At 37.0% G+C, this 64842-nt stretch overlaps 4 protein-coding genes across 4 annotated transcripts; 2 read left to right on the forward strand and 2 right to left on the reverse strand.

Annotated features, from left to right (window-relative positions):
- Positions 1-7234: 7234 nt before the first annotated feature.
- Positions 7235-8373, reverse strand: LOC126808751 (beta-1,3-galactosyltransferase 5-like). Its single transcript, XM_050533695.2, has one exon. The coding sequence runs from the start codon at positions 8231-8233 to the stop codon at positions 7235-7237; it is 999 nt and encodes a 332-aa protein (XP_050389652.2). The 5' UTR covers positions 8234-8373.
- Positions 8374-10967: 2594 nt separating this feature from the next.
- LOC130014048 (uncharacterized) lies at positions 10968-12911 on the forward strand. Its single transcript, XM_056102862.1, has 2 exons — positions 10968-11369; positions 12013-12911. Exons 1-2 carry the CDS (start codon positions 11037-11039, stop codon positions 12742-12744), a joined length of 1065 nt encoding a protein of 354 aa, XP_055958837.1. The 5' UTR covers positions 10968-11036; the 3' UTR covers positions 12745-12911.
- An 859-nt stretch (positions 12912-13770) lies between these two features.
- LOC130013713 (uncharacterized) lies at positions 13771-21013 on the reverse strand. The gene is made up of 7 exons (XM_056102612.1): positions 20789-21013; positions 17559-18020; positions 16856-17048; positions 15878-16011; positions 15344-15453; positions 15018-15181; positions 13771-14693 (listed from the first exon to the last, which is right to left on the reverse strand). Exons 2-7 carry the CDS (start codon positions 17982-17984, stop codon positions 14422-14424), a joined length of 1299 nt encoding a protein of 432 aa, XP_055958587.1. The 5' UTR covers positions 17985-18020; positions 20789-21013; the 3' UTR covers positions 13771-14421.
- Positions 21014-22650: 1637 nt separating this feature from the next.
- LOC126823519 (uncharacterized) lies at positions 22651-57747 on the forward strand. Its single transcript, XM_050552422.2, has 11 exons — positions 22651-22885; positions 34628-34690; positions 35265-35351; positions 35883-41061; positions 41489-41617; positions 42174-42238; positions 46773-46895; positions 48295-48473; positions 48856-50259; positions 51861-51968; positions 53282-57747. The coding sequence occupies exons 1-11, from the start codon at positions 22840-22842 to the stop codon at positions 53759-53761; spliced, it is 7863 nt and encodes a 2620-aa protein (XP_050408379.2). The 5' UTR covers positions 22651-22839; the 3' UTR covers positions 53762-57747.
- Positions 57748-64842: the final 7095 nt, after the last annotated feature.

Here is a 64842-nt window from a genome sequence, read left to right on the forward strand (position 1 = left end):
GTGGGTAAGACGCTGGATCTCTAGCCTGGATGTCAGGTGTTCGATTCCTGCATTGGCCGAGAAAGTTCATCCAGATTTTCCGGCGTGGTTCCCCCTTGTCAGTGATGTAGGACGGAGGGCCTGACAAGGACAGCTGTCTAGTCGTCCGCATGTGACGAAAAACCGAGGTCCCGTGTACACATTGGCGTGCACGTAAAAGACCCCTTGACAGTTGGAATTCGATCCCTGCATTGGCCGTGAAAGTTCACCCAGATTTTCCGGCGTGGTACCCCCTTGTCAGTGATTCAGGACGGAGAGCCTGACAAGGACAGCTGTCTAGTCATTCGGATGAGACGGAAAACCGAGGTCCCGTGTACGTAAAAGATCTCTTGACAGTTGGAATTCGATATTAGAGTAGGCCGTAGTGCCGCTGTCCGGGCAAAATTCCCCTCATAGCACACTGAATGGCGTATGCCCGTCTTCATTAGCCCAGTTCGGAGCAAAACAGTAGGACGTTAAACTCCATTTCATTTCATTTGTCATTTTGTCCGGAAATATGCCCCCTTTTCCGAAAACCTTGTGAAAGCGATAGGGGCTTTGGTATAATGAGAGGATGACCCATATTATCTGCCCATCTATTACAAGATGTGGTCATATCCTGCATGGCCCCTACTGTTTAAAAAATATATTATGAAGTGAACATGGGGACGAAAAAAATATTCCACGTCGAAACTCAACAATCCTAATTCGGGTTCCTTTATATGCTGTCTGTGGGAACATCTTTCATGTATTGCGTCCAAAAGTTATGAATTTTGGGTAAAAGAGGGGGTTGACTTAATCCTGTACACGTTACACAATTATATTGAAGACAAGGTACTCGAAAGATTTATTTCTGGGGACGTCTCGACGAGACTTCTCTCGTCTTTATCAAGCAAGGGGTGACAAGCATAGCACAATGAAAATATATAACATACAAAATATGGAACAAAGAAAAACATTAATGTGCAAGGAGTGATACTCATATAGACACAATCAAGGGCTGGGGTAGTAATAAACTATGTACAAAGAAAACATGATAATATGGACAGCTAGATTAGGTAAAGCGAGTAGGCTTACACTGGGATAACCAAGTTTACCGTGTGGAGAAGCTACATTGTAAAGATAACATGAGATTATTCGGTATTGGAAAATAATAAAATTGATGTACATAAATATTTTTCCAGAATTATACTTATGAACATATTTAAGAATGTCGACATACTGTAATATATCTATCTAAACTGACTTCACAATCGGAATATGTTTGCGATGAAATTGGTTATTGAATATACTTTGTAGTAAAATGTAGTGAATAAGAACATGTCCTTCCAATTAACAGAATATCCTTACTACCAATTTGATTGTCTAATCAATAACAGAGTTATCCATCCTACTGATTTGTTCTTGCAAATAACAGAATATACATTCTGCCACTTTGATTATCTAGTCAATAACAAAGTTATCCTTTCTGTCCATTAAATCCTTGAGTCAATGACAAAATATCATTTTTATCAATTAGATTGTCTGTCTAGCCAGTAACGGAATTGCTAAAAACACAAATGTTTAGCCAAGAACAGAATACAATTAATTGATGCCTTGCTAAAATGTCCCATCTATCAAGTTGTAGTTCCCACGGTATCGGATCTATCTATTTAGTGAGTATATAGGTAACAATATAATATCCACACTATTGTATTGCATTTCAAACAGAATATACTACCCTTTCTGTTACATAATATCTTGTTCTTTTACAGTTAATAACAGAATGTCCCGTACAGGGTTTTATGTCAATCACGGCTAATGTCTTATTATATACGAATATCAATACAAACACCCATACTCCCGTTAAACACCTCCAGACACACCTGGCGCCAGCTTTAAAAAAATATCATTGATTATGCATATTCTAGAATTTTATAACTGTCGTATATTGCCGAATACTATATCTTAATCGATGCACATGTATGTAATATTATAACCGTGCAGGTTATAGTAGTTATATGTTATGCCAACACTTGATCTAGCCAAGTGATTAGAAGTAATTCCATATAAATATGGAATCCTGAAAGGGGCACCAGCTCGTTTGGAATATACCTGCCAAAAGGGGAACAGGCAATAAGCAGGAAACTGACCAATAACTGTTCGGTGTACACTGCAGAGCTTGTGGCCATTCGTGACGCTATATCATGGATTTCCCATCAAAAGACTAGTAAGTTCGTCATTCCAAGCAACTCTCTGAGCAGTCTGATTTCAATCCAAAATGACAACTCGGACTCAAGACCAGAAGTCATTTTGGAAATCAGGCAGCTGTACCAGAGGGTTTTAGAGAAGGGAAGCAAAGTAGAACTCATGTGGATTCCATCACATGTCAACATTAGAGGAAACGAGGAGGTAGATCGACTCGCCAATGAAGGTCTCAAGGACACAGCGCCACTCCGCACCATAGACTGCAGCACCACGGAAATCTACAGTATGGTCAAAAGACAGGTCAATTCAATCTGGGAATTAAATCTCGTTGAACTTGACACATACTGATTCCGGCTGGATGACAAGATCTACACAAAGACAACACTCAATCACCCTAGAAGAGATATTTGTAGACTTATATCGAAGCTAAGGGTGAAAGAGCGGCTGCGAGACTACAAACACAAAGTCATCATTTGTGAGTGAGGAGAAGAATGTACCACCAACCATGTCCTGGTAGACTGCGAGGTATACGAGGAGGAGAGAAGGGTACTAGTGAGAACAATGGAGACCAACAACATACCATTCAACACTAAGAACCTACTCTTCCCGAGACCAGATCTGAAACTGCAAATCTTCGAACAAATCCACGCCCTAATGGACACAGTTGGACTAAGTAGAATATTGAAGTAAGAGGGGGTCACGGTTAGACGGGCCCGGCATCTAAACACTAAACTACATAGGGGATTTATACCAAACTGGCAGGATAGTGGAATAAGGGGGAGTCACGATCAGACGGACTCGGCATCTAAACACTATTCCACCAAAAACAGACACCAAACCTACAGAGTGGGATAGTGGAGTAAGGGGAGGTCACGATAAGACGGGCCTGGCACCTAAACACAAACCCCACAAAGATGACATCTACCAAACTAGCAGGATAGTGGAGTAAGGGGGAGTTACGGTCAGACGAACTCGGCACCTAAACACTATTCCGCAAATAAAACTGATACCAAACCCAGAGAGTGGGATAGTGGAGTAAGGGGAGGCCACGATAAGACAGGTCTGGCACCTAAACACTAACCCCAAACGATTACATCTACCAATCCAGAAGCAGACGAGATCATCTACCAAACGATATCTTTTATATTAAATAAAGGGAAGAACTTCCCACTAAACCAAATCCATGGCCTAAGGCCAAATGGAAAGATTGCAAAATCATATTCTAAAAAACAGGAATCAGCTTCGGCTCTCCTATGTCTTGTCTGCGGTATCACTTATGTGGAAGCAGACGTTAAACACCAAGAACGAACGATGATACGTCAGTTTATCTGCGATATCACCTCGGTGGAAGCGGACGTAAAATACAACTAACTAACAAACAACTAAGAAATAAAGCTAGTAACTTAAATAATCACTTATTCTACCATTTTATTAGTGACACAAAGATGTGCCCTAGGTGTAATTCTGCAGACGAAGATAATTACCATTATTTTTTCATATGTCCAGCCTGCTCTGCCCCAAGAAAAATTCTAAAAAATAATCTACACCACCTTAATCAAAATGTTACAATTTACCTGATCCTATATGGCAACCCCTCTCTTTCAGATAATACCAATTCCAACATATTTGAATTAGTGCAAAAATACATAAAAGACAGCAAGAGATTTTAAAACTTTAACATTTAAAACTTAAAATTACACTTCAAAATGTATATATGTTTGTTACTCACTGTCTGTACATATGTCACCACTGTATTGTAAACATAAGATTTAACTATTTTATATGTTTGGAGAGAACTTATATAGGCCTTGCCTGTTGTTCAATCCAATTCAGTTTATTGAATAAAATATTGTTTAAACTAAACTAAACTAACAAACAATGATACGTCAGTCATTTAGGTCTATCCGACTTAGTAGCATAAGGTACTTGTCAGTTATCCGCGGTCCTGTAAGTGTATGTAGATACATGTTATTATAAGTTTCCAGTATTAAAGATTTGAAGAACCATTCCAGACTTTTGTAATATCTGACAGACCTCATGGTCACAATATTAATAACCGTGACCATATTAATCTGTAAATAATTATATCGTTAGCAACATCCGTGGTGTAATAAAAATATTAATTAATTTCAGATAGAATCTAAATTGGGTTAAAGGTGCATTATCACTTTCATTGTGAAAAATGAAATGAAATGAGAAAAGATAATGGTATGTGACCCATCAAGGACGTAACTTTAAACACACATAAACATGAACTCTATCACCCTGAAAGTGTCCTAAATACAAAAAAAACTGACATGAATGCCAAATCAAATAATGATATTTTTTATTTGGGAATTCAGTTCTAAAGTTGTAAAATATAAGATATTCACGGGCATTTTGGTTCTTACACGTAATATTTTAACGGCAGTGAACTATTTTTTTTTTCTAAATTAAAATATCTCAATCTGATTAAAATACAGATCTATATTTCGTTTCGTTTTTTTATACTTTCGATGGCCTACACTACATGAAGATCTGACAAGTTATAGCGATAGTTCACGTCAGGGGTCAAAAGACCGACATTTGATTAACCAATCAGCATTGATGTTACTAGTGGATTACCCAGTTCCGGGCAAAAAAGGTCAAACACTCGATTCGCCAGATCATTTGATTGGCTGACCCCTCATTTCAAGCAGAACACGAGTTAAATAACAAGTCTTCCAGATCCATGTGTAGTAAAGACAAGTAAAACGAAATTTTGAATTATAAAAACGAAACGAAATAGGATCTGTGTTTTAACCAGATTGAAAATATCTTTATTTCAGATGTATTGTTATGAAATGAAATGGGGTTTAACGTCCTATTGTTTTGCTCCGAACTGGGCTAATGAAGACGGGCATACGCCATACAGTGTGCTATGAGGGAAATTTTGCCCGGACAGCGGCACTACGGCCTACTCTTATATCGAATTCCAACTGTCAAGGGGTCTTTTACGTGCACGCCAATGTGTACACGGGACCTCGGTTTTTCGTCACATGCGGACGACTAGACAGCTGTCCTTGTCAGGCCCTCCGTCTTGCATCACTGACAAGGGGGGAATCACGCCGGAAAATCTGGATGAACTTTCTCGGCTAATGCAGGGATCGAACACCCCACCTCCAGGCTAGCGAGCCAGCGCCTTACCCACTTAGCCACCGCATTGTTAAGGGTGGGACACAGATGCCTTATTTAAATAGTAAACGCCCCATTTTCAACATACCATAATAAAGGATGTCTTACAGACAATTATAATGTTCATATGACATTGCAACCAATTTTGCATATCAACCCAGAATTGGTAATGGGTTAATAAGCAGAGATGTGGACAGACAGGGTGGAACAGTAGTAGAGGTAGACGATAAGAAGAGGGGAGATTAGGATAGGTGGCCACAAACTATCGTTTGTAATAATATTCCTTATAATCATGGCAGAAAATGTCAGTTCAAACCCCCCTTACAGTGTGGGATAAATATAATGAACTACCTTCGTTGGTATCCATAATATGGTGAAGTAAATGGTGTTGTGCAACAGGATATGTAAAATAATGAAGGGGCATAACTAGTACCTATTGAAATAACAAAACTGTGACCGACAGACAATCATGTGTGGCAGCAATATACGTATATAACTGTAATTGGCTGAGATACGTATCGCAATACATCGGCTGTGCATCAGTTATAGCATTGCCCAACATGAGTTGGGTATAAAATGTTGACAATATATTAATGTTTGAAGTCCAGGGGCCGGTTGCACAAAACTAAGTTATTTTAACGATCCATTAAACTCTAACGGGTCATTATCTTGCTAATGTGTCGTTTGTTAACGGTCCGTTAAATTTCTTTTGCTGGAAAGTCAATTTCATTCGTTAAAGTTAATCCAACACAAGACAGTTTGCTCATTGGCTGAATTTTAAATTCAATGTACATGTATAACAACTTCATAGAAGTTAGTATTAACAAGAAACTGAAGACAATGGAACAACTGTGCAGTCTGTTCACAAAACTTGAATAAAGGCAAAAAAATAACTGTAGAATTGGATACAGAAAACACTATAAAAAAACTATAGAATACCTTATTTTTTCCTCTAGAATTGGATACAGAAAACACTTTAAAAAACTATAGAATACCTTATTTTTTCCTCCAAAATTCTGTAGAAAACCAAAGAATTTCGTCCTATTGAAAATCGAATAGGTCCCTCATCGTCCAACCCTCTAGAATGTTCTATTGAAAATTACACTGGTCATCTATGACTTTTTGCTAAGGGTATACTTGTGTGACAGCCGACTAATGCCCAACACGTCCGTTCAATATAACGGCAAGTTAACGATATGTTAAAGTTAACGGGGTATCCAGCAACAGACTTTCTCTCCGTTAAAGATAACGATCAATTATCTCCATGTTAACTAGTCGTTAAAAGTTAACGGAGCTTTGAACAACCGGCCCCAGGTAGTCAATGAAATGAAATGGGGTTTAACGTCCAACTGTTTTGCTCCGAACTGGGCTAATGAAGACGGGCATACGCCATACAGTGTGCTAAGAGGGAAATTTTGTCCGGACAGCGGCACTACAGCCTACTCTTATATCGAATTCCAACTGTCAAGGGGTCTTTTACGTGCACGCCAATGTGTACACGGGACCTCGGTTTTTCGTCACATGCGGACGACTAGACAGCTGTCCTTGTCAGGCCCTCCGTCCTCCATCACTGACAAGGGGGGAATCACGCCGGAAAATCTGGATGAACTTTCTTGGCCAATGCAGGGATCGAACACCCGACCTCCAGGCTAGCGAGCCAGCGTCTTACCCACTTAGCCACCGTGACCACCCGCCCCCACCCCCAGGTAGTCAAATATAGGTCTTGACAAAACAGCGTAAATTTCCAACACCGTGATTTTGGCTAAGGTATGAAAAATTCTCACTGCTTTGTCAGGACCGGTGTGCCGTTTAGTCGAAGGGGAATTTTAATCATTCGTAACTATCTTCATATTTTATGATTTATTTTTCTTGTTCTTCATTTATGATTTCGTTTCATAATCAATTCCCACATGACATGAAAAATGTTTTCATTACTTCCAACAGCTAAATAAGGACACTCATCGCCCCGTTCTTGTAGGCATTTGAAACCAGTACTTGAGCCAGGAACGATTGACAAATTTCCTCCACGATCTACGATTTCGATACCATTGGCAGCAGTGCGCAACATCCCAGTTACGTACACATCATCAAGCCAAAGAAACGGTACAACGTAGGACTCGCGATATAGGGCAGGAATGACGTCACTACTATATATAAGGAAAAACCCGATACAAAATTTGAATGGATAAATCTTCTGACCTTTGAAAAACGTTTTATCAATTCCCCACTTGCCCGAACGAAGTATTCTATCCCTTGATTTAGAAATGCCATATATTGTTTTCGACACATACAGATTTTTGGCGTGAAATTGTTTTAAAAACCTCCACATATCAAAAATAGCATCATCATCAGTTTTTATGACATATTTCACTTTGGAACAGAAATTTGAAACCCAGTGTAACCCCATAACTGCTTTCAATGTTAGATTATGGTAGGCATCAATAAAATTTCCTTGAATTATGTCACCATATTGTGAATTTTCTCTTAGGACCTTATTCTGCATTTCCAAAGTTTTTACTCGTCCCAAAAGAAATATGACACGAATCTCGGTTGGTAAAAACAATTCTCGAGAACCATATGTTTCTCGAACATTTTGCCTTCGACCGAAATGATGCGGGTCTGTGTGTACAACAACTATGGCGGTTATGGGTGTAGGCCCGCAGCAAATACTCTTATTGTTCAATAAATATTCTCCATCGAATATTGGATTCTTTCTTTTATCGAAAGCAATTAAAGAGGCATCTCTGGAACAACTGCTGAACTTTTCCACAGAACTATTTTCACCGGGAACTTGGATATAATTAGCAGTCGGTGCATCTGTGGAATGACCCCTTTCATATTCTAAATTCCTGATAGACTTGAAACTGATGAACATATCCAAGGATCTGTTTCTGTCAGAAACCTGTTTATAATTTGCAGTCGATGCATCTGTGGAATGACTATATTCTAAATTCCCGCTAGACTTGACAATACTGAAATCATCCAAGGAACTATTGCTGCCAGAAACTTGTTTATAATGTGCAGTCAATGTATCAGTAAGGCGATTATTGTCTTCAAAATGCGAGAATATATTGGAGTAAGCTATTAGATAAATTATCAATAATATTGCGATATATTTTAGGTATTTTACAATAAAAGATGAAATAAAACCAGAAAATCTGCCAATCATAATGACGAGTTTCCAATGATTACCTGAAAAGATAAACATATCAATTCAATGGGATTCATTCATTGTAAACAAAATGATGTCATAAACGCTAACTGACTTTCTTTAATGTTTCCCAATACACCCCACTCCCCCACCCCCAACAATCTGCTTTATCTAGAAATCCCGCACGGCACGTTTTACTCAATGAACTCTTTCCAAGCTGTAACAGTTAAAATGTCAACGGAATGATAACTCTGCAAAACGAATTCGAATTTACCCTAATGGACAATCCCACCAACGGTTAAATAAATGGAAATGGGGACGAAAAGTTCGTTCAAACTCTACAATCGGAAACAAATTTGATTCATTCGGGTTCTATATGGCCTACCAAAATCTGTAACGTTTTGCGTTCATAAGTTTTCATACAGTCTGATGGGTAAAAAGGGGGGAGTGGCAAATAAATTAATGCCCCCGTCGCGTCCTTACTGCGCTGCTGTGACCGTACAGCGACTAGAAAATGCACAAGGTCGCCGGCGAACGCAAAGACAGCGTGGGAAATTGTCCCAAAAAATTTACAAACTTGAAAAAAGTCTTGTTCTTTACCCCGTCAGACCGGGGTGGCGCCTTTACTGCGCTGCTATGAAGACGGAAAATGGCCCCAGAGCGCGTCAAGACCACCATAAGCGTGGTGGAAAGGCCAGTTATCGCGCTGTTGTCTCGGAGGTGGTTTAAACATATTTTATTTGCAAAAAATTTACAAAGGGATTAGGACAATTTATACAAATTATGAACCTTCTCGATGGTGGCAAATGATCACCGAGTCGCGGCGTTTGTTTTGAGCATGTTCAAAACAAACGCCAAGGTTCTGCGATCTGCCCTGGAAAGATGTGAAACCGCATTATTAGTTCTAGTTTGTAATATTTTGGGACATTTTCGTACGTTGTGTTCAAGTTTGCCGGCGACCTTGTGCATTTTCTGGTCGCCGTAGGGTCGCTGCAGCGCAGTAAGGACGCCATCCCGGTCTGACTGGGGCCATTACAACTTTCCAGGTTAGATCGCAAAGCCTTGGCGTTTGTTTTGGACAAGCTTAAAACAAACGTGCTGACTAGGCGACCATTCACGACCACCACGGGTTTACCGCGCTTATGGCGATCTTGACGCGCTCTGCGACCATTTTCCGTCGCCGTAAGGACGCAGTAAGGACGCCACCCCAGTCTTACGGGGGTATAACGAAGGAAATATTTTGAATTTAGATATGCCAAATTAAACAGTCTGTTTAATTTATTCTGGACTAATTTGTTGGGTGGACTATTCGATATCATAATTGCAGTTGAAAAGTAAGTTTACAGGATCGAACAAATGACCATATTAAAGCTTACTCATCGTCACATGGAAATTCGAGAAAACAATTTAATTAAATATCGACTCACCGTATAGCTCTCTAAAATGACTTGCTATGAAATGGGTGCTTGAATATAATTTAAGGTAAATTGTAGTGAATAAAGGTATGTCATTGCAAATAATAGAATATCCTTTCTACCAATTTGATTGTCTATAATATATTTATCCTTTCTATCAATGACACAAACCTTGTTACCAATTAGATTGTCGAGTCACTGACAGAATATCCTTTTTATTAATTAGATTGTCGAGTCAATTACAAAACATCATTTTTATCAATTAGATTGACGAGTCTATGACAGAATGTCTTTTTTTATTGTTTAGATTGTCGAGTCAATGCAAAAATACTCTTTTTCAGCAGTTACATTGTCTATTACCAATCATGGAATTCCAGTTTAACTCGTACATACATTGTTCCATCTATCAAGTAAGTTGTAGTTACCACGGTATCCGATCTATCTATTTAGAGAGTGTATTTGTAGGTAACAACATATTATCCACTCTACTGTATAGTGCAGTTCAAACTAGACTCAGATCTTGTTATTTTACAGTTAATACCAAAATGTGCTGTAGTGGATTTTATGTCTATCATGACAAATGTATGGTGGCCCATGGTTATCATTGAAAAATGCGTAAAATATCCACCGCAAATGTTAAAAATTATAATAAAAATTTGAATGAAAATAAAAATTCGCTAAAAAAAAAAAATAAATAAATAAAACCAAAATAAAATAAATAAAACTTAATCGAAAATGAAATAAAAATAATTTAAATTCAGTTAGATCTAAATTAAAATCGTTTTTGATAATTTAAAAAAAAAAACAAAGTAAAATAAATTTAAATAAAAAAAAAATAAATCAAAAATATTTTTTTTTTTTTTTTTTAAAAGAAGTTTTAAAACTTAATTGAAAAAAAAAATATATTTTTTTTTTTTGTTAAATCGAAAAGTGAAATGAAAACTAAAATACGCATGTCTCTACGTGGACCATCGTTATCATCAGCCCATCGTTATCATTCAACCGGAACTGTAATCGAACGCGCTGAAACGAGAGTAATTTCCCTTTTCTTCGCGGTCACGTCGGTCAAAAACTTTTGCCATCATGAAACATGAATAGAAATTAGAATTGGAATGGATCGAAAAAATGAAATCTGGGCGCGCCTCAAAAAGAAGATGTCTAACAAGAGGACGGCAAAAAGGGGCATCGCATCTTCAAACGGCACGGTACCACCAAGGGAAATTGTGGTTCAGCGACTATCCTCTGAACCGGATAACAAGCAAACATACAAACCAGTTCAACCGAGGGAGTTTGTGTCATTTGACTATCCAGAAATAACAGTAAAAACTTTAAAATCTGCATGCTCTCATTATTTTAACCTGCCTGCAAAGAATTGCGATGTTCTAGTGTCAAATAAAGGGCCAAGCTGCACCAATATTAACCAGATACCTATGAGAAAAGATAAGGTAGGTTAGGGCCTAAGCCTAAGGCAAGGCCACAATTTGATATTTGTAATTTAAATTTGTTACACCAATGTAGAACTAAAACAAAACAGGCCTATGAGTATTAGAATCTGCCAATATTAATTAATACGTAATAGGCTAAAAAAGATATTTCGATAGTTAAGACTATTTAGACATACAAATCAAGGTGCATTTGTTTTGTCTTTTTGTTTAAATTGTTTCAGTTTTTCAGTCCCCAGTAGGCCTACTGCCGAAACTGGGGTGATTTGTATGTTGAGGTCTACGCAATCAAATGCCAGGCCTTCTCTTTCTAATGCCTGTAAGACATAGGCCTAAATGAGATAATAAGGCCACCCACCCCACCCCCACACACAATGGGCAGTGTGTGAATGCATTAACAGTCAAGGATTACCAGTTGACTTTCAGGAAGAATATCTGTAAGTGTAAATCTGGTAATTTTTCTGCAAAGATATTCTGCTGCTATAAATTGTATGTGGGGTATTTTCTTAACTTTTAAGTAAGTTGGTATGCAGTGTCCTTTGTTGTTAAATGTATTTGATTAAAAACCTTGATTTTCCATTCAGAGCTTATTTATAGACTTGATAGTAACTGAGTATATTTAATAATATCCACATTTTCATTTCAGGTATATTTAGTTCGTTTTGTGATTGACAGCGAGAATGAAGATTCTGCTAATTACAGTAGACATAGAGTCACCAGTACAGTTTCTGCATCATCTTCACAACAGTATAATTTTCTCAATGATTCCATCTCGTCACCACCTAGTAAGAAACGATCTGTTAAATCTACTGAAAGTGAAAATGGTTTTGATAAGCCATCGTACCCTGTTTCTGTATCTGTTGAAAGCATTCTTAATGCTGGAAAGCTGATTCAACCTGTTAAAAAGTCTAAATGCGTCTTAGATTTTGAAAGTTTTAACATTCATGATAAAGTTTGGAAGATAGAAATGTCTGGCGAAGTTCTAATTGAACAGGAAAGTTTTGCTTCTGGGGGCTTTCGTGAAGCTTATATGGTGGAAAAAATAAAAGACCATTCAAAGTGGGTTCTTAAAAAGTTTAATCAAGCAACTGTAAAAACTATTCTTGAAACACTAGATTCAAGTTTGGAGGATATAACCAGGAAACAAGTACAAATGCATACAGCTGCATCACAAATAACCAAGGCTTTCAACTCAAAAATTAGTCAAGAATTTGGAGAATCCTTTACTTACAATAATGTCTATTTTTGTAAAATAAACACTACACCATACACGATTGAGGAGTATGTTGATGGACAATTTAAAAAATGGATAAACAATAATGGAGTTATTGTACCACTTTCAGATATGGCTACTATTAAAGACAAGGAGATTTTTTGAAAGCTCAGTGTTTTGTTCATTATACATACGAAAAGTTTGATAAGAAATTAATGGTTCTGGATATACAGGGTAGTGGATATACCCTGTTTGACCCAGAAATCTGTACAACAGAATTGATAGATACTGACTCGAATCAAATAATGTTTTGTTGTGGAAATTTATCTATTACTGGCATTGAAACTTTTTTTATGTGAACATAGATGCAATAAATACTGTCAAATAATGATCGATAAAGAAAAGTTAATTTCTGCTGAAGATTCTTCAAGTGAATATGAATGATATTTCTGAAGGTATCATTTGTTTGCTGTGCAGGTTTATTGCATTATGACCTAACTGATATTTTAATCTCATATTTACTTCTAAAAATGTTTAGTGGGAAGAGTTTTAATATTGTTTAATGTTCAGCTCCAATTAGTCTGAGCTCTGGCATCAGGGAGTTATTTAAATTTAAAGCAAGCCTTAAATATATCTCCAGAAGACTTGAATTTAAGACTTCTCATCTCAGATAAAGTAGCCTGTTAAAACATTTGTTTGTATATTTTATCTTGAATAAATTATTATATTATGTGTTGTTTAATAAATTAATATAATCATGTAAATGTATCTCTTGTATCTTGAATACTTGTTTTATTTCCAAAGTTATTAGTATATAGACATTCACTTGTCTGATTATTCATATGGATTTTCAATAATATCAGTGGTGGTAATAGGCTAACTACTTGTATTTGAGCACCCAGATTTTCCCATTCTGATGTCTTATACAACTTGAAATTGAGAGGGGTTTTACATAGGCCAAGCCTGTTCCCCAATCCCATTCAGACATTCTGAATAAAATATTGTTTATAAAAAAAAAAGAAATTGATTGAATCGGCCATTTGTTGGCCTCACAGTTATTTGAATACTGGTGTCTTGGTAAACAAAAGCCTACTTATACTACAGAGTGGAAAAGAGATGGAGTTTAACACAAACAAGGTCATTTGGCAACTAACATATGGTACAACAATTTCTCAATTATTCGCTTCCATGTAGTTTGTGTGCGATTGAGAGAGAGAGAGAATTGGGGTTTAACATCCAATCACCCTCGGCACAAACTAGGTCATTTCGGGACTAACATATGGTTTTAATTTTATTTCAATACTTTGCTTGCACTTAGGGGTTTTTAGCAGTCGGAGGACCCAGAGAAAAAACCCATGAGGTTGGAAAAACTACCCTACTCCGGCAATTCAAAACCACACCAGTTCACTCAATGACAGACCTTGTGATATAGCGCACGGGCTAAACATTCAGCCATCCAACCCCCCTGTGTGGGATTGAAACCAAGTCACTTAACTCAATGGCATACCTTAAGATCTAAAGGCACACTGTATGGCATATGCCCATCTTCATTAGCCCAGTCGGAGTAGGACATTGAACCACCTTTCATTTCATTGCATCTATTCATTTCTTAGTGGATGACTGAATTCTAGGACTCCTGACTAATAATGTCCAACCAATTGCTTGTAGATATAACAAAATTCACTACATAGTCATGTTATTCTTTATTTGAATTGTAACTGAATTTTACATGTACGCTACAAAAACCATGTCTACAAGTTGGGCTATGCATACTGGTGTCGGCAAAGCAAGCTAACCTAAAATAAGTCTAATCTAAAATAAGAATCATCCTAGCCAGGGTCTTCAAAATAATGATTGCAATATCAAGAACAGTGGAGTTTTGGTTATATTCATTGGAACTGATGAATGTAACACCTCAATGAATAACCTATAATTTGACATTGATGATTTCAGATACAAATAAGCTTCAAGAGCATCAGTTAATTCCAATTCTGATAGATTGGGCAATAGTTCCTTGCTTCGCCTTTCTAACTCTTTGTCAACAAAAGCGCCATCATCTAATACATCAGCTAAGTTTTTTACATCCTCTAACTCTGCTTCAGACACTCTTGATCCTGAAAACACAATATAAAAACTTGCTAACTCGGGGCATGGCAACTGCAACATATGCAAATAATACTGGAATCTTTGACTTTCATATATAGGAGCCTTGATGGTGAAACTGGCAACATGGTAGTTGTACATTATTTATAAACGAAGAAATATTGGACATGCATGGTGATTTCATTGAAATGCCTACGCATGATAGTATATCTGTATTTTAAGCTGTTTAATGGTCATATGTGAGACATTGTGTAGTATATTGAAAGTATATGAAAACCAGACATTGATTCTCATTCATTCATGAGGGATATGACATTGGTATAATGTATACATACCACATTCAGTAGAGCCATATGTTTCTGGAAAGTCATACAGGTGGTTGGGAATTCCTTTGGGCAGATCACTGTTTTGTTTCCTCATGCGATGGTTATTCCAGAGTTCTACAAACTTATTGATTTCCTCTTGAACCAGTGGTAAATAAACTAGTGCAAGTATTTCTCTGAAGATATAGAACATATGTACCACATAAGTGCTTATATCTTATTAATAATGATAATAATTCTATATCATTTGAATTTAGAGGAGTAAAGCAGCTAATATGTTTGATTTTATACCATAATTCTTTTTCTTGTCTTTTGTACTTAATTTGAATTCGATTTACCTGTCTGTAATCTCATCAGGGTTGTAATAACCCTGATCGAATAAATACTGGAATTTTTCCTTAAAGTACTTAACAAGACGAGAGTGAAGTTCACGCCACCATCTTTCTATCTAAAATTATAATGAGATAATACTTATCAATGTAAGCAAATGACTGTTAACCAAAATGTTTAAAACAAGGCATCCCAATATGCAACCATGGAGGTTTAGATTTTGATAACTCACATTCAACAAATGTTGTAAATTAACCAGTTCCGTGTAGGTAAAGGGTCAGTTGTTTAAATAATTTATGCCTTTTGTTAGAAAACATCTCTATAATAACAACTCCCCCCCCCCCCCACATACTGTCCCTACGTAACTGACGACTCTAATGTCATATCTTAAAAACTGGACCCTGTAAGATATGATTAATTATATTTTTACAAGATGACAGTTATGACCAACTGTTCAAGAAACAGACGCTATTCCAGCATTGACCAGAGAGAGATTTTGAATGGTTACAACTTAAACCAATTATATAGAAATCCTACCACACCTTGTTGGATGTTGAAGATCCAAATATAACAGAATCTTCTGGATTTTCAAATTCAGTACTCTGCAAATAGGCATGGATAGTTGCCATGTGACCGTTTTCTGATCCTTTGTCCAGGCGCAAAATCTGACTTATCACTGGAAAGGGAAAAAAGGCAGATTATTGTTAAATGATCTTAATTTAATATTCTCTCAAATATACTTTTTTGATTTACCATAAACTTTTTAGACACTTATTACCTGTTTTGAGCTAAGTAGTGACTGCCCCTCTTCCACTTTCCTCCCCCAAAAATAAAAAAATATCCATGTCAAAGGTGGCTTGCACACGATTCATATTAGATCCTAAGCCTATAAATCTGTAAAGACTGTATCTCAGTATACAGTAGGACATGAGTTATCAGATGATGTGCAAATTTGAAAAATTAAATATGAGATTAAATTTCATTTCAAAATTCAAAAGTAGATCAGTGAGTAAGGGTTCAAAATTTTTTAATGCAGATTATCTGTAGGACAAATAACACCCATAGGTGTACGAGCTGGGGGGTGGGGGGTGATACTTTGTAAAAGTCGTATAAAAAAATTTTGTGTTCTTGAATGTGTCCAATTTAACAGAGAATTTAAATTCAGAGTGTCTATAGCTAGGCAATTAAATAGAAATCTTAAGACTTGAACCCTCTATTGTTTGGAGTACAGTAAGCCACGAGTTACAGTTACACAAACAACTGTTTTTAGTTGTGTAAATTACAAGTAAATAAAATTTAGTTCTCTTATATTGATGATTAAGAAATTAAGAACTTATTCATCGTAAAAAAGATATTGTAGAACCTGTCATTATTATTATTATTATTATGTAACATACTAAGAACCTAACTACAGTTTTTGGGCACCTACCACCACTGCCCCCCCCCCCCCAAGTAAAAAATTGCCCCGTATGCCTATGATAACACCAATTGAATACTAAAATTATGTATTTACTAATTACCTCCAGTTCTGCTAATGAATTCATGATACCATTTCCCAATAATCTTGGGATTTTTATTTGTTTTTCCTACTTTAACATACAAAAGCTTACAGCTGTAAACATCTTGGACACCATATATAGCAAATGGGAACATGTTCCTCTGAAACCCCATTAACTTGTCATGACCATCTGCAGAGTATGTATGGTTTGGACCCTGAAAAAATGTTACACAAATTGTAATGTTCTAAAATAATATAAAAAGGGAGACATTGAAATAATTCACCTTTGGTAGGATTCTTTAGTAGTGGGATGAAACCGGAGAAAACCCACGAGATTGGACAGGCGACCCTACTCCTTGCCACGTACAACCGGGGATTCGAAACCACGCCAGTTGACCCAATGGCAGGCCGTATGATACAGCGCGCACACGTTAACCATCCGGCCATCCACCAAAATATCTCTTTCAAGTTGCTTCCATGTCATTTTAAATCAATTTAGTACAGACGCGCACTGCCAATGTAAGGGTACGAAGACAAACGTGCTTTTAACATGCTAAAATGTCCAAACTATCACTGCCCGATCTTAGCCTTTAGCGGGTTAAATTATAAATTAGATTGAATAATACAGTCTTTGACAGCTCTTAGTCTAATTATAAAATAATACCCATCCACATATAGCGCTCAGAAATTTTCATTAGATTATTACGATATGACTAAAAACTTACCAATGACGTAAATGTTCCAATACCGCCCCTTTTTCTTCTTTTTATTTTCGGTGCTCTTTTCTCAAGCAGATCATCATGGTTTGAAGTTAAAATATCGTATACGAGCTGCCTTGGAACTGCTAATTTATGGTTAACTCGGATTTTTTTATGCAGCAGTCTATATCCAAGTAGTTTCCCTGGACCTTGCAGTTCTTCTTCAATGGCAGCTACAACATGGTCTATTCCAACCTGATAGTTGACATATTTTATACCGAAGTAGGCTAGCCGACGGCTAAGAGTTGGAAGGCACCATGTGTACTGATCGAAGTCGCGTTTCATGTAATCCAAGATTTCAGATCTAGATAAATTTTGCAAAACATAGTCGTGAAGACTTGACTTTAATAGTTCATCTTCCTTCCACGTACATGTATATGTCGGACACAACATGGTAAAAATGACTATCAAACTAATTAGTGAGCAGGCCTGTAATCAAGTTAAATGGATAGAGTATAGAGAGACTTATGTCGAAGTTATGATATTCATTAACAGTTCATTCTTGTTCCCCTATACAATACATCCGAATCACTGGATGTAAAATATCACACTATCATGATTAGAGTTATTCCCCCCTGCTTGACAAATTAGAGGCGCGTTCGATTACAATTCGGTTTGAATGATAACGATGGGCTGATGATAACGATGGGCCACGTAGAGACATGGGTATTTTAGTTTTCATTTCACTTTTCGATTTAACAAAAAAAAAATATATATTTTTTTTTTTCAATTAAGTTTTAAAACTTCTTTTTTAAAAAAAAAAAAAAAAAATTTTTTCATTTATTTTTTTTTTATTTAAATTTATTTTACTTTGTTTTTTTTTTTAAATTATCAAAAACGATTTTAATTTAGATCTAATTGAATTTAAATTATTTTTTATTTCATTTTCGATTAAGTTTTATTTATTTTATTTTGGTTTTATTTATTTATTTTTTTTTTTTTAGCGAATTTTTATTTTCATTCAAATTTTTATTATAATTTTTAACATTTGCGGTGGATATTTTACGCATTTTTCAATGATAACCATGGGCCACCATACTAATGTCCTATTTTATACGAATATCAATACAAACACCCATGCTCCCGTTAAACACCTCAAGACACAACTGGCGCCAGCTTAAAAAAAAATGTCATTGGTTATGCATATTCCAGAATTTTATAACTGTCGTTTATTGTGGAATAATGTCTCTTTATCGACTTAATAGATGTACGCTTATGTCATATTAATAACCGTAAACATATTAATTTGTAAATAATTATATCGATAGCAACATCTGTTCAGTAATTTCAGATAGAATCTTTCATTGGGTTTGCGGTGTTGGGTGGCCGAATGGTTACCGCGTGTGCCTTATATCATAAGGTCTGTCGATTTCCCGCTTGCACGTGACAAGGAGTAGGATCGCATGTCCAGCCTCGTGGGTTTCCTACCACTGCGAAAGCCCCCTACGCGCAAGCGAGTTATTTAAATAAAATTGAACCATGTTAGTCCTGAAATGAGCTAGTTGGCTTCAAGTCGACGTTAAACCCCACTGGAATACAACTGTTTTAGTTTGCATTGAATTTATCATCATGTGGCCGTTCCGAATTGACGTAAAATGTGTTCTGAGTGGACGTTTCAAGCGGACGTTTTGCTCTCTCTAGGCGCGAAATCCCTAACCCACCCTCTCTAGGAAAAATAATAGATGTCTATTGAAATCCTGAATTGTTATAATCGCAAATCACCATAATTTTCCCATTTTCTGTTTTTCCCACAGAATATCGTCCCTCACAAACTAACAAGGCTATGATCCCGTTCAGGAAGACATTTTCTTCACAGACACCCTAACAAAAGTCGTCCACAGCTGACATGACTTCCGGCTAGTTCCCTTTTTCGATTTTGGAACAAGTGGAAGTCTGACGGGGCCAAATCGGGTGAGTAAGGTGGGTGGTCAATAAGTTTGAAGCCAAAATGATCGGTCGCTGGCATGACAGTCACTGATTTATGAACATGAGTATTGTATTTGTGGAAAAGGACGCCTTTAGTGAGCATTACCCGTCGCTTAGCTTTGATAGATTCTGTCTCAGTGGGTCAGCATAATATCTTCAATCGATAGTTTGGCTTTTTTAAAGATAGCCAATCAGCTGAAAACCCTTGGAATCCGAAAAGACCGAAGCCATCACCTTTCCAGCAGAAGAAACCGGTTTGGCTTTTTGGGGGGATGGCGACTCCGGATGCTTCCATTGTTTAGAATGAATTCAGGTCTCCATGGTTACAAATCTGGCCATAAAATTATCAAGTCCTTAAACATAATAAAACCTGGAAGTAATGTTTTTAAGGACTATGCTTACATGATACAAGTCATAAACAATTAAATCTAAAATATTTATCTTCTGGCATTGTGAATCTAAACTTATTAAAAATTAAGGAAAGGAATTTATTAGACATATTTTCCTACCTTCACAAAATAATTTATCATCGTTGCCCGAAGTATTTAACTAATGTTTTTCTCGTTTATAATACACCCTATAATAATATTAATAACAGATTATTTGTTCTCAGAACCCAGCTTTCTGTTGTTAAAAATAGTATAAAATTCAGAGAATCCCAGTTATGGACTTCATTGCCAACTAATATTAAAAATATAAGCCTAATCTATACATTGAGAGGTTCCCAGTTATGGAATTCATTGCCATGGCAAGTAATATTAAAAATATAAGCTTAATCCACATTCAGAGGATCTCAGTTATGGAATTCATTGCCAAATAATATTAAAAATATAAGTTCAATCCACATTGAGTGGATCCCAGTTATGGAATTCATTGCCAAATAAAATTAAAAATATAAGCTTATGGATCTATGTCATCAGCTTCCATGTTCATCCATGTACATATATTTTGTATAATACTATTCATACTTATCTTCGAGCAAATACTGTTCACATTTATATATGTATACATTTTGTATAATTCTATTCATACCTCTCATAGTGTACATAATTTTCACATTTATCAAACAGCACGTCTAATATATTTATTATCGTTATGTAAATAAATTTGTTCCGGATTCTATGCATGATTGATATTGTTAAAAGGGCAAAATGTAAGAAAGGCTCCCGGCCTAATTTTCTACCCTTTCGAAAGAAAGTGATTATTTTTATTATTATTATTATTATATACAATCAATAGATCCATTTGAAGCGATACAACATTATACCTACCGAGTATAAGGAAAATAATATATACGTCTTTTGAAATCACAAATTGTTATAACCGCAAATCACCATAATTTCCCCATTTTCTCTTTGTCCGGCTGGAACTCTTTTCCAAACTTAGTCAATTATTGAAGTAGAAATGGATTCTCTCTCTCTCTCTCTCTCTCTCTCCAAACCTAGGGCACCATCCACAATCATCACTCAATCATCAATGCATGACAACAAAATACTGGCTATAATTTAACACTGATCGTCCCTGTAGAACATAGATCGTGCTGCCTATGGGCTATATAGGCTTTTAGAATAAACTAGTGATTGTATCCCATAAAAACTGTGTTCTGTTAATTATGGGCTATATAGTTGTTTGCCGATTGTTATCTCGCCTGAAAGCAGTTTTATATTCAAGTTGACATGAAATGAAATGGGGTTTAACGTCCTACTGTTCTGCTCCTAACCTGGGCTAATGAAGACGGGCATACGCCATACAGTGTGCTATGAGGGAAATTTTGCCCGAGCAGCGGCACTATCGCCTACTCTTATATCGAATTCCAACTGCCAAGGTTCTTTTACGTGCATTCCAATGTATACACGGGACCTCGGTTTTTCGTCTCATCCGTAGGACTAGACAGCTGTCCTTGTCAGGCCCTCCGTCACTGACAAGGGGGAACCACGCCGGAAAATCTGGATGAACTTTCTCGGCCAATGCAGGGATCGAACACCCGACCTCCAGGCTAGCGAGCCAGCGCCTTACCCACTTAGCCACGTGATCTCCCTCAAGTTGACATAAAGTTCATGTTATATTATGATTGCTATTGATTTTGTTATTAAATTTTTGTGAACCTTATAGGGGCAATTGTTATAACACTTAGCAACCTGAAGGGTAGGGGGTTCTCCTACTGCGAACGTTTGGAAAACTTGAGTCAATATCCTGGCCTTTGGGGTCATTGCTGGGAGCAAACGATAGGAACAGAAATGGGGGTCAATGGGACAGAATCTCGAGATATGCCTGTCAATTACGCGTGTTTTGTAAGAGTTGGCAGAAAATGTGCACAGAGGAGTGGAAAAAAAGATGCCATAATAAAATCGAGCGGTGAAGGTGCGAAAAAATTTCAGATATGTAACTGAGCTTTAATTTTATTTTGGGACTGGGCCTGAGTCCGCGCCTGACGCCGCTTGACTCAATTTTGAGAGAGAGAGAGAGAGGAGAGAGAGAGAGGGGGGTTAACGTCTACTCGACACAAACTAGAGAGAGAGGGGGGTTAACGTCTACTCGACACAAACTAGGTCCCCCCTCCCCCCCGAAAAAAAATTGCCGACCATAGCTCTAAATTACCTACTGTAGACTGTGCCAGGTGTGCCCCCCCCCCCCCCTAAAAACTTCACTGCCCCTCCGAAGCTAGCAAGCTGGCTACGGGCCTGATCTGCAGCACTGGGACATAGGGTCATAGGGGGGTTCGGGAAGGTTGTTTCCACACTGGCAAGATAAACATTTTAAATCTCGGCCATCCTCATGCAGTGGAGATTTGGGGATGGGAATTAACGTGCTCTGCTTTGTACTAGACAACTCTCCATCTGTCAAATAGTAGGGCCTACAAACTCCTCTTTTGCCCATAAGATTGTCCCACTGTTTCGTTATTTATTTATTTTTTTCACAAAATAGGGGACATACTTGGTAGGCCTACAGTACTGTAGTGTACTAAAATGTGTCCTGCACCCAACCTCAAAAGTTGAATTATTTCATAAGTAAACAAATTAAATGTGATACAATTCTTAAGAGTTGTCCGAATTCGGTAACCTATTTGGGAAACCCGCCAGCCTCGTTTTAAGACAAGGTCGCCGGTGACTAATGACGTCACAGTTCATGTTGAAACGAAAGAATTTCCCCCCCATTACGGACGAGATTCCCGTTATTACTTGGCAATATTTACAACAATTTGAAGATCATTATTACTTTGTGCTACTTCATCAAGGCCTATGATGATTCGGTGAGGATTCCCTAAATGGATCCGCGCGGACACAGTGTGTGAGAACCCAGCACGAGTGATTTTAAACGAGGGATGCCACGCACCAGAAAGATATCGACTCAATCGTCTCCTTTAAAACGTAAGTAAATGGGCTTTTCATTATTATCATAACCAGAAAACTTATTTTTCATTGAAAATCTTTTTCAGTGCATGCATGGTAGTTTGTAGAAGGGGCAATTACAAAAAGCGCCACCCGTATTGTGATATTGATGTTGTAATGGTGTTCTAATTTTGGGGAAATACCGTCTTCCACGAATGGGGTTGTCCTCATTCTGTCGAGCTTTCTGTAAAAATTAGTTATGCAGGACTAGATTTAAGTAGGCAAAAATTGACTGGTCATTTGTAGAACATGCTGCATCATCAAGAGATTCGTGGGGTTATTTTAAATATTTGATTTAAGCTGTTGTCAAAATAATAGTACATGGCGATTATGAGGTGTTCTAGTTTGAAATTCCATGAAAGCCGACAACAATATTTATTGTGGGGATGGCGTACATATTGGACTAGTCCATATAAAATATGTAGGGGTGGTAGCTTGAGTAGCCCTACACAAGGCCATTGGCAACTTTGGGTTGTTGTTTTTGGAGACATTCCACTTTCATGAAAATTGAAAATACACAAGTGACTAAATTTAAAATGGAAATGCTGTTAAGATTTATTTCTGAATTCTAATGTCACCAGAATATCAATTTGAAAACGATCCCGGATGTCCTGCTTTGAACAGTCGGTAGAGGTCGTGTTATCCTTTCTCGCGATTGCACAACAGTCCTCCTTTTTGTATGCAATGGACTCGTCTAGCTAAAACTCCCCTTGTTGGATGATTGCCAAGGTTGTGTGTATGGATTTTCGGGATGACCCCAATTTATGTTGTTAGAATTTACGTATTTTCTTTCACCCTTAACGTAAAACAGGAGTTAAAATAGGAATATGTAAAGTCAAACCTATATCTAATATAGGTAATCAAATAGAAATGGCTAAAATAAAATTAAAGCTAATTTATTGATTTTAATGCCGCCATTTGAGCCTTGCGCGTGGGCTCTCCCAGCTCGCGGTAGCTGTCTGCCAGGAAATGTGGGGTTCATTTGGGGATTATTAGTCCTTGCTGTCTGATAACCGAACGAAACTATTTTAGAGTTTCTTGTTATGCTAATACGAAGTATTTCTTTTTACGCTTCTCTTGTTAAATTTGGCTGATCACTGTGCGTATTACATTGTTGAAGAATGAATTTCCCCCAAACGGATCCCCCAAAATAGACGTGACGTCATCGTCGCTGTGGTAACAGATGTCATATGGGTGTTTCCCAGTGGTTAAAACACTGTGAAAAGAATAGATGGCACACTTACAACATTTAAAATTACACTTTAATTTGATGGTATCAATCAGGATAGTGTAGATACTAGGTTATTTTTAACAAATATTAATAAAACACGAATGTATTTTCACATGAAAATATTAAATTCATTTGAAAAGAAAATAAAGTTTCAAAGCTCCCTGCACTATGAAGCCTATAACTACCATTCATAATTTCTACTTTTCGCCTCTTCAAAACACGAAAGTCGAAAAGTAGAAGTTACGACAAAATGTGAGGCGACAACACGCTATACAAGCCAAAATCAACACAAAAATAGGAAATCAAGAAATAACACAGCGATAATAGCGCCCCTCGTTTTTTCCTAATTTCTTATATTTTCGACTTGCATTTTGGCTTGTATACCGTCTTGTCGACTTTCGACTTAATCATATTTTTGTATTTATTGATGTCAGTAAAAAAGGTGCCGACACGCTATACAAGCCAAAATGCAACTCGAAAATAGGAAATTAAGAAATACATGTAACACACCACGCTATAGCGACTTTTCGATTTTCGCCTCGGAAGTTGTTGTAGTCTCAGTTTTCCAGGTCACATTGGAATATGTGCAATCAGGACTCACACTGTATTTCATTCTTTTCCGTCAAAATGGATAATAATTTTTATATAAAAAAATGTTCAGATTTTTTTCCGCCAACTGGGATATTTTATCTGCCAAAAATACCTTAGGCTACAACAATTTAATTTATTATATAGGCCTATTATAAAACAAATTTCCCTACCGATATATACAACAACATGGGATTAGGTGGTTTAATGGTTTAACACGTGCGCGTGAAATCACAAGGTCTGACATTGATTTAAGTGGTGTGAGCCCTGATTGCACGTATTCAAATGCGACCTGGAAAACTGAGACTACAACAACTTCCGAGTGACAAGGAGTAGGGTCGCCTGTCCAACCTCGTGGGTTTTCTCCAGGTCCTCCGATTTCCTCACACTGCTAAAGACCCCTACGCGCAAGCGAATTATTGAAATAAATTAAACCATATGTTAGGTCCGAAATGACCTAGTTTGTGTCGAGTGGACGTTAAACCTCATTTCTCTCTCTCTCTCTCTCTCTCTCTCTCTCTCTCACAACTTCGGAGGCGAAAGTCAAAAAGTCTCTAATTCTAATAGCGTGGTGTGTTAATTTCCTAATATCTACTTTTCGAGTTGCATTTTGGCTTGGTATGCGTGTCGGCGTCTTCTTACTGACATCAATAAATACAAAAATATGACTAAGTCGAAAGTTGACAAGGCGGTATACAAGCCAAAATGCAAGTTGAAAATAAGAAATTAGGAAAAAACGAGGGGCACTATTATCACTGTGTTTTATTTCTTAATTTCCTATTTTCGAGTTGATTTTGGCTTGTATAGCGTGTTGTCGCCTCACATTTTATCATAACTTCTACTTTTCGACTTTTCGACTTTCGCGTTGTGAAGAGGCGGAAAAGTAGAAATTATGAATGGTAGCTATAGGCTTCCATACTGCACTGCCATGGAATGGATTGCCAGAAAAAAAAATATAAGCCTAATTAAATACTGTAGTGTACAGCATTCCAATAACATCTCATAATATACACCTGCTCTTATCAGGATACTTCTGAGATTCCAAGTTAGATTTTTTTCATTGTTTGTTTTTTGTCAAAGAGGTTTTCATATTTGAATTTCATATACAATATATTGTTGTGAAGAGAGAGAGAGAGAGAGAGAGAGAGAGAGAGATGTAGTTTAACTCCACTCGACACAAACTAGGTCATTTTGGGACTAACATGGTTTAATTTTATTTCAATAATTCGCTTGCGCGTAGGGGTCTTTAGCAGTGGCAGAAAACCCACGAGGTTGGACAGGTGACCCTACCCCTTGAATAAATTTTCAAGGAATTTATGTTGTTTTTAAAAGTTACGGTGTAATAAGTGTATCCATGACTCAGTTTTTCCTTGTAATTACTTTCGGCTTTCTTATTATTTAAAGATACTTTCCCAGAAAAGTTTTTATATTAGAATATGGAAAGTAGAGACATCCAGTCTTACTTGAAAATACTGGATTCCTCGAAAAACACCCATATGGAGCGTGCACAGGAAAAAATGAGAGGGTGTCACTAATTGGCAGTCTGACTATTGCCTGACCTCTTGGTTTTAAGGAGCGCTTGATGTATATTAATAAACTTGATGGTGAGCGGACATGGACAAAGTGAGAGACTTAATTTAAAGGGCCAATTTCGATTATATTTTGGAGAATAAACATGCTTAATTTTGTGTTAAAAAAGCCCCTAAAACCACCAACCTTAGGGCCGATCGAGCAACTAAGTCAATATACGTGATACATTTTCAAACAACTTAAACCCGTCAATCTTCATCTGGAAATGGAGACCGGTGTCCCAAGCTGTATTATACAGTGTCTGGATAAAACCAGACTTTTATTAAGAGCTGAAACTTTCAGACACAGTAACTACACTATTCCTCTGTATTTTGGCGTTAAATTTCATACGTACACAGATTTTTATTTTTGCAACTCGGTTCAAATCAGGATACAACAGCTAACAACACTTTTTGAGTTAAAAACCTTGGAAAAGACATTGGGCAGTGGATAATCTGAGAATTTACTTAGGCTTCGATATTTATGATAAATGAGCAGCGATTAAAGACAACATTGTCTTTTATATGCAATGAATTCTCCTCCAGCTTCGCACATGTGACATGTTGCTACTTACCGTGACTGCAAAATCACATGACACAAACATGTCTTCTTTTAATAGATTTTTTACAGCTTGGGATATTTCCCTCGAATACAATGTTTCGAAAGGGATTTAAAGTAAATTTTTAATTTAGATTAATTAGTTTGAATATGTTTTCAGTCCAAATATATCATCAAATCACCCAGTTTGTACGCAGGAAGGTACCTCTAACAAATAAAAACCAGGTAGGAAAAATGCCAAAGCTTTTTCTCCACCAACACCAAGATTTGACCGTAACTTCAATTCGGATTATTGTGACTGTTAAAATCTAACAGCACAACTAGTAGGCCTAACATTTCAATTGATACAATAAAAGTCATAGGAAGTGGGATGAACAGGCGATAGATTTAGATAAGTATTACAATTATGATGCAAGATTTGTAGTTCACAAGATTATTAGTACATGTATTACTGGTAATGTAGAGTATACAGCAAATGAAAAATTACTTGCTCACTAACAAGGTGGCCCAAGGTTGGCAGATAAAGTTATTCTGCCTAGATCCCTCTAGTCAGTGATGTAGGACTGAGAGTCTGGCAAGGATCAGCGCCTAGTCATTTGGATGGGACCAAAACCAAGGTTCATGTACATATTGGTGTGCACATTAAAGAACCCATGGTGGTTTGAATTTGGCAATGTGTAGGCTGTAGCACTGCTGTCAGGGTAAAATTTCTCACACCAGTGAAAAGGTGAAACTACCCCAGAAAATCTAGAGTAACTTTCTAGGTCAATTCCAGGATCGAACCCTGGGACTCCAGGTTACCAAGCCAGCATCTTACTCACTGAGCCACCGCAAATTCTTAACATATAAATTATTATAAACAACTATGAATGGTGTTGTGCATTCCTGTATCATGAATAAAGCATAAGACCTGAGTTCCTTGATTATTTTTTATACGTCCACATGAAAATATTGTCAACGCCCCTGTCCGTCTGTCCAGAATTGTTTGTTGACCCTCTACAGGTCACAATTCTTATCCGATTTCAAAGAAACTTCAAATATAGGTTTATCTCCCTAAGATCTTGGTTCCTTTCGATATTGGCATGTATCGGACCGTAACCTCATGGATTATGGCACCTGATTGTACGAAAAATCGTGTTTTTAGCTTGTGGACCGTATAGAGGTCATAATTTTTATCCGATTTTGTTGAAACTAGAAATATAAATTTATAACCCAAAGATCTCGGTTCCATTCGATATTCGCGCATATTGGACCGTAACTTCCTGAGTGTATGAAAAATCACGTTTTTAGCTTGTGGACCCTATAGAAGTCATAATTTTTATCCGATTACAAAAAAAAAAAGTGTGAATATATCACCGTTCGAGTTTAGTAAAAATCGGGCAAAACTGACAGACAAATAATTGTCCGCCACTCGTACTCAAATAGCGTAAAAATATGATATATCAAGGTTGTAGACTCTCTAGAGGTCACAATTTTCTTCTGATTTTGATGATACTTGAAATGTAGGTTTATAACCCAAAGATCTTGGCTCCGTTCGATATTCGCGTATATATCAAATCGTAACTTCCTGAATTATGGCCCCTGATTATACAAAAAAATCGCGTTTTTAGCTTCACGTTCCTCTAGAGGTCACAATTATTATCAGATTTATAAAAACGTTCAAATATATCACCGTTACATCATAGTTTTAGCCGAGTTCGAATTTCTTGAAAATCGGACTAATACTGCCGGACAAAATGGCCGGCCCTCATACGCAAATAGTGTATAACCTCTGGTATATCAAAGTTGTGGACCCTCTAGAGGTCACAATTTTGATCCGATTTTGATGAAACTTGAAATACATGTCTATAACCCAAAGATATTGGTTCCTTTCATTATTAGCGCATATCGGATCATAACTTCCTGAATTATGGCCTCTGATTGTACGAAAAATCACGTTTTTAGCTTGTGATCCCTCTAGAGGTCACAATTATTACCCAGTTTAAAAAAAACGTTCGAATATATCACCGTTAAACCATAATTTTGATTGAGTTCGGATTTTAAAAACCGTTTAAATATATCATCATTCCACCATAATGAATGTTGAATTCAAATTTCAGGAAAATCGAAATGAAACTGCCCAACAAAATGTCCGCTCTTTGTACGCAAATTGTGTAGAAGTATGCAATATGAAGGTTGTGGACCCTCCAGAGGTCAAAATTTTTATCTGATTTTGTTGAAACTTAAAACATATCTTTATATCCCAAAGATCTCAGTCCCTTTTGATATTTGTACATTTCAGACCATATAGGAGGCAGACCACCATTAAATTTCACCATCTCGGTACCCACGAATTGTAGTTCGTCTATTTATAGCAATTCTGTCTCTCTCTCTTTTCTCCCCTTTTGCATGCCCATTTTTGTTGATTTTTTGGTCTAGAATGGACGAAGAGGGTTTGAATTAACATTTTCTGCCAGGTTTTGGTAAATATTCATGATTTTGAGGCGGAAGGATAAGAGGGTTATCAGGTTAGCTACGGCGATATGTACGGCAAGTAGTTACATGTTTTTAGTATGCTTCTTCAAGTTTGTGTATCTCAAAATTTTGGTGGTCAACCTCATACAAATTTTAGTGCAAGAACATGACCATTTGTTCCTCTGTCTGTAGTGAAAAGCATTCAGCCCAACGAAAATTTGGGGAAAAGTTGGAGGTGGGCAAAGAGGCCAGAATTAACATTGAAGTCAATGGGGAAATTAATGGTGGTCTGCCTCCATAACTTTATGGATTATTGCCCTTGATTGTACAAAAAATCCTGTTTGTTTTAAACTTGTTCTCTATCCATCTCTTGCAAAATGTAGGCATATCCTGTCTGGCAGCCGCTGGTTTTAAAAAAAAAATCAGAATCAACATGCATTGTCATCAACAAAGGGTGACAGTGTTCTAATTTTAAAATCTTGAGGTCTCATTTTAGCACTATAGAATTACTTTCCAACTACAACATTGTGAAAGATGGATCTTTAATAGGAATATCAGTCCAAAAATGGTTCATTATGTAGAAATTTCATCAATAAGCCTGCCGCCATTTTTTGTCCGCGACAATTTATTGCTAGGCCTTTAAATAATTTATTAAATCCAATTTTATACAGGCTGGAACATTATCTAACATTGTTATTTTAATTTCTTAATTACATGAAAATGTTGAGTAATCAATCTGAGTACATATATTAAGCCATGAGAAGTTTGTTATATATTATAGCTAAAAATGCCAGTGGCATACCAGGAGTTTAATAGACCTAAATCTCTATTAATGTATTATGAATGTATATAAACTGATTTACATTCAATAATTAAAATTTTTATTGTAATTTCTAATCAGTTATGTTCAGCGAAATGCTTGAGCAGTCCAAATTGAATGGCAGTCGCTTGCATCTGGTTAGTCTAGTCTACATCAGGCATATGGTGTGATATTTCACTTACGTTTTGCCTCGTAGAGAAAACCGCGTTGCAGACTGGTTTTGAAATTTTAATTCTGTCTTAAATATTTGCTATTTATAACACCATCAATATTAAATTCTACTTTATGGTTTTAATATCGAAGATCATAGTTGAGTTAGATATTTAGCTACCTTATCTTTAAAGTCTAACAACACACAAACACCCCGCACTATATATACTAGAGTTTATTGTGCATTCCAATAACATCTCTACCAATATTGTACAGTAATGTACATGTAAGGTCTCAGTGGCTAAACAGTAGTCAGGCATGTTAAGTTGGTTATTAAATTGATTTATATTATGACTCATGCTTATATTTAGTATCCTGTGAAACTTGTTGACAAATTACACAATATTTGACATTTAGTAAGGAGACACAGCCTCTCTCAAGCTCTCTAGTATAGTCTGCTTAATTTAAGTGGCTTATAGATTAGTTGTCAATCATTAATAAAATAAAAAGAATTTCAAGCATCCTAAGGATATTTTGTTTAAAAATGCACAATTAATTTTATTGTTCATTAAAGCAAGAGTTATATAAAGGAACATACCAGCTAGGAGGAAAACCCTGTTATGTTGGGTTTTATATATTTTATATTTCTTCCTCCTGCCATCTTTATTAAAGAATGAGGCAAGTGGTTGTATATGTATATCAAATCCTGATTTTACTATTCAAATATATATAGGATTCAATTTTAGGAATGTTTTGGAACTGTTTTTTGATTTCTTGAATATACAAATCATGCAAACCAAAATATTTTGTTTTAGGTGCTTGTTTATTTTTTAAGGGGTACAGTAATACTACATGTATTAAATATGTGTAGTTAAATTCCATCAGTTTTTAATTTATATCCAATAGGGAATACTAAAAAATCAGTTTGGAAAGCATTAATATTAATGTGAACGCGCCCCAAAGTTGCTTGTAAGTGAAAGTGACAAGGATTGGGTTCTCTGGTCCCTACCCACTGACATCCCTCCCCCCCGATCGCTCTCTCTCTCTCTCTCTTTCTCTATCATATATGTACTCTCTAAGGTATACAGAAGCTGATATCAAAGCTGTCCTACTATATAAAATCCATCAACCCATTTTAATACTGAGTATAGGTACTATACTGCTGAGCTTCAGGCCTTGTCATTCTTGCTGGCTGTCATCAGATAACATGACAGACAGTGAAAGATCTAATTTTGATAATTGACAATGCTGGTATTGGATATTGACTTACGGTTTCTAGGATTACAAATAGAATATTATGTGTGGTGGAATTTTCTGTTTAACTTCTGCACATAGATATTAGCTCATGCAAAAAGTGGTACCTGATGTTCCTAGAAAGAGTAAGCATTTTGGCACAATCTCTCTTACTACCAATCTAATGAAAGTTATTATTGTATCTCAAGTCATCTGTTTTTTGTTCTGATTTTCTACATAAGATCTAACATATTCAGAGTGGTTGATGTGTTATGCACAAGACTTTAGAAAGTGCTGGAGTTCATATATAGTTCTTGATATGGTTTGGGCAACTGCACTTTCATTGGCTGTTTACGGTACACAAGTAAGAAAACATAACAATGCTAAAAATTGTCAGGTGTTAAGTTGAATTATGTCCTATATCGTATATAAACGCAAAATTTAAATTAAAATTAATCAAATGGTATGTCTAATTCGTCTGAGGTATTTAAATTTCAGCCCACGGAAAATATCGTTTGTTCTTTGTAGTTGGCAATTGTGAGTGGAAAAATAACCCTGGTTTTTAACCCCATGTCATAATAATGTATAGAAGGATTAGTAGCTAACACTCAAAATCAATTCATTTACACATGCTAATAGTATTACATTTAAAACACACGTAAAATAGTCAGTTTCTAATCTGGATAAGATTAGAAATTTAAATTAATTAACATTTTTAGCTGTGACTGGAACTGGGCAAGATGCAGTGGTGCTTAACTTCTACCACCAAATTTGCTTTTGGAACAACAAGCGTTTTTTGTTTGTTAAAGACACATTATGTAAGATTTATATAAAGAGGTGGTCATTCTCGCTCTAACTAATAGTTTAAAAATAGATGTTAATTAAATGAATACTGGTATATTGAAAATTTTAGTTAAAGATACATTATGGGAGATTCGATAAAGAGTTGGCAGTTCTCACTATAATATAATGTAAAGGCAATTTGCTGAAAATTTCATTCAAATTGATCCACTATGAACCGAGAATACATGTATCTAAGGCTATTAAATCTTGTTTAGAACATAGTAATTTAAACATACATTATGCAGGAGCTAAATCTGTCTATTGCAGGTCTTTCTTTAGGCTTGAAATGTTATCTAAATTATTAATTAGACATTATTTACCTATCCAGACCATAATCAATTGTCAAGTACCATAGCTACGATAATAAACAAAGACTTGGTTATCCATTTTACCATTAAATTATTAAATAATGCAGTTGTTCTAATCCATTTAATATCTTGGCTATCCGATGTCTCAGGAATTGATTATGTAAATATGCAAGAGCTAGACATTTATTAACATTAAAAGACCATAATCATCTGATTTGAACCTGATCTGTGGTTCAACAGCTGTTCACAGAGGGCCTGACGAGGACAGTTGTCTAGTCATTTGGATGGGAAGAAAAACCAAGGTCCCGTGTACACATTGGCGTGCACGAAAAAGATCCCTTGGCAGTTGGAATTCGATATAAGAGTAGGCCGTAGCGCCGCTGCCCGGGCAAAGTTTCCCTCATAGCACACTGCATGGCGTATGCTGTCTTCATTAGCCCAGTTCGGAGCAGAACAGTAGGATGTTAAACCCCATTTCATTTCATTTCAACAGCTGTTCATGATTTACTGTAAAAATGGATAATCAAGACATTGTTTATCACCGTAACAACGGTAACAATGACAATCAAGGCTACAGTGTTTTTGAAATGAGGTATTCTCTGCTCAGAGTGAAGTAATTTGACTGAAATTTTCAGCATATTCTCTTTACATTATCTAGTTTTTAACTGTTATAGCGAGAACTGTCAGCTCTTTATATATTCTTTCATAATACCACTCTAACTAAATATTAATTTATATAAATTACATTTAAGCCAGAAAAAGACCTGCAATAGGCAAATTTAGTTCTTACATTTTTATTCATCTTAAGGGTTTATTTATAGTTAGGCTAAAGTTCAGATAAATTTAAGGGAGCAAGATGATCTTGAACTTTGTATTAAATCTGGGCTTCGACAGATTAACATTGAAGAGATTTTAACACTGATGATACTGTGCAATATAGATTTACCTATAAATAAATATATATTTTTTTACATGGCACATCAATATAATACATATGTACATGTACTTAATGATTTATTTACAATTGTATATGAAATCAACAGCTGTTTCCTGTATCTGTAAACAATTTGAACTGATGCACAAAATTGTATACATACTGTACACACTGATAAAGATAAAACTAAATATTTGGTTAATATCTAGAGAGAGAGAGAGATAAAGGAATGGCATTTTACATCCACTGAAAACTACTCGGGTCATTTCAGGACTAACATGGTTTAGTTTTTAATTCAATATTTCGCTTGCATGCAACTTTCTTTAGAAGAAAACCCATTAGGGTATACATGTTTTAGACCACTTGGTCATTATAACCACCTGTAATATAAGTACTGTTCATTGATGGTGTCATTAAATTATTCAAAAGATGCTGGGATGGCTCACATGATAACTGTGAGTATAGTGTTGGCTCACTAACCAGGAGATCAGGATTTTCCAGCCTTTGGTCCACTTGTCAGTGGTGTAGGACTGAAAGCCTGGCAAGGTACAGTGTCTAGTTGATACTCTGCATAAATCAATTTTGGGATTGGGGGCTAGTGCTTTTTGCTATCTGAAGTATTAAAATTGTAAAAATTTTAAATCGTTAGAGAATGACTTTAAAAGAGCCGTTCCAGTTATATTGACTGTAAGTTTCCAAATTCCATACTGTGTAAGTGTCTGGATAATCGTGTTTATTTACTGACAAAGTTAGAGTGGTAAGTATTGCAATTATCAAGACATACAAATAAAGAGTAAAATTCTTGTGGAAATCATTTCCATATGGCTCAATATTCTGAGACAAAATAACAGGCAATATTGTATCATTTTAGCGTTGGGTTTACATACATAAACTCAGTGTACTGGAAAATATGGGACACCCCCTTTAAGTTTTATAAGAAAGAGAGAGGACACACTTTAAGACTATACCTACTGAACTTTTAGTCCAACATTTTCGCACCCTGGTTTATGCAACCTGGTTTTTTTTATTATAGGAACATTAGATGATGAATATACATTTAACTATGACATCACTGGAAAAAAGAGAAAAAATTCAGGTATTACCAAACATCATTTATTTCAACATTTCCATAAATAAATGTCCATTAACTCTAAGAAGACAGCACCATTGGAGTGTGTGTGGTTAAGTCCCTTGATGCACACATGGGTTTGAATCTTGTATGGGCCAAGAAGAACCTTCAGAATGTCTTAAATGCCATTGTCAGTTCATATGGGACAAAAAAAGATGTCAACCTATTTACAAATTGGTGTGCAAATCGGTAGAGATTGGCAATGTTACCAAGCAGACCTCTGTAAAATTAGTGTCTGGATAACCATGTCTGTAGTTGAGTTTATCATGTCATTCATTACACGACATAAATGTAAAGAATACATGTAGGCAAATTCCTTTATCTGAGATATGTAACCCTCTTAAGCAGTGGATAATGGGAATAACAAAAGCCCTTGAATTGTCTGAATCTGCCACAAATACAAATTTGAGTTTTTAGCACAATTTATGTGTAGAAATGTTAGTATATGTAGTCTATGCTATCTAGAACACTTGATAGCACTTCTCAGAAGAGGATATCACTTATTTGTATTTTTATGAAATGTCAACTATTTTTTTTTCAGACTCTTCTGATTCCTGCAATGGCCAAGGTCAAAATGAACTTGAATCAAGGTCACCAAAAACCACTACTGGTGATAATATAAAAACAGGTAGGTTTTCTAAAAATGTGAGCAATTGCACTAAACATTAAATTCTTGGATCCATCTATCGTTAATGGCAGGCTAAACAATCCTGACAAGCTAGATTGATTTTTCTTCTTCAACTTCATTAGCTTTTACAGAAAATATCATGTAAATGTGTTATATTCTCGTTCCAATGTCAGAATTGTTTTAACTTCCAATTGAGAGGTAGCAGAATACTTCTTATTGGTAGATGATGCCAAAGTGTTATGAGTCCAACAAAATTTGTGAGGATTGGGTAGTCGCGTAATCTAGATATGTAGATACATGATCAGTGCAGGTGTTAGGAATTTGACTCAGATTATGGTCATCTGCCTAACCGTGTGGGTTACCTCAACTGGTACTGCTGACCTATGATAACACCCATGTGATATTAAATGGCATTTCTCATTCTCTCAACAACAAAAAATCACATTGACGTGGGTTTGATATTGGATGTTGAGATTATTTGTCTATTTTTTTGAGAAGTATTTAATCAAACCATAATTTATGTCGTTTCAGATCCTACTCCATCTCAAGATGAAGAACAAGACAGAAGAGATGACTTTGCTACACCAGTTAGTACAGAAACTGACAAACGAAACCGATCGCTGGAGGCTCTATTTGTTGTCACAGATAATGAGCTACAAAATATTTCACGACATGAACCAGAAATAGAAAACACAACAGATGAAAAGATCTACATAATCAGCGACATGAGTGGCGTTCAGGTAAACGAAGAACAAATTGTATTCACCGAAAAAGAGGAAACCCTAGTTCCAAAACCAGATACAAGTGGAACAACTACAGCAAAATTCCATTTGAAATCAGAAGCCCTTGAGCAACAAGGATTAAAACTAGTTTACACAAAGCAAGCCTCAGAGTCGAGCATTGTGCCATATTTTGTTGATACCAAAAATAAAAGATCAGAGACATTCACAAAAAGTCAAAGTGAGGTACTAACTCCATCACCAATGGAAATGCCACTTAATATATTGTCCGTTGGTAGGAAGAGAAAACACCCGCAAAAACCTGGAAGACATATTTGTTCATATTGTGGACGAGGATGTGCAAAACCGAGTGTTCTTGAGAAACACCTGCGAGCCCACACAGGAGAGAGACCTTTTCCATGTTTAGATTGTGGTTTCTCTTTTAAAACTAAAAGTAATTTATACAAACATTGTAAATCTCGAGCGCATGCTTTAAAAGTGAGTCAAACAGAATCAGTGGTAGAAGAGATAGTTGAAACAGAGGCCAATGAAGTAGAGATATCAGATGAAGAGGTCACAATGGCTGAATCCGAAACAGAATCAGCCAGCGATCAAGAAGACCCTGAAAGATTGAGGATGGGTTTGAGTATGGAGGAGCCTTTAACCCAAGTCCAAACACCATCAGATGATCCAAACAATCTTTCACTGCAACCAAACTTCAAGAAGAGAGTAGAAGTAGGTAAGCTCATGGAATGGAATAAAAATATAGAGAAGCAAGAAAAACAGAGAACAAAAGCTATGCTGGAAGCTCACAGCCAGTTTCCTATTAAAATAGCTCCAAAGAATATTAGTGGGTTAAGTATGGATTCCCTACAAGTTCCTGACTCAGAACCAAGACCCAGGTTGCTTTCCCAAAAAAGCAACCCTGAGTATTCAGTCTTAGCAGCTGAGGAGAATTTGGGAAAATTGCCCAGTCTAGCAGAATCAAGTTCCTCGATAGTTGTTAGTACTTCAGCACGGACTCCTGGTTCAACTAAAGGGTTATCTTTACCGGTAGTCATGAGTACAGAGACTAAAGTTCCATCAATCAAAACTAGTGAACCTTCAATAACCATAACTACTGAGACAGTCAAACTTCCTCACCCAAGACTTGGTCGTGAAGCCGCCCAAAAAGGTTTGAGGGAGCTTGAGGAACTTACTACTAAGCTTAACTCCCCCAGTTTCCAAGGTATTCAGATCTCCACCTCCTTCAATAAATTACCAGATGAGTCTATGGAGGTTATAGTTCATGTTGCCAAATCTGCTCAAGGTCAGGTAACTGGAAAATCAGAGTTAAAACAAAAAATTGAGGCTTTAGTGTCTGCTACTTCGGTTGCTCTTGCTACTCAGCCAACAACTCCTACCCCTGTGATAACTTCCTCCCCATCATTTAATCGAGCGGACTCCAAACAAGGAATGTCTTCAGAACATATTAAAGAACACATTCAGCATCTTATATCTGCAAATGCTGCCATTGTGGATATGCCTATTTTAGATGCTCCTAGGCCGAGAGCAAGAAGTATTTTCCGCCAAACCAGTGAATTACCAGGAACTTTGAAACCAGATCAAGCAAAATCCGACCCACCAAAGATTTCTATACCAAATATTGTGTCAGTGCCCTTGCAACCACTTTATCAGTCAGAGACTTTGTCCAAAGGTAAATCATTGAGTGGAAAACCTTTGTTATCAACTCTTTCTTTACCTAGCAGCACTGATATAATGAAAAAAGAAAACCTTGCAAAGAAAACAGATCAGTTGAAAAAATTAAATGAAATAACTGGATCACAAACTCTGAGCTTGACTAGTGATATTACAAGAGCTACATCAGAAGGAATAGCTGGATTTTCAGGACTGACTGTCCCAAAGACAAACCACAATCAACTTGAAAAATCTAAAACTATGGAGGAACAGGTGTCTTCGTCTGCAAGTGAGTTTAAGATACAGATAAAGCTCTCAAAAACACAGAGCGAATCAGGTGGACCAGTTGGAAATCTTTCTGTTGGACATACCTCAGCCTCAGCACCTAGGATCCCTTCTCCTATACCTTCAATCACAATAGACAGATCAGCAGGTTTTACACCGAAAGAGATGCTTCTCCAAAACAGATCCATATCCTTTGACCCGAAGATCCTGGATACCAACAAGGAAACCGAAAACCCTTCAATAGTTGTTCAATCTGACATATATCCTCTTAATCTTTACAAGAATGTGTCTGCTGAAGAATTTTCATGTCAACAATGTAAAGATTCTTTTAAACATAAAGAAACCCTCAAACTCCACAACTTATTTTACTGCTCTTCAGAACCAGACAGATCTGCAAAATCCAATCCAGCTTTTGAGCAAATTCAAAAGATCCTGATTGCAAATTATTTTCAAAAGGGCGTGGCAGGCCTGAAGAGATCTGTGTCTTTACCAGATGGAAATGTCACAAAAGTGAAACAACTCACAGAAACTGAACCTTACAAAGAAAGTCAACCAGTAAAGCAGCAAATGTTACAAGAAAATACCCTAGAGAAAATAAAGTTAGAAAGTCTTAAACCAAAATCAATGGAGCTCAAGTGGATGGAGATGGATAATCCGCCCCTGATGATTCCTGGAGGACCATACACTGTGGATCAAACACCCACAGATTTGACAAAAACAAAATATCACACTGTTAAACCAGCTGTGTCTACATTAGCTCCAACTACTCCAATCTTACTTGCCCCAGCAGGTCATGGCTTTAACCAGTCCCCAAGAATACTGACACCTACATCCATTCCTGTGCTACTAGCCTCCCTTCAGTCAAGACCAGTGCTCCTGCAGCAGTCAGCAGTTTTATCAGAGCCAGGTCAAGTTCCAACAACTTCAATTTTTAGATCAAGTAGCCTGGCCATGACTTCTCAAAATCTATCCATACCAATGGGAACACGGTCCCTGTCTATGGGAACTACTTCCCGTACTCCAAGTACCCCAAGTGGATCTTTCCAAGCAATCCTACCTAACACCAATGTTCCAACCACTTTAATAGGTCAACCCATGATTTCTCCTACACCTATTTTTGCCAAAAACTTACCAATTTCTATGGCGGAAACAAGCCAGTCTCAAGCTGTGGCTGATATGAAGATGCGTCTAAAAGGAAAGCTTCTTTTGAAGCGTTCTATGAGTGCTGAAAAATCTAAAGAAGGATCGGTCATAGACACCATGTCACCAGGAAGCAGAACTCCTGGAACCCCAATCACAGCTGGTCGTCTTTTTGGAGACAATAGTAAGCTTGCACAACTACTTACTGCCCAGGCTAAGGAGAGCCAACAGCATTCTTCTCCAGCAAAGCGTCCGAAACTTGGGGAACTAAAACAAATGAACTCTGGACAATTAAAGGCAGTTGACTTCACAGACATAGACCCCCCAGCTTCTTCAAAGCTGAGTAAATCACAATCCAGTTCTCAAGCAGATCCTACAGGAGCTCTCAAGAAAATAGACCTTAGCTCCACTACAAATTCAAGCTCTATTCTGTCTCTTCAGTTGTCTAAAAGTGTAGAGGATAAAGTGGGAACCGTTGCTACAGCAATACTTATCAAGGAAGGAAGTTTAACTGAAGGGGATTCTAACACTGTTCAGTTCTTCACTGTGCCTGTGGTTATGGCACAGCCTTTCTACTCTTATACAAAGGGTTTAAGTTCTGGATACAGAAGTAACTTAAGCCCTGGATCACACTCACAAGTAATAACATTAATTAGTCCGACAGCATCAAAAGCTCTACCTGGATCCAAAACTGTGAAAGAATTATTGATTCAGAAGTCCCAAGAGCTAGCCAAATCTCCAAGTTTAAGTCACAGATCATTTGCTGAAGCTTTGCTAACACCCTCTGCATCAGCACCAAAAGCCCTTCAGTATGACAAAGGAGTGAACTCTAATACAACACAGCAGTTAAGAGAGAAATTATCTGGACAAGTTGAGAAATCCAACCAACTAAGTCCAAGAAAATCTGATGTCATAACACCATTGACTCCAAGGCGATCACCGCTTCACCTGTATGGTCATTTAATAGCAACTTTACGAAGCACTACTCACGTATCGTATTGCTGTGTCCAGCGTCCACAGCCATTTTATGTACCAATTTCTACAAACAAAAAAATTTCCATGTATTCAAACTGGAAAGCAGCTCCTCACAACCCAAATCCAGTAGGACTGTCTTCCAAGGATCTGCTGACCTTGTACAAGTCTCGATACACAAGTAACCCTGTTTATGCCGAGGGAGGTAACTCAGTGCCAAATTCAATTGGTGGATTTGTGACTCACAGTACTTACTGGACCTACCACAAACAGAGAGAAGGCCAAGAAATGAAAACTGCTTCTCACTGGCGTGAAAGAGAGAAGGGAGAGAAGGTTAGCCAGAGCACCCTAGAAAAAGTTTTGACAAAAATAAGAGAAACCACTCCAGAGGAGACTAGAAAAGAACCAGATATCACTAAGCTTACCAGGACTGATACTGGCAAGAGAGAGAAGGTTTGTCGAGGTGGGTTTAAAACTGATGAAGAGTACACATATATTCGTGGAAGAGGGAGGGGAAGTTATGTTTGCGAGACCTGTGGTATAAGATGTCGGAAACCAAGCATGTTGAAGAAGCACATACGGACCCACACTGATCATCGTCCCTACCATTGTCGTCATTGTAAATTCTCTTTCAAAACAAAAGGGAACTTGACAAAGCATATGAAATCTAAAGCCCATCAGAAGAAATGCATGGAATTGGGCATAGTTCCTGTACCCACCTCTGTTGAAGAGTGTCAGATTGATGATGATGAGTTGGCTGCTCAGATGTCAGCAAGTAAGGATTTATGGGTTGGTGTATCATTAGAAGATGAAGATAAAACTGATGATGAAGATAAGGATGGGGATGATGACCAGGATGTTATATCATTGGGTAGTGATGATGAAGATGATGAAGATGCTGGAGCTGATTTTGAAAGGTAAGCAAAAGCAACAAAATCCATTATTTAGGCTACACTTTTGGTGGAAACCCTGGGGGTTTGGATGACCAAATGGTTAGCACGTGCACACTGTATCATAACGTCTGTCATTGAGTCAATTGGCGTGGTTCCGATTCCCGGGCTGTACGTGACAAGGAGTAGGGTCTCCTGTCCAACCTTGTGGGTTTTCTCTGGGTCCGCCAGTTGTCTCCCACTGCTAAAGACCCTTAAGTGCAAGCAAATTATTGAAATATAATTGAACCATCTGTTAGTCCCAAAATGATCTTGTCCCTCTCTCTCTCTCTCTCTCTCTCTCTCTCTCTCTCTCTGAAAGACAAAGGTCATAAAAGCATTATGGAAGCAAGTGAATGACTTAAAATTCCATTTCATTCCTATCCATGCTTAATGTACATACTTTACCATACAGGTTCAACTCTCAGGCTTTTATTGAAGAACAGCAGAGGGATGCTGCTTCTCCTGTTTATGTTGCTGTTAAAACATCAGAGAGCAATCAACCAGCTTTAATTAAAATAACACAGAAAGGCATTTCATCCAGGTAAGAGTTTCTGTGTTACTTATTGTCACTAATAAACACAGTGACTTGTTTCATCTTCAATGTTAATAAATGTTGTAACTGTAACCACCAGAATGTCAGTTAAAGGACAATATTGGTGTCAGTCCTTATCACATATGTGATAGAACTCATTAAACACATTCCAAATATAATTTTAACACAGAGATCATTGCTACGACAGATGCGTAATAAAGGTTTCTACAAAAGGAAATGACGAACACAAAAGGAAAACACAAGTTATCCTTCTATATAACTGACTGAAGTGATGAGTGATAACATATACACAGGCGAATTTCTGCTCACTAACAATTACTTCAGAGACCAATGGTTTGGAATGTTCTTACTTGGTTTTATTTTATTTTTATATTTACACTGTAACTATAATTGAACAGCTATTTCAAGGCAGAGTGATTTGAGGGAAGTTCAAATTCAAGACTCCCCTGACTTGAACTGCCAAGGAATATTATTTGCTCATTAAAAACAATTTAACATTTTTCGCAGTGGTTACTAAGATAAAGTAAATGGTTTTATATTTCAGACTGGGGACTGTTTATGGATTTGAGGGAACATCATATGCTGATAGAGCCCTTAGTCCTGATACAGGTAAGTTTATTTTTCAAAATATTAAGTATGAGGTGGAGAACTTACAATGTAGCAATAAAGGTATATTATTTAAATATATTGCAATATTTTGCTTCTCTAAACATACTTTTGCTTTATCAAGATAAGGATCATCAAAGTTTATGTTTCCATGTCTTTTCCAATAAAAGGGTTCCCGCGTTTCCTCCCTTGATTCCTTTGCAAGATGAGAGCCATGGTGGCTCGGTGAGAAAGACATCGGATCGCTAACCTGATATTATCTATATATCAACCCCTAATTACTTGATAGAAGGTTGATATGAGGAATAGCCACATTTAAACATCAGCAGATATATACTCTTCAAAAAAAGTAGGGGATATTCAGAAATAATTCAAAACTGCGAAAATGCACTGCTGTTTTTATTAGAGGTAACCAGTGTATGTTAATAACAGGCCAATTACCTACACATGAACATAAACAGTTCATATAGGCGGCTTATCTGACGGCCCATTTCACTCGCAAAGAGATACACAGTCAAAAGTGAAAATGGACGTTTTTGATTTTTGTCTTAATAATGAGTAATTGCTCCACCAATCCTCAGACGTTCAGCAAATCGTTGTGGCATGCTCCTAATCAACTGTCCAATCACGATTTGGGGCAATCTGACCCACTCCTCTTGTAGTGCCACGGTCGATCAAATTAAACGTAACACACTAAAGCAAAGATACGCTAAACAGTCAATTTTATGCAAGAACCGATAAGAATGCTAACATGGATAGATAAACTAGCACGCGGCAGTTTTCATCAACCCTTCCTTGAAGTGTCAAATTTGACAATGAACCCCTCCCACGTGTATGGCGCTATTGCGTGTCGCATGTGCAGCTCAGTGGTTCTGTTGGGGCAATAAGTTCTTCATCAAAGCATGTCAAGTGTCCATGACAATATATCATATCACAACCTGCATAGGTATTTGCATTTCAATATCCCCTACTTTTTTTGAAGAGTATATATAGACTCTAGAGGTGTGTAAATTGGTATTATATCATATAATTTGGGTGGTATATCACAACAACTCTATCACAACAGTATATTATAGAATCAGTTGCCTTATAAACGTTCATTTCTATTATTGTAAGTAGATGAGGGTATGCTTAACATGTAGGTAGATGAGGGCATAATTTTTATGTCTGCGTAACATGAAAACCAGTTATATGTAATAGTATCTGTGTGATATGAAAGGGAATAAGATATGGCATCTATTTCTAATATAAGTAGTGAATGTTAAAGATGCATTATGTAAGAATTAAATAAAGTGCTGACCTTTCTTACTAAACTAGTTAAACAATAGGTAATAGAAAATGAATAATTGAAAAATTCAGCAAAGTACTCAATTCTAAGCTGAGTTAATAGTGTTTGAAGTTTTGACAATACAGTCTTGATTGTCAACCACCATTGCTGAAATAATAAACAAAGTCTCAATTCCCAATTTTTACAATTAAATTATTAATTGGCAATTATGTTTTAATCTTGAAATCTCAACGGTCTGATTGTCTAGAGAATTGATTATGAGTTTGTCATGTTAATAAATGCCTAATGAATAATTTATACAACAATAAAGTAAAAAATAATACCTCTAATAGGCAATCTGGTTAAAACACATCCTATTTCGTTTCGTTTTTATAGTTCAAAATTTCGTTTTACTTGTCTTTACTACACTTGGATCTGGAAGAGTTGTTATTTAACTCGTGTTCTGAATAGTGTCAGGGATAAGCCAATGAAACGGTCTGTTACAGCGAGCTTTAGGCGTGTCTTTCATGGAACTGTGGGTAATCCACTAGTAACATCAATGCTGATTGGTTAATCAAATGTCTGACATCATAGGGTCATAAGTCGGTCTTTTGACCCCTGACATGACCTATCACTATAACTTGTCAGATCTTCATGTAGGCCATCGAATGTATAAAAAAACAAAACAAAATTTAGATCTGTATTTTAATCAGATTGCTGTAATAGGCAGATTTAGCTCTTAATTGATGTATCTTTACATTTTCTTGATTTGGGCAAACTGCACGCAGCGATCCATCTACGTCATTATGATCACTGCCCCAATTAGCCGCCATTTATAACGCCCACATGATCATTTTGGGGAGGGACTTATCGGCCGGACTAATGCTTTGTGTACACAACAGAGTAAAAATAACCCGAGCATGCACATGTTTTATGTAAACACGTGTCTTTAGCAAAATGTAAACTTCTGCCAATCCAGTAAAAGCGATATATAATATGTACTAGTTGGTAATATTGAAATAAATTCTTTGCCATTGTAAACTGTCTTTAGAGTTTCAATCTGTTTATCTTTCAAAACAAGGTTAGATACTCCTAAATTTGTCTTCGCAAACAAAACCGCCTCTATGAAATTACCTTTTATGGGCGCCGCCATATTGAATAATTAGAGGACTATTTTGTGATTCGGCTTTGATTAGTTTGACATCTTTCATACTCACAGCGGCTAAAGAAATATATACTATTCAAAAAAAGTAGGGGATATTTGATTTTTAAGTGTTATTAAAGTCACCTAATGAAACTGACGAAGAAACAAATGACAAAATGAAATGAGGTTCACATTCATCGATTTATTCCAAATGATCGTTAGACTAAGTAAGGCACAGACTGACCATTATAAGGGTAAAATGATACCCGGGGTCAAACAGCAAAGTTACCACAGCATCACAACCAAGTCAGTAACGGGTAAATCCTCCTCTGTTTGCCAAACAAGCATTGATCCGACGTGGCATACTCCTAATGAGACGTCTAAGGTCATTTTGGTCCAGATTGTCCCATTCCTGTTGCAACACAGCAGCAAGTTCTTGGACATTGGCAGGACATTGTTGACGTTGACGTAACCTCTGTCCAAGCATGTCCCAGACATGCTCGATGGGGGAGAGGTCGGGACTCAGTGCTGGCCAAGGTAATGTGGTGATATTCTGTTGTTGGAGGTAACCTGTAACGATCCTGGCCCTGTGACATCTTGCGTTGTCATCCTGGAAGATGAAACGGCGGCCATGACGTCGTGCGAACGGCACAACATGGACTGCCAAGATGTTGTCCCGGTAGTACTGGCCTGTAACACGCCCTGCAACAACATGTAAAGCCGTTCTTCCAGCAACAGTGATGCCTCCCCACACCATAACACAACCACCCCCAAATCGATCATGTCTGATGACGTTAACGTCTTGGAAGCGCTCGTTTCGACGACGCCACACCCTCCTACGTCTGTCCAAAAAATCAACAGTGAACCTTGACTCATCTGAAAACATCACATTGCTCCAGCGTCGATTATCCCAGTGTTGACGATCCCTACACCAACGACGTCTTGCCTGAATGTGATGATCTCTCAAACAAGGGATCACGCGAGGACGTCGGGCGCGAAGGTGACCCCTATGCAGTCGATTCCGAATCGTCTGGCCATTCACTCTCACACCAGTGTCTGCTTGAAGACGAGCGCTGATCTGATTTGCTGTGATGACACGATTTCTCAAGGCCAAGGTACGGATAAATCGATCCTGGGCTTGAATTGTCGCCCTTGGTCGACCTGAGCGTGGTCTGTCCTGTACAGATTGTGTATCACGGTATCTGGACCATAGCCTGCTTATGACAGACTGAGAAACATTCATCGTCCGCGCCACAACCGCCTGTGTTGTGCCGATCTGTAGCATGCCAAGGGCACGTAACCTTTCATTTTGGGTAAGCCGACGCATATCAAAATTTGTTTTCTGGTCACTAAAACAATTAAACTGATGTTTCCACCCAAGAATTCAATGCCACAATGACTGTAACATTCAAAGTCCGAGTCGTGCAAATCTTGGGTTGGACCCCCATGATGATCCCAAGCATCACCTGCATTCCATGCGGTAGCTATTGGTGCGTTTGGGCGTCACATGTAACTGGAAATGTTTCTTCTGTTAGGTTCTATAGTGACTTTTTTCGTAGTCATTTGCATATTTTAGTATTATGCCCCCAAAATCAAATATCCCCTACTTTTTTTGAATAGTATATTTAATTTCATTCAATATGACAATAGAAGGGAAATAAATACTTCGAAATTACTAAAAGCATACTCAGTGTTTTCGACTAAAATCGTCGATGTAGGAATTAAAATGTCGGGTAATTAGCTTAGGGCCTGTTCTCAGGCTGAGCTAGCTGTAGACAGGCAGCCTAAGTTTGGGATGTGGTTTGGGCTGTAAAAATTTTAGTTATAAAATACTATTACCTGGATAGCACGAATGAAAAGATCTACAAAACAACTTGCTCAAGTTATAACCTGTATATGATAGATACTTTTTAAAAGTGTTTCCACTTTTCTTTCCATGTTAGTCCATTGAAATTTAACGTAATATAATGGTCACATGTTCCTGTAGCATTTGCCTTATTTTAACTTTTACAAAGGAAGCCTATATTTCTCCACATAAGTTGTATTGACCGACCTTTATCAAGGTCAGCCCCATGTGACCTTTGTATACAGGTTTTATTGTATATGGTGTTTAAAATTTTCTACAGGTTCAGATTCTACTAGAAGTCAGAATATAGACACAGAGATAGCCAGGAGTCTGTTAGAATTGTCTAAAAAAGCTGAAACTGATGATAAGGGAGAGAAATATACAGATTTAGGAGAAAAGAAAGGTAAAGAAAGTTGATCAAACTTCATGTATATATAATAGATTGTATATATGTTGTCTGTGTGTGAGTGAAGCTTGTTTATGTTGTGTATATCCAAATGCTATCTCAATCTTCTGGCTCCCTGATAGATTATCCTGTCATATGGTAGAGGCTACCATCATGGAATGAGTGTCTGTGATTGCAGTGGCGGCGCCAGCCATCGGTGGTTGGAAGGGCAAAGCTGGGGCAACTAGGGGTGGGGGGTGGGGTCTCCCCAGAAAATTCTTAAAAACAGGTTGCCGGAAATGCGGCCTGGCAGTATTTCAGGCACTGATCGTTAAGTTAAAGTGTCAAACGAACGGACTTGCGAACCTCGACGAAGCCCACTCACGAGCGTCAAAGTATGGAGTCCTTACGGAGGGTATGGGGGACCTCCCCTAGAAAATATTGAAACTAGATTGCCGGAAATGCTGTCTGACAGTATTCAGTCAGACACCGATCGTCAAGATAAATAGATCTGACCAGATACCGTCCGTCGCCTGGTCACTAGTTTATCCAACCAGAGAACAAAATGTCAAACGAACGGACTTGTGAACCACAAAGAATTTCCCTTATGAGCGCCAAAGTAGCGAGTCCTTGCGGGGGGGGGGGGGGGGTTATTGGGGACCTCCCCAAGAAAATTTTGAAAAATTGACTGTCGGAAATGCTCTACAACATGCAAGTCTATGACTGAGTGGCGATGTGGGATTTATTCACCGTAGAAGGTACTGATTAGCGAAACGTACCACAAATACTTTTTTTTATTTTCTAAAATTATTGGGGGGGGGGGGGCAACCAGGGGGCAGACCAGATTTATTGGGGGACAAATGCCCCCCACCCCCCTGGGCCCTGCCACTGTGTGGTTGTATAATATTATGTTATCTCTGAGCATAGGTATAAAACTCACTGTCCCAAAAGCCTGTGGCAGTAATCTCATATATACACTTGGGGGGTTGGGTGGCTGATTGACTACGGCATGTGCATTAAATCACAAGGTCTGTCATTGACTCAAGTGGCGTGGTTTTGATTGCCCGCTTGTATGTGATAAGGAGTAGGGTCCTCTGGCCAACCTCGTGGATCAGGTTCTTCGGTTTCCTCTTATTGTGCTAAAGACCCATACCTGCAGGCGAATTATTGAAATAAAAATGAACCATGTGTTAGTCCCGAAATGATCTGGTTTGTATCAAGTGGATGTTAAGCTTTCTCTCTCCCTTTCCCTCACTCTCTCTCCCTCTCTGCTTTATGATATTCGCTTATTCAAACTATAGAACCATGCTTAGCAATTTCCTGGGAATAGCATTGGTCCTAAGATCCACTAGCAGTTTGAAACTGAAGGATAGACAGAAACATTTTTATTACTGATATATATTATTTTTGTTTACAGAAACAAGGCTTGGTAATTTAATTGGAGCTTTAATGTCAAGGACAAAACCACTCTCTGGCTTACAGCCCAAGGAGGATAACTCAGTTGTCTTAGATGTGGAACCTAGCAGAAGTCTTCCTATGCGAGGTTCTTCTTCAACATCCATTATCATAACAGATGCAGATGAGGAAGATGTCACTGTAAGTTGAAATCATAGTAAACTTTTACAGATTATATGTTAGAATTTGTCTGTTGCTGATTCCACTTGCCATGATTTTTCTTAATCTTCTTTCGAAACCTGGTTAGCCTGATGGATTGTGGTTGATTTTTATTGTCATGCTCAAAAGGTTTGATCATTAAATTGCTGGCTTGGCCTGACTGGATTATTCATGTTTTAGACATTCTTCAGTTTCTAATAATGTTGTATTTTGTGTCTGCAACAGATTTTGTCCTTTCATGTCAAATACTGTTGTTTCAGAAAAGTATCCACAGCCTTCCAGGTCCATTGTTGCTATAGATTATGGCTTTATTCATCCATTCCAAAACAAGAGTGAAAACCTACATAATTTAATTATTTTTCAGACAAAAGAATCCAAGAGTCCAGCATCAAATCCAACAACACTATCCACCATCAAGAGACCAAGAGATCTATTCCTGGGAGTTGAAGACCAACCTAGTCGCAAACGGTTCTTTTTACCAAGTTCTCCAGCAAAAACACCAAAAGAATCAATTAATCCACAAACTCCACTAAATGCTTCTATCCTATCATATCTCCCACCATGCATTTCAACAAAGTTAGGAGCCTCGAAAGCCTCTACGTATCGGGGACCTATAATAGGTCAACTCATACAACAAGACAGTGTAGTCATGACGCCAGTTGTGTCGTCTGCAGCAACTTCAGGTGGATTTCCGTTCCTCTTTAGTCATCCGTTTGAACTTTTAGATGTTTTACAGCAACCTGGAGACAATCCAGATAACTCTGATACTTCTGAAAAGTTGGTGCAGACGTCAGGGGATGTAACTCTATCAAATATTAAGTCGTCTAAAGAAGGTGCTGTTTTGGTCCAAAATTCTGGCGAGTCTGGATCATCTAGACAAGTGTTTTATATCATTGATGAATCGCAAATGAAAGTCTCAAATAACCAGACATTTGAAAATCGAAGCTCTGTGACATGTGATGTGTGTAGCAAAAGTTTTACAGATATAAATCAACTTAATTTGCATAAAAAGATCCATGTTGTGGAAAATACTCTTTGGTGTGATTTGTGTCGAATGAAATTTCATTCCCAGCATTCCCTCAATAAACATTTTCAATCGTTGGAACATATGAATAGACAAGCATCTGTCCAAAATGAAACATTCCCATCTGTATTAAAATGCATCCATTGTGGAATAGCATTCGGACAAACCGATCAATTATCCAAACATTTAAAATCTAGAAACCATTTTAAGGAACTGGAAAAACTCGGCATAATAAACCAAGGAATGTATGATAGTCTTGAACAGACAGGTGAACTTAACCAAATGGATGTTTCTGATCCAGAAATATTTTTCCGCGAACTTTTATTAAAATGTGATAAGATAAAAGAGAACGTTTCAAGTGCAAACACCATTGAGTCAAGGGAAACAACCCTGACTAAAGTTAGTAGTGTAGGTGGGTTTATGGGTAATAAGATTATTCTTACTAATCAGCGGAAAGGTTCGATTGGTGAAAAACAATTCTCACAGAGATTAGACTACGAAAAACATGATGGAGCATCGAATGAACGTGTTACCGTGGAGATAAAACATGAACCAATCGACATCGGTGATATCGGTCAACGATCTTTTGTTCAAATGGATGACGAGGAAGTGCAAATAATTGATCCATCTAACCGCTCAAAAACAATTCAGTCCTCTAAGGAACAAGGAGATGCTTCAAAAAAGAATGGTCCACATTTATGTGGTATTTGTCGGGATGGATTCAAAGATGTCCAAGAATTACGAGTAAGTGAATAATTATATTTTCTGCTGTGCCAACAATTAAGGCAAAATACATAAACATATTCTGGTTCTCAGATAATCCTGTGTCAATTTAAAAGGGCTGCTTGACCTGTTCCTATTTTAAAAAATAAAATATATAAACAAACTCATTAATTACCACACATAAATGCATCACCCTAGTTACAGGAAGTACATGTACATTGTAGCTCTATAAAAACTTTGAATGAATCCAGAAATGTAGCTTAGGCTCATTTATCCAGTACACATTCCAGATAAATGTACATGTAACTGACAATCATAAATGGTACTGGATAATCAAGATTCATACATACATGTAGTGCCTTGAAAATGAAATGTTATGTTTATGAGAAGTCATTTAGCCCAGTTGTGATCCTTTGACAAAATAAAAACACAAACTCAGAACCAGAATATTTTTTTTGTATGACCATGGACCTTATAATACATTTTTATATTTGGGATGACCCAATGTTTATTACTGAGTAACCTTTTATAAGAACTAGAGAATCATACTGTTCACAGTTGAACTTTGCTCAGTAATAAATAGTAGAACTTCCATAGAACTGTCTTGTGCAGTGACAGAATGTAAAACTGACTATGGGATACATGTAAGTCAGACCCAAAAGACTGATTAGCTTGGTACTTGTTAGATCAGTTTCATTGCAACAAAGACTGAACAAATATATTTTTGACATTTATTCCCCGTAAAGATATACTTTGACTGTTGCATGTGCCTGTATCTTTGATAAACTTGTCTATATTATTTTATTAAGAAAACTTCTAACAAAATGTAACAGTTGTACTTCATGTACATGTATGTAACTTACAGACTGAGTAACTGAAATGAAAAAAATGGGGTTTAGCGTCCTACTGTTCTGCTCCGACTGGGCTAATGAAGACAGGCATATGCCACAGAGTGTGCTACAAAGGAAATTTTACCAGGACAGCGGTGCTATGGCCTACTCTTATATCGAATTCCAACTGCCAATGTGTCCTGCACCAATGACAAGGGGGCACCATGCTAGAAAATCCAGATGATCTTTCTAGGTCCACACCGGGACTGAACATGGGACCTCCATGATGGCGAGCCAATGCTTTACTCACTGAGGAACCACTGCACCTGACAGAGTAACTACATGTAGCAAAATTTTTATTTTATAGACTGAATTTTTCTTTCTTTTTTTAATAGTTCTGAAAAAAACAAACCCAAATGAATGGAAAAATAAAAGCAAGAAAGACAACTATTATTGTCATCATACTGATTATGGTGTCAGACTAGTATTTCTCGCCTCATTGACTTCAATGTTTAATCAATAACATTTCTTGGCCTAAAACATTTTTTGAATATTCTAATTATATGATAAAGTGCAGTTTTAGATGTTACCAATATACTTTGGGTAATTGAAGTGGTTTTGGGTAGATCTGTGAACCCTTAGTTGGTCATTTTGTTAAGTGTGCCATGCAAGCTACATGTAGTTAATTTGATCTGACAGCAGCCGTTCCACCTGCTCTTCTTTATTTTAGAAGACTTGTGATTTATTGTAACATCAAAATTGAATTCCCAATTATATTTTATTTTATTACAGTCTCATATAATGACACATGCTGAGCTACGACCGTATGTATGTGAATATTGTGACGCCGGTTTTACTAATGCTCAGAGTTTAAATACACATCTACACACACATACACAGGTAAGGTATTCTTTTAATTTTATTTAAAGATGCATTATGTATGATTTAGGTAAAGAGCTGACAGCTATAATAGTTAAAATATAGATAATGAAAAGGGAACATGCTGAAAAGTCTTGATTGTCATAGCTACCGTTGTTACAATAATAAACAAAATCTTGATTATCCATTTTTTAATTTAATTATTAACCAACCGTCATGTGGCATGTGAATGAAAATTTAATTAATAATTTATAGAACCTTTGAGACCAAACGAAAGACATGCATTAGGCAGATTATACAAGGATATCCCGGTTCGATCGCAATGTTGGCCAGGAAACTTTCTCAAGTTAATCTAGCCTGGTTACCGCCTTTGTTAATGGTGTAGGACAAAAGGCCAGGAAAGACGCTTGACTGTTTGACTTCATTGAAGAGTAGGCAGTAATTCTACTCACTGGGCAAAATTTCCTTCATAATCATAGCACACTGCATGGCGTATATATGTATTCACTATCCCAGTCGGAGTAGGACATTAAACCCCACATTGTCCTTGTCAGGCCCTCTTTCCTGCACCACTGCATAGCAAATATCTGTCTTCATTATCCCAGTCGGAGCAGAACAGTTGAACATTATACCCCACATTGTTCTTGTCATGCCCTCCATATATTTGTATCTTCATTATCCCAGTTGGTGCAAAAAAGTAGGACTTGAAATCCCATTTTATTTTGTTGCTGTACAGACCAGGGGTCTTATATAACAGTCCATACGTGACTTCAAAGTACTAAAAATATTAATTCTTTTAACTACTTGAAAAGGTTGTTATCATCATGTCAATTTACATAATATTCACATGTTTTTATATATATATATATGCTGTTCTTAATGGATGTTCAGTACAATAAAAATCTGATCTTATCTTATCTTATAGCTTTATGACAATCTGATTAAAACACAGATCCTATTTCGTTTCATTATTTTATTGTTCAAAATTTTGTTTTACTTGTCTTCACAGCATTAGGATCTGGAAGAGTTGTTATATAACAGGCGTTCTAGATGATGTGAGGAATTAGTCGGTTACGGCGAGTTCTTGGCATGCTCTGCACAGAACTGTGGGTAAACCACTAGAAACCTCAACACTGATTGATTGATCAATGTCTGACATCATAGGGTCAAAAGCTACTCGTATGGCCCCTTCATGCAGTAGAGGCCATGAAAAGTATAAAAAAAAAAAAGGAAACAAAATATAGATCTGTATTTTAATCAGTTTGAGGTTTATGGTTATTCCATTATTGCATAGAGTGAGTGACATTAATGATTTGTTATATTCTCTGTTTCAGGAGAGACCATATGTCTGTGGAAGATGTGGCGATACCTTTACACAAGCAGATGACCTTCACCTTCACATGTCAACACACTCAATGTTGCTACCAGCGAAACAAAGGGACCAATCAAAGTCATCACTTTCTCATATCAATCATTCAAATCTTAAAACTACTCTGTCTCTAGACCAATCAAAATTTTCGTCTGCAACAAGTCCACTTATCTACCAATCACCACTTAGACCAACCTTTTCTCTTGACCAATCAGAATCCACAAAAGTCATTGACCAATCATCTCTTAGATTTTCTTATTCAATGGACCATTCCAGTGCTAGTTCCAGTTTATCAACCCATTCTGATCAGAATCCTTTAGTTATCGACCAATCAAATGATAGCATAGATAATAATCTGTCACAGACTTTACAGGTACCAGTACCCAACCAATCAAATTCTGTCATAATAACAAAGGAAAGAGGTGAAGAAAATAAAGATAGTTGATTGGACAAGTGTATGTCAATGAGAACCAATCATACCCGCTAATCAATTGAAGTTCATGGTGATATTAAACTTAAAGTGGAAATTTAGTTTGTTGAAATGTTTAAGTTAAGCTTTGTGTTTCCGATGTATAAAAGTTGTGATATTTCTCCAGTTAGTGCTATTCTCTGACTAAAGGAATAATGTAATTGTGAAAAGGATAATTCTGTTCCACATATGTGTACCAAAATCCATTTAGAAACTGTGTCCCATGCTGTACAAATGCTAAATTTCTTTGTAACATGCATTCAAAACATTAACCAAAGATGGAGAGCTCTTTTCTACACAGTCTCTTTAAATCTTTGCTTTTTCAAACTCAGACTTATATATTTTTATGGGCACTGTCACGTTTTTGGACCTATGTGCACCACGTCTAACAAATGCTTGGATGACATCATATACATGTCACTGTGTGTAATTTTGTAATTGCTTATTTGAAGAACAGCAGCCTGCATACCGAGGAAGAAAATGTTGTTTGTAATACATGTAATTGAAATTTTGGATGTTTTGGTTTCTCTTGATCTTAAATATCACGAAGAATTGATTTCTACAAATGGCTAACTGTCAAAACAATACTGCATTCGGTTTAGTTTACATTCTTCATCAGAACAAATGAAAATTGACCGCTGTGATTGGCTAAAAACACAACCACACAAATCTGACTGTAGTGGAAATAGCAATATTTCTAATTGAATCTCGGCATGAATCCACCAAACTTCAAACTATGGTTTCTATTTCTAGCGTTGTGACGTCTCATGGTTAATGGCCTTTACACCTACATGTACACGCATCGGACAATTATATAATATTTATTTGTAGAGGAACTAATGTTAAATTATTCATATATGATTTAACCTGTATAAGCTGGCTAGCAACACGTCTCTGCCTCTAGTTTTAGGGCGAAGTTATATATGTGCTTGAACAATCATTATTCTATGACCTTAATTTAATAACACAAAATATAATATTTTGTATACATCAAGTCTCCGATATTCTGGAAGCAAAAAGACACCAATAAATTTCTGGACAATTAGACGGGTACAACAGCTTTGAGTTGGTGAAAAATAAAAGTAAAGAATTAATTAAATTTGATGTGCTCATTTGTTTTGTGAAGTTATGTATTGTTTAATGGTCGAGAGCGAGACATTAAGTAATATATTGTAACAACAAGAGGACCGTCAGGTCCGAGTGTTTTTACAATATATTACGCAATGTCTCAGCTCGAGACCATTAAACATCTTAAAATACAGACACTCCGCACGTGCGTTTACAGTGAAATACGTCACTCGAGTCTAATATTTGACAAGGTACGATTGGCAAGTTGCCCGTACGATTATTTGAAATAATGGTACGCCAACATCAAAGGGTGACGTCACATCTGTATTTTAAGTACATTTAATGATTTAAGTTCTACAGATAGAAACAATATGGTGATGCAACTGAATTTGTGTTTATCTGTCAGTTAAATCTTTCAAACTTAAATATGATCTATATAACGTTCCATAAGCTCCTTTAAAAATTATTCAATGAAAATTTTAAACTTTGTACAAGTGGTCTTTGGCCAGAACTTAATCACCTGTATTTATAGAAGGCTTAACAATCTACTGTTCAAGAATTAAATAGCCCGTTATTCCTCCAGGTCTGATTCCACTGGCATCCATCAAATGTTCCAATGAAACATTAATTGAACGAATGAGTTAAAACTCAATCAAAGCTTATTTTCATGTTATTGCTGTCTGTGGGTATAGATGGCCCATTATATTTGGGGGGGGGGGGGTGCAAAAAGCTCTTCAGATCTGTGTTAACATTTTTGCAACTCTCATTACACATTTTGTACATGAACCATTTACTGTTTGCTCAAATCTTGATGGGGACTTGATAGAACGTTCCGGAATTGAATTCTGTCAAACCCAAAAATAGTGACAATCGAGTGAAAATGGGATTTGGGGCTAGAATGCATGCGCTGACTGCATGAGAAAATAGCTCAACCAACCACCTCTGTTGTCCAGACTGACAGTACTGTGACAGGACTGAATTCTGTCAATTCGGAACATTCCGGACTGACAATCAAGCATCTCCAATGACTATTCTAAAGGGGAATAACTCTGCATGGTTTTAAATTGCATTTTCTACAATATATGTATTTGTATAATTGGATTTTAAGCCATTGCCAAAAATCTATAAATTTACTCCCTTACACATGTACAATGAAAAGGGTTTTTATGTCATCTTGTGAGATAGAATGGTCCAAATAGCACATGGTCTATTTCACTTAAATTTGTCCTACTTAATAGAGGTTTAGCTTATTAGAGGGTATTGACAAAATTATTGGAGAGATGTGAGACGTACTTGAAAAAAACATTGGATTTTTATCAATAATAGACTCTTTGTATGATTGTCATTTCTATGTAACACATAAAAATTTGTAATATTTGGACAAAGCACCTCATATTTTTCAATTTCTTAAATTTCTTACTTGGATATATTTGTGACATATAATTTCTGTTAATTTTGTACGGAATTTGTTATTTTTGTATCCTGTTGTTTAAATGTATTGCCTTGCCTAATCCGCCTGCCAGCAATTCTGTTGTGTATTTCATTGTTGGGAGATATTTATTGTCAGGTTTTTAATAATGATGCCAAATAATTTAAATTTGATTTCTCTGGGAACATGTAATATTGAGGCCACACCAATTTGGAACATCTAATATTATGCCACATCAATTTGATTTCCACTGGAAATATCTAATAATCAATTTGAATTTTAGTTCTCTTGGAACCTCTAATAATGAGCAACACCAATTTTATTTCTCTTGGAAAATCTAATGAGACCACACCAATTTGATTTCTCTTGGAACATCTTAAAATGAGGTACATCAATTTGATTTCTCTTGGAACATCTAATAATGAGCCACATCAATTTAATTTCTCTTGGAATATCTAATGTCAAGGCCACACCAATTTGATTTCTCTTGGCACATCTTAAAACGAGGTCACACCAATTTTATTTCTCTGGGAACATCTAATGCCGAGGCAATACCAATCTAAATGTTAGTCTTCAGAAACACCTATTAAAGCTCTTTGCTTCAACATAAAATACTTGGTTGTTATTAGTTCCAAATGTTGAAAAAAAACCCACTCATTATCCATGTGAGTAAAGAACTAAAAATCAAATTATTTTTTCTAAAAGAAACATAACCTGTCATATATTGTTGAGAGTATTGATTCTAAATATCTTTTTAATAAGAGTATTCTACTTTCATATTCAAAATTAAATTTTCTAAATATTTTGATGTGATACATTTTGGTCCAATCCCATTAGATTTTCACACAAGTCCATATATGTTCTACATCTAGATTTTTTGCCCCCCCCCCCCCTATCCAAATAGATGATTCAATATGGAAAATCATTGGCTTACTAATATGGTTGAGCATCAATTATTCTCTAAAAACCATGTCATATCATAAGGTCTGTCATTGAGTCAACTGGTGTGGGTTCAATTCCCTGGTTGGACGTGGCAAGGAGTAGGGTCGCCTGTCCAGCCTCGTGGATTTCCTCGGGGTCCTCTGGTTTGCTCCCACTGCTAAAGACCCATATGCGCAAGTGAATTATTGAAATAAAATTGAACCGTGTGTGTTAGTCCTGAAATGACCATTTCTCTCTCTCTAAAAACCATACCGGGTCCATATTTCTTTGCATTTTACCCCGTCAACATGGATATCCAGAGTTAATAAAACTGTACTAACCTTGGCATTGCTTAATAAAGTCTTTATTTAATCTCTTTCTAGTCTAGTATACTCTTTTTAAACGATTTGATGATGATTCCCAACCCTCAAATGTTATTGTTAATATGTTAATTGAATTGTTTGTTACAGGAAAAAGCCTAATTCGTGCTCTGCTTGTTTGTGCAGATGTTAAAAACTTCATTATTAATGAAATAAAATTAATATTAAGAAAATTATTTGACTTAGCTTTGTTTTATTCTTATTCTATAAAGCAGCTTTTTTTTTTACCTATGATTAATCATCAATGGAGGCTTATGCTTACTCTTTACCTCAGCCCATGCATCCCCATACTTCCCAAAATGCTGTACTAGTGGCTTTTTCCAACATGATCTAATAAAATAGTAAGTTAAACTGAAATAACTTAAAAGCCTGTTTAAAACATCAAACAAATCTACAGTCAGCATCAAGGGCAAGGCCTCCACTAAGGAACAAGTGAATAAACTTGAAATTAAGCGCACTTTGTTGGTGGGTGTTTTTGTTTTGTGTGTGTGTGTGTGGGGGGGGGGGGTGTAAGGTGTGTTAAAGTGAGGTGTGGGACAAAACAGGTTGCGGAACACTGGCTGTTGCCCTATAGCACCTTTCTAATACAAGGGTTGAATCGGGGGGGGGGGGGTACAAATCTGATGCTCAGATACGAACTGTTTTAGATTCAATATTGCAATCTTTTATTTGAGGCCCATGACCATGGATTGGTTTAGTGGGAACTTCTTCTCTTTATTATTAGAAACATAGTGGCTCAATTGGTTGTGGATCATCTAGTTGAGAGGTATGTTTTTATTTGCCATCATCCTCACTAAATCATTTCTCTATTCCCCGTACCGTCTTCATTAGCCCAGTCGGAGCAGAACAGTGGGACGTTAAACCCCATTCGTTTCATTCCTATTTTCTGTATATTTCACAGTCTACCAGCACATGTCTGATGATGTATTCTTCTACCTGGTTCAACATAGGATAGTCCACATTATACAGTCGCATAGTGCTTCCTAGGTTAAGCACGTCCGGGCAAAACTCTGTGCGCTTAATAGGCCAGAGTTCCGCTTTTCGATACTAGGGCAGTTAGTTCGTGTGTTGTTGTTTTTTTAAATAGTTTGCTATGATGTAAATCTTATATCTAATTTCCTTCGTAAATTTATCAGGAATACCAAATTATTAAAAGAAAGAAAAAATACAAATTCATTGATTTTCAAGTATTTTGACAGTTTTGTCATTAGAATTTCCTTTTAAGAGCACAGTTTTCTCCCTTCAATCAAAACACATGCCGAATAGAATACACAATTCATCAGGTTTCATTCCCAACCGAGTGGGTATATGGCCAACAGTGGTGACCAATGCCATAATACTAACTGGAAACGAAGAAAGAAATCTTCAGTATTTGATTAGGCCTAGTCGGTTTAACATAATTATAATTAATATTTTTCTTGTATTTCATTTCAGTAAAAGCGGACTAGTGTGTTTGTAAAAGTGGACAGGTGTGTATGTAAAAGTGTGTGTGTGTGTGAGGGAGAGAGAGAGAGAGAGAGAGAGAGGGGAGGGGGTGGAATAAATAGTGTCGTCATCCTCATCATCACCATCTAGAGAGTGTATGTATTTCGGGATTAAAATACGGTACATTTTTATTTCACTACTTTGATTAATTCCTTGGGCATAGACGTCTTTAAACGCGGGACTACATGGAGAAAATCCGCAAGGTGACGTACAGACCCGATACTGAATCCATGTCTTGAATAGATAACAGACCTTATCATCTACAGCGCAAGCGTTTGACCCCCCCCCCCTCTTAGCTTATGTAACTTAAAGTGGTACATTTAAAACTTATTATATTTATTAAATGGACATAGTTATATGTGGATTCTGTGTCGCGAAGGTAACATGACTAATGACTTATCGGCATCATGCATTGAATAACAGGATCTCCATAACTATAATGGGGGTTAGTTAGAGGTCGTTTATACTTTTCACAGACTTTCAGCACGGCCAAGTGACAGATAAATAGTATAAATGGGGTTTAACGTCCACTCGACAAAAACTAGATCATTTCGGGACGAACATTTGGTTCAATTTGATTTCAATTCGCTTGCGCGTACGGGTCTTTAGCAGTGGGAGGAAACCGGAGGACCCTGAAAAACCCACGAGGTTGGACAGGCGACCCTACTCCTTGTCACGTACAACCGTGGAATGGAAACTACGTCAGTTGACTCACTGACAGACCTTATGATACAGCGCGCACGTGCTAACCATTTGCCCATCCAACCCCCCGTATGTAAAAGCGTACTAGTGTGTATGTAAACGTGGACTGGCCTGTATGTAAAAGTGGACTAGTATGTAAAGGCGGACTAGTGTGTAAGTAAAAGTTGACCGGTGTGTATGCAAAAGAAAACCTTGAAAAAAATTGGAAATCGAAGAAGAGTTGGCGGAAACGCTGTTGTCCGGGCAAAATTATATCTCATATTACACACACCCTCCCTAATATCACAGTCTACCAATGGGCGAAGTATTGTGTTAATGAGCTCCCACCCCCACCTCCCTCTCCCTATAGGATAAGACCCATTGGGGACTCGTTCTAACCACCCGGGCTACGCTAACGGTGGTTAGCCATAGCATTATCAAGTCTCTTAATATCCCGGTAGAACGAGTGCGTTAGGAGATCTATTATGTGGGATTCCTATTTCACGCCATTACAGTTATATTAATATGAAATTGTATTTAATTTTATTTTTTTATCAAATTTACCTGTTGGATAAAAAAAAGATATGTTTCTATGCTTCGCTCCGCACACTTCGCTTGCTCAACAATTCTATTCACTTTAATTAGTTACTTGAGAGGCGGTCGAGCTCATCCAGTCATCATTTAACTATCTGTGGTGTCAAAGATATGAAAACTACAATAAAATTCAAATTTACCCCAATTCCCACCAGCATGGAGTCAACACACTTCATCAATTTACATGTCGGTAATTGCTACGATATGACTTCTTGGGTAATGACGCTCTCGTGGGGATTTTTCTAATGCCATGTTTCGATTGGTTAATTGGTGGCGTTGAACGACTGATTTCGAATGATGTCCCCTGATAATGGCAGATTGACTATGTTCCGATTTGTCATCGCGTCGCGCCAGAACATGCATCTTCTGAACCACCTGTTTATTGAATTTGAGGTGACATCAACCGTGAAAGTAATTTTTAATTGAAATATATTAATTCAATTATCATGTTGGTGAATTTATTATTGGTTACAAGAAAATTTCTGAAGATCATTATTAGTTGATTGACTGGTAAGGAAGTGTCTGAGCGGGGAGGGGCGCAGCTCCGAATAGTTATCTTAACATGTGAGAAAGAAGGTGGAAACCGGAGTTTGTCAGAATAAAGTCCCACAACATCGAGGTCCCACAAATTAAATGGTAGGTAACGTAAAAAAAATATCTTAATTAACAGTTGGAACTTGAAGAGAGGTAAACACCCCCTTTCCCCAGTTAAATTTCATAATCAGTAAAAGTTATTTAGAAAATACTAATCTGGTGATTATTTGGAATACTTCGTGATTTCATGAAACTAGATATAAAATTGATCTCATAATTTTGCCCCCCCCCCCCAATAATTCGGTTTACAACCACTGCGAATATTACCTCGATGCCGAGCTGTACACTTACAATTAATAATCCCGAGAATGGAAATGAAATGAAATACATGTATTAACTTCCTAGATTTCTGCATCAACCTGCCTAATAAACACGGCCTTAACAAAGAAATTTTGCCCGGGCGACGGTGTTTCTACACGGGACCCCTGCCAGCAATATTTTTGACATAGCACACAGTGTGGTGTCTTCAATAACCCAGTCGGTGCAGAAAAGTAGGACTTTAAACCCCATTTCATTTCATTACTTTTACTAACGCCCCCTTTTTCTCCATTGGAAATGCATCGTGCAACACATCTTTTATAAAATATCTGACAATATCCCTTTAAACCGCATTCAATTCTGTTCTCTTGGGGACTTATTTAATGTGGCTAATCTATTAATACAACTATTTCAAGTAACATACAAAATTAATGGACACAACTAATGTGAAAACTGAAAAAACGAAAAGAAAGAACGTCTTCTAAAATATTTATACGTCAATTTATGAAAACGGTGTCTAATATTCCCTTTTAACGTGTTGCTTTCCTGTGAATCCATTGGAATGTCGATTTCCATTCTATGCGGGGAAGTCAATGAATCATATTGGCGCGCGTTCATCTTTCAACAGCAGACAACGTATTATGACATCTGTAATGGAATTGAAATCAATCACAGTGATTGGTTGGTTGTTTACAACGTTTGCCTGCGGCCATATTTTATCCCCGCGTGACTCACACGTGACTTGTTAACTTTAAGGGTTTCATTTTTTTTTGGACAAAAATCTATGGTTGAAGGTTGGACCATTTCTATTTAAATTCCTTACTACCACATAAACAGTTAGAATACACACACATAGTACACAGTGCCGTAAATTTTCGTCAGATGCATTAAAGATTTCAGCCGAGGCGATGGGGTCCATCATACTAAACTTATGCTGTCTGTCTACAGTTAAGAGTGTATCCGCGAGAAGACCATGCAAAAATCGGAAAAAGTGCTAAGATGGGGGGGTCGGAAGTTTTTGATCAAACTTATGGTATGACACCCCCTAGGGGCAAGAGGTAACATGCTGAAGTGGTTACAGTCTGATGTCGCTCTAAAGGACTGTACAGGAATTATTCATTTTATGGGTAAAATTGCGGTTTTCACATGTGTATTTATCACCTTTTTTAAGCGCAGACTGCATTCTATGGTGGAATAGCAACCTTCTAATTTTGACCCTGTCTGATAAAGCGGGTGGTCAACTTCTACCCCAGCACTAATTTGAAAAAAAAAAATCAGTACATACTAATTTTAAGTGGACTTGTTTTAGGGTACCATATTCACATTGTCCTTATAGTGCAGAAAAAGATACACTGTAACTTTTTCTTTCATGGTCGCAAGTAGAATTTCTTTGGATGGTTTTGAAGTGCTAAGCACATAGTATCCATAGGTGTAAAAAAAAATGACCGGAATGCAACATACTTAAAATATACAGCTTATTAAAAAGTGCTAAAAAAAAGCTTTTGTGATACATTTTTTTGCGAATTTAATTAGAGAAATAAAATTTTTGACTTTTATACGTTTTCATCATATCCATAGCCATTATTTGTACCATGTTGTACTCTATATAAGTGTGTATTTGTATTTATTGTATATTTGGTATTGTTGTATTGTCCCTTTAACATATTTGTTGTATTGTCTCTTTAAGATTTCATTTTCAAACAAGTTACCGAAAATGGCTACAAAATGCTTAATTTCAGAGCATGTTTCCACTATTCATTTTGGGACACATCCACTGATTTCTACAATACAGAAATGTGGAAGCTTAAATATTAACGGCAACGAAGCCTAATTGCGTCGAAGTGGGTGACATTGAACAGTGTAGTATGGTAGCTACAGCTCTCGGGCACCGTCAGCTGCACCTTCAGGGCCGGATTTAGAATAAGAGAGGCCCTAGGCAAACCCCTGAACAGGGCCCACGACATGGACCTTGGGGCCCTGGGACAAGCAACTCGGTGAGAGGGTGGGTCGGGGGAAGTCATGCGGTTGGTGGTTCGAATCTCACTTTTAGGTGAATTTTTCATTTTCGTTGGATTATTTTATTTAAAATAATGTCTATTGGAGAGTAATGGATATGTTTGTTAAGATTGAGCACGTCGAAACTCCAATGGAAGGTCGTGGACAACTGCAGAAGTCAATTCCCGTTGACGCCAGATGAGCCATGAACGATTACAGGCCTTTGAAAGTATTTTTTTTCAAGATATTTTTATAAAACAGATACTAATGTATTTTAGGGCTGGTAGTAAACACCATATGAATGAAAAGGAAAATAAATTGTTATTTTTTTTATCTACTACGGTTAATTATCTCCAAAATAGGGAAATTACAGGTTAATTTCATGGGTTATTGTTTCCTTTACCTAGTTTTTGTCAAGTCGATTCCGGTCATTTTTATTTTTTGTATCAAATGTTGGGAGGTTGCTTGTTCACGTGAGCATACATTTTTTAAACCCACCCCATGAAAGAAGTAGCTATAGGGCGTCAAACTTTGGGTGACGAAAAATGGGGAATTTAGACAGGCTTTGATATCCAGTCCGTATACAGATCTCGTTCGTCAGAATCGTCTGAAGTTAATATTGTGGTAACAGCACTGAGTCATCGATGAACTGTGTGAGTGTGGTCTTTCTGCTACGAATAGTAAAGGTGTAAGGACTTGCCAAAGTTGGTATTTGAGAAAAGACAGATTTTGGCAATTTCACCATATGAAAAATGTTTTTTCAATTTTCTCATACAGGAATTGAAAGATTTATCTAATATTGCACATTTATGTGTTTTTGGACTATCCCAACTTATAAACCAAATTTGGTCAAAATCTGTGATTGAAGCCTTAGCACCTTCTGCATGGTTTTCTCGCGGACACGCTCTTAATAGCTCCATGTGAGAATGAAGGAATGAAGTAAAAGCATTTCTGTGTGCAGAATGAGGGTCCATAAGATTTGTAAAGTATTATATTAAATTGATGTTAAAGGAAATGCATTGACAACGAAACTTTAGATTTAAATACCCAACGTAAAAGCACTATTTTGGTCGAATTAAGTTAGTTATATTGCGTTCCGGGCAAATGCCGCTGTCCGGGCAAAACTTTCCCCATAGTACACTGCATGGCCCGGATTGTGCAGAAAAGTAGGACGTTAAACCCCATTTTATTTCAATTTGGTGCCGAATGTGAGGCTTCATATGTCTAAAATATACGAAACTGGTTCTGACGGCAAAACCTGGTACGGAACTTTTTAGAAAAACAAAGAATACGAAAAATGATAAGTGACTTGGACTAACGAATTGATAAAAACTAATAATGGTACAGCTTTTTTAAAAAAAAAACAAAAAACAATTTAAAACGTGTTGTAATAATTGACGATTAGCTGATTCGGTTCATGCAATAGTTTGTGGTAGTTACTAGATTTTGGTCATGTTCAGAAATTTCTCGCTAACTATAGGTTCTGTCGCCAGATATATGGGAGGCACTGGATTTTGGCCTGAAAACATAGCGCGCCATACTATAAATCTTTCTACCCGCCAAGCATCTATACCAGATGCACAACAGCTACAAATCGTTTATAACCAGAAATGACAGAACCTAAAAATTAAAATAAATCTCATATTAAAAAA

The sequence above is a fragment of the Patella vulgata genome, chromosome 1 (genome assembly GCF_932274485.2).
Source record: "Patella vulgata chromosome 1, xgPatVulg1.2, whole genome shotgun sequence".
In the NCBI taxonomy this organism is placed as follows: domain Eukaryota; kingdom Metazoa; phylum Mollusca; class Gastropoda; family Patellidae; genus Patella; species Patella vulgata.

Bases quoted from the DNA above. Each gene is read 5' to 3' on its own strand.
- LOC126808751 (XM_050533695.2), bottom strand. From the start codon at position 8,233: ATGTTCATCAGTTTCAAGTCTATCAGGAATTTAGAATATGAAAGGGGT.
- LOC130014048 (XM_056102862.1), top strand. From the start codon at position 11,037: ATGGATCGAAAAAATGAAATCTGGGCGCGCCTCAAAAAGAAGATGTCT. The intron at 11,370-12,012 runs GTAGGTTAGGGC...TTTTCATTTCAG, and splicing joins TACCTATGAGAAAAGATAAG to GTATATTTAGTTCGTTTTGT.
- LOC130013713 (XM_056102612.1), bottom strand. From the start codon at position 17,984: ATGTTGTGTCCGACATATACATGTACGTGGAAGGAAGATGAACTATTA. The intron at 16,012-16,855 runs GTAATTAGTAAA...TTCCCTTTCCAG, and splicing joins ATTCATTAGCAGAACTGGAG to TGATAAGTCAGATTTTGCGC. The intron at 15,454-15,877 runs GTGTGGTAGGAT...TTATAATTTTAG, and splicing joins GATCTTCAACATCCAACAAG to ATAGAAAGATGGTGGCGTGA.
- LOC126823519 (XM_050552422.2), top strand. From the start codon at position 22,840: ATGCCACGCACCAGAAAGATATCGACTCAATCGTCTCCTTTAAAAC. The intron at 22,886-34,627 runs GTAAGTAAATGG...TTTTTATTATAG, and splicing joins TCAATCGTCTCCTTTAAAAC to GAACATTAGATGATGAATAT. The intron at 35,352-35,882 runs GTAGGTTTTCTA...ATGTCGTTTCAG, and splicing joins TGGTGATAATATAAAAACAG to ATCCTACTCCATCTCAAGAT.